Below are 72,089 nucleotides of genomic sequence, written 5' to 3'. Positions count from 1 at the left end.
AAAAGTGGCGGTAGTTTGATTTACTGTTGTCGTCTTATCAAGGGTTTTTTTGTCACCAGCTGCCACTTTCTGTCCATCTTTGGAACCATTATCATTTCTCTAAAATCTAAAAGACTCCACTTAATAACAGGCTTTGAATACAGGCAGGATCAGTAACATACACAGTTCTGGGCATGACAGGACCATCAAATGAAAAGAAAGATGTTGCCAAAAAAAACAAAAAACCCCACAGAAACCCAAACCACGCAAATAAGACCCATAGTACTTTCTAGTGACCTTGATTTCAGAATTAAACAAATCAAATGCAATTCTATTGTTCCTTTTGAATCCTGTTGTCGAGTTTCCTTGAGAAGTTCCTTTTCGTTGTTAGGGTTTAGTGGAGGGGAAAAAACCTCAGGCCGCAACAAGGCTTAGCTACTCCGCGTGGAAGAGGAAGCTCTGCTGTCGCTAAAGGGCTGTCTGACCTCTGCCAGTGTCACCGCTCAGCTAATTACCATCTCACTTTCACTGACTTTCTAATATTTTGGGCACCCACTTGATGCTGACAGCCAGACCAACATTGTAAACTGACCAAGGAGGAGATCACTCCATGTTCTGTTCTTTCCTGAGGACCTGAGGACAGACAGCTCTGAACTTTCCAACTGAACCGTCGGGACCTAACAGGACCCTAAGTGTAAGTGTTAAAGCTGGGTCCCCCAGAGTAAGCCCACTGATTAATCCTTCTTTCTGCTTGGAACCTCAGAGACACAAAATCAGTCAGAGCCACAGGGAAACTTAAGATGACCCAGTCCAGTAGTAGTTTCGATTCTCCCGAGGACCTTTGTAAAAATGTTGACACCTCCCTGAGCTCCTTCCCACATCATCTGAATCCAGAATGCAGAAAAAGTTCTCTGGGTGATTCTTGTTTCCAAAGAGGGTTGAGAATCAGCACTTGCAGGTGAGGCTTCTTAGAATCAGGGGTCATAAATCGCTTGCTTAAGGTTGCACAGAAGTATGTGGCACAGCCAGCCTGAGACGGAGTGGTGGGAGCCCGGAACAGTGCTCATGCCTCTGTGGTAGACCTCTCGATGAAACCCGGACCGTGAGAACTGGGTGGTGCTGATCCACAGGGAGGGGCTGAGCATCGGCTTCCAAAAATGCAAGTGACAGTCATGAAGATTCCTGCTCGCGCCTCACTCTCCTTCCCGTCGGCTTCCCCATCCTAAGTCACCATAACTCTTCATGAATTTTCTGATACCATTTAGTGATGGGTTTCTCTCCTCCTCCTTGTTTCCTCCCCTCTTAAGGCCTTGAGATAATTAAGAGTGGAGGAAATCATTGCTGATCCCTGACACATTTCATGGAAGTAAAAAATATGAGGAAGGTGAAGCTGTTCGTTTAGATGTTATCCAGTGCAAAACCTTTCATGTGTGGCTTGATTGGATATGCCACCTCCTTGAAACCAGTCAAATATATTTGACCATCTGTTTCTCTTTTATGATCTAGTAGCCCAAACTTGCTACTTTATTATGTATGTATTGTCAGGTATAGCATCAAAAATCCAATGCATTATAGCTCTTTTGACAAAGGCAGTTATGTCAAATTAGCCATATGGATGATTATCAAATAGCTTGCGGTCTCAACCCAGGGACCCTAAGTGGTCTCTCTCCAGTCAGAAAAAGGGTGTGGCTCCTGGAAACCCCACAGGCCTTCGAAATAAAAAGGCAGGGGAGTAAGTCTGAAAATGAAGCAGAGTATCTTTGGAGCTGTCAGTGGATCTATTATTGAAATACTGAGACTATGGCAACTCTATAAAACAGGAAAATAAACCCCAGACAAAATCATGATCTCTTCTAGTCCTACAGATCAGGACTATTTTGATGATATAAAACAATGTAGTGATGGAAGATAATTTTATCTCCATGTCAACTCTAAGCAAGTGATAGTGGTGGTCTGAAGGCTGGATTAAGAAAGATTCTGGGCTTGGATGTAAAGTTTTCATGAATGATTAGCAACATCTACCATGTTTGGAGGTACATATACATATGTAATTTCAAGACCTGGCAAAAAGTGGCTAAAACAAGTTTTGGAATCATCCATGAGTTTGTAGCCTAGTTCTGTCACTTACTAGCTATGTGAGTTTGGACAAATTGCTTAGATTTAGTTTTCTTATCTGGAAAATGGGCATAATACCTCATTCTGTGTTTTGAGACTTGAATGACACAGTAAAGGTAAAGCTATCATCACACTGGATGCCATATATAGTAGGTGCCAAATAAAATTGAAGCTCTTCTTATTAATATGGAGGAAAAAAATCCTGCATTTCAGTCTCTATGGAATCTCTATGGAGAGGCAACACAAGTAATTGGGATCATTCTCTAAGGGATGAGACCAAAGGACTTTGAGCCATGAAAATATTTGTACCCTTTACTCCAATTTAGTCCAACAATTAAAAGAGGAAGGAAGGAAGGGAAGGGAAGGAAAGGAAAGGAAAGGAAAAGGAAGGAAGGAAGGAGAGTAAGAGTGAGGGAAGAAGGGAGGGAGAAAAAAAGATTCACCAATGAAATAGAAGATTGGCAGAGATAGCGGGGAGTTGGTGGGGGAAAGTAGGACTGGGACAAAGTATCAAAAATTCTGAAATATAAAAAAGTCTATTTTTTGAAATTTGTTGTTGTTTTGGTTTTTTGGTTTGTTTGTTTGTTTTACCATAGCACCAGCATTCAAATCTATAACAAAATTGTTCTCTTTTAGAGGAAAAGATGATTCTCTCTCTCCCCGCACCTCTTAAACCACACTTCATAGTTGTTCCCCTTTGTTAATATATGGTTCCTTATCTCCAAGCTTCACACTGCTAAAGGGACACCTGGAGATGAAATTCTGTTACAGTACAGTGAGTAAGGACCCTCTGACTAGGACTCAGATGACACAGACATCATCTCCTGCTCTGCCACACTGGCCAGGTGTCCTTGGATGAAGTCTCATAGCCATTCTGAGATTCCATTTCTTCTCTTGTAATGTGGAAATAAGACATATCGCTTGCTAACTTTAAATGGTCATTTTGAGAAGGGTAAGGAGATAAGAATATGCACGAAACCCCTTTGTCATCTGTGTATTTGATGCACGTGTGAAGGGATGATGTTGCTAGTTCAGCCTTTGCATAGATGGATCCACCTCCTTCTTCATTGTCTCCATGCTCCCCTCCCCCCACAGCCCTCTGAAATACCTCCCAAGTCTTCCTCCTTAGTGACTGGAATTTTAATTGGACTTAGTAATGCATTCCTTTGAATAACCAAATTACCATCTTCAGACTTCCTGTCAAAGAAGCCTACAGTCCTATATGAAGTGAGGCACTTACTTAGAATTAGGCTAGACAGTGGATTTCTTGAGAAACCAGAATGAAGAGGCCAGGAGGCAGGATGGGGAGAAAAGAGAGTGAAAATTCGTTTGGCACAACACTTAAGAGGCAGACTGACAAAGGCTGCTGTTGAGACTCCATCACTTGGTAGCTGCGTGCACTTGGGCTAGTTGCTCGATCTCTGTTGACTTGTGTTTCCTCATCTGTCTAATTTATTCATTCGTGAGCATTATTGTCCTCTCCGTGTCAGGCCCTGATCTAGGTAAGTAGAGAGTCAGATTCCTTACCTTTATGAAGCTTGCATTCTACCAGGGAAGATAGAATACAAACAGAGAAACCTGGTTAAAGCAAGCACTAAGAAAAAATAGTGAAAGCTACCATAAAAATAACTACATCAGGATAAAAAGAGCACGAGAAGGGGGGATAGGGAAGGAAAGGAAAGCTCTCTGAGGACGTAACATTTTACCTAAATGTTAATGAAGAGATGGTGTGAGCCAGGGGAAAGTCTGAAAGAAGAATATGCAAGGGAGAGAAAATAACAACGCAAAGTCTTCCTTATACTTAGGGAACAACGAGGGAGCGTTTAAGAAATGGTCGGTTTTGCAATAGATAGTAAAAGTGGAGTTGACAATGCTTGTTGCTGGATTAGATGTGGGGATGAGGGAAGGGGAGGAGTAAGATGACTCTGGGGGGTTGGTTTAAGAGCAAGGTGAAAGAGGAAGATGGGATTTAGTGGGGAAGGGGGGCAAGAGCTCTCCTTTAGACATAATAAATTTGTAACGTTTTTGTAAACTTTAGAAAACCTGACAAATGGAGATCATAACAGTACCTACGTACTGGTGCTTGAGATAATCATGAAAAGGGCCTAGAAGAGGATCTGTTATGGAGCAAGTGCTCAACAAATTGTACTTATAAGGAACAATGGACAGAAGTGTCAGATCAAGTTGTGGGGCAGGGGTGGTCCTTGTACAGTCAAGAAACTAGACAATGATGACAGTGTGGTGGCCAGAGCACCAGCAGAAGGGAATCGAGTTTAGGAAGGAAAAGTAAGAGGGGACTAAAGACATTAAATGCCTCACAATTCTGCATTCAATCCACCCTACATTATGTGGCATGGAGAAAAATAGAGGGGCTATTTACAAGGGGCTACCAGATCAAATGGTCCATGCTGTAAAAAAAATTGGTTTTTATTTTCTTTTTGAGTTGAATGACTGAATTATGAAGACATTGCTTTGGCCCAGTAGGTAGAAATGATGTGTAGTGACCACCAAACTTTCCCTCACTTGATGTTGCAGATGCAGCCTAGGAAATGTGCTCGTTCTAAACAGAAATAAAATACATTTTACCAAAAGAGAAATGGTTTCTCTTCCTCTGTGGTATGGTAAGTCTATGCCAAAGATTTTATTTACCAACTAGGCCTATCAAACTAACAACTTCAGAAGCTATTGTTTACCATCTACTTAGATGAATATCAATAAGTCTACTAGAAAGTTTTGCTAAACTTGACCTATTTCTTACTGTGCATTTCTTTTGAGTTTGAAAACATCAAAGCAAACCAAAAACCAGTGCCACAGAAATTCCATTCCTCCCCCTGATTCCCTTCCCACACCCCTGTGCACACACTTATGAGTCATGCAGCAGCTGTGATGGAAAAGAGAACTACAGGAAACTTAGAGTTAATTGTGCCAAATGGCTACAGATTCTCAGGAGAGGGAAATTCTGGTCCCTCACCTGACACCACAGAGATGGCCCAAACTACAAAGTCTCTCTTACACTCCTGGGTCTGACCTGCTAAACAATCTGCTATGGAAACTTCTGAGTTGGTGGATACAGGTATGCTGGTCTCGGTTGGACAATTGAGATGTGTGTATTTGAATGACAGAGTTGTACAGATAACCTTGAAATTTTCTATTCTCCATGCATAAACATATAGACTCATAGGTAAATTTCCTTTTGGGGGGTAGATGTTAAAACTTCTGTCAAATGACTTCTTGGAGGTGAAGGGGAAGAAAATAGCAGGGGTTGACCACACATCCCTATAGAAATCTGGGAGCCTGAGACTTAACCAGTGTCCTTTGGGAGAGTCACATGGCCCTGAATATAGAGCCAGTGAGAAGGAGCCATGGGGAGGGAGGTAAAAGAATAATGGAGAGAAAAACGTAGAATTCAGCTGAATTAATTTACTTGAGAAAAGAAGATTTGAATTTAGTTAATACAATTGTGAATTTTTTTCCCTTCTGTTGCACATGAGTGATTAATTATGTCTCTCTTCCCTTCTAGACTGTAAGAGCCAAACAGGGGAGGAACTGAATATTGTTCAGTCATCCATCTCCAGCACCTAGGATAATACCTGGCACATTCCTATCTGACGTGAAATATTTGTTAAATTATTGAAAATGTTTGTGTGCATAGGCACAGCCTCTGAAAGAGTTTAGTATTAAAGAATTCTAGGGAAGTAAGCCTGAGCTGTTTCATGAACTGCCAAGGTAACTCAAATTGAACCATGTCCCTGGGTTTAACAGCTGTAACTCAGGTAATCCTTCTCGACTAGTAACTATGTCACCATGAGAGCACATAGTTTGCTATGCCTGTTCGGCCCTTCCTAATCTTAGATAAGTTTGATCACAAATTGCAGAAGCTTTGGAAAACCATCCTGACCCAGGTGAGGGGATGAAAACACTTCCCTTGAAACAATAAGGCATTCTGTCATGTCTATTTGATAGTGCAGTGTGACCGATTGCTTGGTTAAGTCTATATCTACTAAAAAAGTGACAAGAAAACAGTGACAAGAAAAATGAGAAAAGAATTCAGGATAGTACTTTCACAAATTTGTCTAATGCCATCCACATTAGCCTCCCACACCATTCCCTACTGGAAACTTTTGAACAAGTCAAACTTGATAGGCTTTCGTTACTTGTGACTATTAAATGAAAGTGTCTTTGTTCAAGCTCAGAAAAAATCATTTTCTCTTAAATTAACAACTTTTGATTATCTGTAATGTGAAAAGAATGTGATGGTATGGATAATCCAAAGCATAATAACCTAAAAGCTCTGGAATGAGTCCCTTCTTTGGGCAAATAGTCTAATCACTTTCCCTTGGGGTACAAAGCAAAGGAGAGGAGGAGGTTTTCTTAAAAAGGGTGAATTGGCCCAGCAGTCCAAAGTCATCACAGCTAACTTACATAATAGTGAACCCACAAGTGGATGATGGAGGGAGGTAGAGTGGGATTGGGTGTGGTTACAAAGCACATTCCAAATTGGCTTATCCTGAATTCCTATTCAGCTCAGATGCAGAATTCTAAATATTTACTTCAGCTTTTAATCCATCCCATGGTCATTTGATCAGGTGAGTGATCTTTACCTTGACAGAGTGTGTGATCAATGGTATCTATGACTTTCTCTCCATCATCATTAGTGAGCAAGGCTTAGGGAGGTGGAGTAGAGGCCTGACAGAGAAGACAAAGTTCTTTTCTTAAGGAATATGCAGTCAGAAAAGAACACGCTATGTTGAACTACAGATACTTTGTGTGCAACAGGAAATGCTAAGTTTAGAAGAGTTGTCGGTGTAACCTCAGCTAAAAAGCAGAGGAAGCACTCCATAACTATTTTAAGAGGGAAAGAGAGAGAGAGAGAAAGAGAGAGAATATATGTTTTGCTATAACATCCACTATCCAGTGTTTATCCATGAAACACAAACACCCTGCCATCCAGAGAACAGAGCAGCAGCTGCGAAGATTGGCTTCTGAGTCACTTTCACTGAAGTGGAACTATTTGTACAAGTTCAAAGGCAACAAAGACCTTGACAATCATCTGCCCTAGTGAATGTCAAGACGTAAGATGACATCAGTGTATACTGGTAAACCTGAGGAAGATTTCCTATTTGGAATAGGGAACCTCTGGGGATAAACAAAGCTTTATTCCTCCTTTTAACTAGTGGCTTCATCCAAGAATGTCTCTGACCCATGACCCTTGATGGTATATCATCCATCTAATTTAGCAAATTGTGAGCTCTCCAGAGAAAGACGTGGTTTCTGTAATAATTATAAGGTGGTAAAATGTCTTATTAAAGTGGCAAATGGCTTTTCAAACAAAAGAAAGAGAGTGGCTTCTATATGAAAACAAACTAGAAAAGATTAGGACCCCTCAGTTGGAAAAATCAAGGCCTTGGGGAACCATGGTAGTAAATCCATAAAATACAAAGATCTGGAATAGGATAATATCACACCTATTCAGGAATTCCAGGAAGACATGGTTCATTGTCCTGCATGGAAGCATGAAGCAGCTTTTTCAGGACACATAAAAAGAAAATGGCTAAATGAAAGCTAGAACTTGAAATTCCAAGAAATGATGTGGGCTGAAAATATAAAGCGATAGGAAAAAAAGTTTTAAAAACTCTTATAGAATCTTGTTTAAAAGGAAGTTTGAGTAGTCAGTCTTATGTTCTTCACCTGTAAGGCAGGATGTTGGGCAGAAATGTGATACAGTCTTTGCTAACAAACTCATTGTATTCCAGACACCAACAAAACAGTGTCAAAAATTTGTATTAAATTTCACAAATATTTGCATGTAGGCCACTGTATTAGGTACTATTTCTAAAGACTCATTACTCTGTTCTAATGGAAGAAATTTCTTCTCTTCTTATGGGAATTTCAACAGGAAGCTGATCCACTCAGTAATGAAAAAATAAGAATGCAAAAGCAACAAGATGGGAGGCAGAGGGGAAGAAAGGGGTAAGTGTTAGGGATCCCTACTGTCCTAATTTATCTGGAAATAATAGTATGACCTTATGTTTACATAGTATTTCACTTTTACAAATTGCTTTATGATTATACCTTACTCTAGCTTCATCACATTTCTATCAGGCTTGAAGGCAGACGTATAACCTCATTAAACAGATGAGGAATCAGACCAAGAATAGCTAGTTAAGCTCAAGGTCACCTAATGAATGAGTGGTCAAGTGAGGTCTAGGTCTCTACTTGCCCATTGATGTTACTTGCCTACCTCTGCTGGCCACCTCTGACTTTAATATTTCCCTGTGCACAGGATCCAGATAGCTCTGCTTTCCTGTAACTGCACTTAGTATGCCATGTTCTAGTGAAGGGCGGTGGCATTTTGATGAACTTCTGAGATGCATTGAAGCCCGTTAGGAACAGTTGAGAGATCACAGACCAGATCACCTGTTTTGGCCACTAACTCTTCAATTCTTCAGCACTGTGCCCCTGGCCCTCCCACCCTTTCCTCCTGCTCTACCTCCCATGGTGCATCTCAAAGAACATTCACACACACAAGAGAGAATCACAGAGCTGTATGAAGAAGGCTCAGGCAAGTCCAAAACTCCAGGCTATGTCACCGTTTTGAAGACGCACTTTTGATAGTCTCTCCAGTTTAATAGGAAGAGTGAGATTTAGAACCAAACGAAGCCAGGTGAACATAGCACTGGAGCTCAAAATGAGTATGGTCCTTCTCTCTATTTCTTCTCTTCCTGTCAGTCACTGTCACCTGGTCTATAGGCAGGCCAGCTCTCATCTCAGCTGGCCAGCTTTACCTGAAGTATATGGAAGTCTGACCAAAACCCAGGTTAAGGCTTCAAATGCGAGTTTACCTTCCCGCAAACTCTCCCTCCCTTTAAATGGGGACATTTGTTTAAGCCCAACCCTTCTTTCAAGTGAATAGAGAGGCTGTGGGCTCTTATTTGGAGTCCAAGAAAGAGCTGATATTGCATGGACTCAGATTCTGGAATTTTCTCTCCCAGAATCACATGGGTGGCATAAATATAATGAAAATCGAATGTGAATGCATAGCACTCCTCAAGGAGAAAGAGACGAAGTCCAGATTTTAGTCCTGTAAAGCAATCCTTTTAACCTATGGAGAGTCTGAAAAAGCAGAATTTTCATAGTATCTCAGAGGTTCATTTGGGACTGACTTATCCAAGGAAACCTTCCCCCAGCTGCCTCCATCTCCTTCCCATCTGCCTCCTCCTAACTCAGGCACTCCTGACATTTATTTGTGCATCTTGGACGGACAGCCACCCTTTGTGTCTGACCAGGCAGCAGTCTTACCATGACACACTTAATGGATTTGGCTGTCATTTTATAGATGGGGAAAAGAGCAAACACGATAGCACATAAAGAAACAGAGTTCACAGTTTTCCCCAGAGAGCAGGTGGGATTCAACAAGGACCCTCTCCCCCATATGATCTCTCTCTCCTCCAAAAGATACCAATTCCCGATCTCTGCGTCTGGGATTACAGGTTCAGTTGTGGGATTGGTGAGCCTTTTTGAATGGTTTGTCCGGGGTGGTAATTTTGTAATCCACCGTAGCTGAAGTAAGTATAGACCTGCGCTGGCTCTGGCCTCCTTCCTTCTCCTGCCTTCAGCCCCATGTCCCCACTTGGATGAAAACACTTTGCATATAAACAAACTCCTCTCAAAGACACCTCAACCTTGACATTTCTTTCTCCCTTTTCCAAACTTGCTTCCTTTTAAAACACTTAGTGCTCTGCCATGCTCCCACGTGAGGCCCAATTATCAGAATAATAATTAACAGGTTCTCATTATTTAGGATCAAACAATGCCCCCCTAATGAAGCCAAAAATAGCCAATGTGATCCCTTAAAACGGGGTGTGAGTTTTCCTTACACCTGGGGGCGTCTAATCCACTGAAACCATTAGGCACCGAGCTGCCCATAACAGCCTGGATAACATTGAGTCAAGGACAGTTAATGGATGCCAGAGCACAGACCAAAGTGCTCCAAGCATGTCAGTCAAGACTAACCGGAGGCAAAAACATCAAAATGCAGGTTGGAGTTTTGACATTCCTGCAGGCTCTGAACGCCTCGCCAGTAAATTTTTAAAGTCAATATCCCCCTTATGCTCATGAACACTTTTCCGTCTGATGAGTAGGACTAATGTGGATCTGATTGAACTGTGTCTGAAGTAAGACTTTAAAGGCAGCTTTGAATGTGTGGGGGGCAGAAAGGGTTTTTTTGTGTGTGTTTTGTATGTGTGTGTGTTTTCTTTCTTTCTTTTTATTTTTTCCAGAAATGTCTGTGATAATAATGAAGACAGTGTACACAGATTATCACAGGCTGTGTCTTTCGACTTCAAGGTTATGTGATTAGAAAATTAGAAAAGCGACGAGATTAGAAAAACCGCAGAACATTTTGAAAGAAAGCTTTTTTTCTTTTTTTTACAAATTATCTGTGTGCTGGATTTACACAGAATCTAGTAGATGGATCTTCTAATGTTTGGAAATGGATAAATGCAACAATGCAAATAGGAAGAATGGGCTTTGGAGCCGATTCCTGGCAGAAGTTCAAAACCCATATTAAGTATTCTAATTCTCTTAACGCCTGTTACTTATATTTTTTTAACAACTGCCGTGTACAGACATAAAACAAAATATAACCGTTTGGTAAATAAAAAGGTAAAAATAACAACCAAGTTGTTGTTTCTCACAAGGCAAGAATTTCCCCCAGATTTGGAATAAAACCTTCACCTCCCTGCCCTTTCTCTTCTCAGAGCTGAGAGCAATAGTTAGAAAGACACGTAGCAGGAAGTCCAAGCAGAATTGGGTTTGGGTGGTGTCAGCATCCTGCAGGTGGGTAGCTCAAGGTATGATAGCAATTTTGGAACTCCAAGTCACAGCTTTACTCAGCTTTCTTATGAGGAGGGAAATAAAATTTTCCTGTGTCGAAACCCAAGCTGGTCTAAATAAAAATTACATTTAAAAAATCCTCCTCCCGCCTTTTTTTCCTGCCTGATGACAATGGTGGGTTTCTGAAATATATAAGCAGATGGCTCTGTCAACAAAAAGGCAGGCTGACAGAGTGTCAGAGGCTAACCTGTGTCTGATGACACATTTTTAGGGTGCTTTTGGCACGTAAAAGAGGGCAAAGGAGTGTTTTGTCTGAGGAGAATAGATGTAGAAGCCTCTAAAGCATCCATGTCCATAGGTAAAGGCATAAATGATAGCCAAGTCATAGGGATCTTTAGACTATTTAATTGAAACATGTGAGTAGGTAGCATTCTGAAATTCTTAGGAGTCAACTCCTTGTCACCTGATTTTGACTTCCCAGATGTTAAAATATAAATAGGCCAGAAATCCACTTCTAGATCAGACTTGGATCTTCCAGACCTCTGATGGTGACGATGGCAAGTTTTGGGAATGAAGGACATCACACTTAAAGTTTAGGGATGCTCCTAAAGCACACATGTTGTCCTTAGTACCTGAATTTTTTTTAAAAAATTAAATCTATTACTTGGAAAATTATTTAAAATTTTGAAATTCTTTTGATATTCAACTCCATGTATGTATATATATATACAAGCATGACATGGAGATATTGCGGGTTCAGTTCCAGACCACTGCAATAAAGCAATTATTGCAATAAATCGGTCACAGGATTTTTTGGTTTCCCAGTGCATATAAAAGATATGTTTACACTATACTGTAGTCTATTAAGTGTGCAATAGCATTATGTCTAAAAAACAATGTACACACCTTAATTTAAAAATAATTTATTGCTAAAAAATGCAAACCATTATCTGAGCTTTCAGAGAGTCACAGTCTTTTTGCTGGTGGAGGGTCTCACCTTGATGGTGGTGGTTGCTGAAGGTTGGGGAGATTGTGACAATTTCTTAAAATGAGACAACAATGAAATTTACTGCAACGATTATTCTTCCTTTCACAAGCATTTTGTCTGTAGTATGCAGCGGGGTTAGATAACATTTTACCCTCAGTAGAACTTCTTTCAAAATAAGAGTCAATCCTCTCAAACCCTGATGCTGCTTTATCATCAAGTGTTTGTAATATTCTAAATCCTTTGTTGTCATTTCAACAGTCTTCACAGCATCTTCACCAGGAGTAGATTCCATCTCAAGAAACCACTTTCTCTGCTCAACCATAAGAAGCAACCCCTCATCTGTTCAAGTTTTATCATGAGATCGCAGCAATTCAGTCACATCTTCAGACTCCACTTCTAATTCTAGTTCTCTTGGTATTTTGACTATATCTGCAGTTACTTCCTCCACTGAAGTCTTGAACCCCTCGAAGTCATCCATGAGGGTTGGAATCAACTTCTCCCAAACTTGTGTTAATGTTGATATTTTGAACTCTTCCCATGAATCACCAATGCTCTTCATGGCATCTAGAATGGTGAGTCCTTTTCGGAAGGTTTTCAATTGACTGCATAATGGATGTTGTATTAGCAAGCATGAAAACACTAATCTTGTACATCGCCATTGGAGCTCTTGGGTAGCCAGATGCATTGTTAATGAGCAGTAATATTTTGAAAGGGATCTTCTTCTCTGAACGGCAGGTCTCAATAGTGTGCTTAAAGCATTCAGTAAACCATATGGTAAAAAGATGTATTGTCATGCAGGCTTTGTTTTTCCATTTATAGAGCACAGGCAGAGCAGATTTAGCATAATTCTTAAGGGCCCCAGCATTTTCAGAATGGTAAATGAGCATTGGCTTCAACTTCAAGTCACCAGCTGCATTAGCCCCTAATAAGAGAGTCAAAGCCTGTCCTTTGTAGCTTTGAAGCCAGATATTGACTTCTCCTCTCCAACTATGAGAGTCCTAGATGGCATCTTCTTCCAATAGAAGGCTACTTCATCTATATTGAAAATCTAAAATCTGTTGTTTAGTGTAGCCACCTTTATTAATGATCTTAGCTATATCTTCTGGATAATCTGCTGCAGCTTCTACATCAGCATTTACTGCTTCCCCTGGTTCTTTTATGTTATAGAGATAACTTCTTTCCTAAAACTTTATGAACCAACCTCTCTTAGCTTCAAACTTTTTTTCTGCAGCCTCCTCACATTTCTCAGTATTCATAGAATTGAAGAGAATTAGGGCCTTGCTCTGGATTAGTCTTTGGCTTAAGAGAATGTTGTGGCTGGTTTGATCTTCTATCCAGATTGCTGAAAATTTCTCCGTATCAGCAATAAGGCTGTTTCACTTTCTTATCATTCGTGTGTTCACTGAAGTAGCACTTTTAATTTCCTTCAAGAACTTTTTCTTTGCATCCACAACTTGGCTAACTGTTTGGCACAAGAGGCCTGGCTTTCGGCCTATCTTGCCTTTCAACATGCCTTCCTCACTAAGCTTAATCATTCCTAGCTTTTGATTTAAAGTGAGAGATGTGTGGCTCTTTCTTTCACTTAAACACTTAGAGGCCATTGTAGGGTTATTAATTGGCCTAATTTCAATACTGTTGTATCTCAGTGAATAGAAAGGCCTGAGGGGAGGGAGAGAGATGGGGGAATGACCCATTGGTGGAGCAGTCAGAACACACACATTTATTAAGTTCACTACCTTATATGAGTGCAGTTCATGGCACCCCAAAACAATTACAATAGTAACATCAAAGATCACTGATTGGGGCTTCCCTGGTGGCGCAGTGGTTGAGAGTCTGCCTGCCAGTGCAGGGGACACGGGTTAGAGCCCTGGTCTGGGAAGATCCCACATGCCACGGAGAAGCTGGGCCCGTGAATCACAACTACTGAGCCTGCGCATCTGGAGCCTGTGCCCCGCAACGGGAGGGGCCGCGATAGTGAGAGGCCCGCGCACCGCGATGAAGAGCGGTCCCCGCACCGCGATGAAGAGTGGCCCCCGCTTGCCGCAACTAGAGAAAGCCCTCGCATGAACCGAAGACCCAACACAGCCAAAAATAAATAATAAAAAAATAAATAAAGTAGCTATAAAATTAAAAAAAAAATCACTGATTTCAGACCACTGTAACAAATCTAAGAATAATGAAAAGTTTGAAATATTGCAAGAATTACAAGAGCACCAATAGGCTTGCTCGACACAGGGTTGCCACAAACCTTCAATTTGTAAAAAACACAATATCTGTGCCTTGCAATAAGGCAAAGTACAATAAAATGAGTTACGTCTGCATATTAAGAAAGATTCTGAGCCTCTGTGTGTCTATATTCATTAGTATGTGTTTATCATTCTGAGTTTAGACCTAAGTGCTCTTGGTTTCTGAATCTGTTTAAACCTCAGAACACAAGAAAGGCTGTAAAGGATTACAAGGCAGTTGACTTTGTTGGGAAATATAGATGTTAATTTCATATTAGGCACCTAGAGCTCTCTGGAGAGAAGTCCTCTGCCAATCTAATGAATAAATAAAATACAAATAAAGCTTCACACTCAAGTCTGTATGCCCCAGGGAGATAGTCTCTTGGAATTCAGTAATCAAGATGCCTGGAACTCTGTGCTGGACCACTCAGGGAGACCGGGCTGCATCAGTGCCCAGATTCTCAGGGCCTAACGGTAGCAAAGCTGGCCCCAAAGAAAGCAAATAATTAAGCAGGTCATTAGGAAGCCTATAAAAGTACGGATGTGCAGCTACGCCCTGCCGTTAACTTCAAAAGGTGACCAAAAGGCAGAGATCCTTTGCAGCAAAGGAAAAAGCAATGGAAAAAGTGAAGTCTCATGACACCTAAGGGCTTACTCGGGTAGGAGTTCATTCCATAAAAATCCAGTTGAGCCCAAGCAGACCAGTGGCTTCTTCATTTGCTTGGTCTGTGCTCTCAGAATCCACCCAGGGTTAGGCAGTGGCTGAGGTCTGCTCTGCTCTATAACTATAGTAGGGCTAGAGGCGGACAGGGCTGCCCCAACGAGGCCAGCAGACCTGGGAGTCCCAGAGCTTGCCCTTCGGCCTTGGCTGGGACAAAGCTGTGAAGTGTGTCTCTCTGTTTCCTTCCTTTAGGGCCCTTCCCACTTACATGCCTAGTGACCTCTGATTGCCCAGGGTCTGTCTTGTTTGGGCAGGGGATGAGATAGGATTAAACTCACTCACACTCACATGTAAATGACCCAAGTATCCTATTTAGGCTCACTCAAAATTTCAACAGTTCTCCAGAAAGAGGACAATATTTGATGATGGAATTTTAGGCACTGTGACCCTTTTGTGGAAGACAATGTTTTAGACTCTTAGAAGTCAGCTTTGTCTGGCCCCCAAATCATACTTCCCATTCAAGAAAGGTGAGGCCACGCCTCTTTGCCCTAATGGAATGCAAATCCATAGCTCCAGGTCAGTGCCACAGTCTCTGGGCTCCTATGTTCTGGGCTTAAAATGGACTCCTGTGGTTGGACTGGAGCGTACTGGTCCCAGGACATCCTCCAGTTCCTCCCAATTCTAATCTGACCCCAAATGGTTTGGAGATGCCGAAAAAGAGTGTGAAATGCCAATAATAGCGAATGAATTTGGTTGGGGTAAGGCTACTCTTAGTGTTCATTTGGGAAAGTAGCCAGAATCTTTTCATTAATTCTTCCTTCCCCTCTGTCCACCCGCCTGCCATCCACTGGAAATTACATTTCATTGGGTACAGTTTTTCATTTTAAGAAGACCTGCGTTCCTTTACTAAATTTATTTATCTAGTGGAGCCCTGATGTGATGTAATTTTGGGAAAGGACAACACTGAGTTGGTATAATTATTTCTTGATATTTAAAAGCTCCCTTGGTTAATGTGTTTTTGGGAACAAGCTGTTAAATCATTAAGGATGGTGTTTTGCAGGCTTTTTCTAAGCAGCAGCTACTGCTGACTTGAGCTGTTGGGCTTAAAGACCACCCCGACCTGAGCTCCCCATTAGCGTGCTGGTAATGGAAAGATCAGCACCTAACAGGCCTATTTACTAAAACTCTACTTGATGGATGTGACTATAATTGAACATTTTTATTTAAAAAAGAAAACTAAGGGAAGTTTTCTTGTCAAACTTTATGGTGTTCCCTAGGAACCGAGGGAAAGAGAAGAAACTTCTGGAAGCTGGAATCCACAGGTGACTTAAGAACTCCTTCAGCTGTGCTTATTTATTGCAAAGTAAATGATGGCGCTGAGAGCAGTTTGAGATAGAACAGGATAAAAATGATCTGTTGTGGTGCCAGAGAAGAGAAACAGGAGTAAAGTATGATAGACACAGTGAGGGAAGCTTCAGCTCCATTTGAGGATGACTTTTCCTATAGACACAATTCCCAACTGACAGGGAGGTGCCCCTGCGATAAGGAATTCCACGTCATGGGTGGTGCTCCAGAAGAATCAGGAAGAATACAGCCCTGGTAGAAGAAATTTACATATGGAACAGGAAGCTGGAGTGGTTTACCTCCAATTTCCTTTCTGAGGCTGATGTTCCCTTAATTATTCTCTGTTCAATATGGAAATGGGAAAAATGGGAGCCAAGAATTCAGGTTGAGTTATTGGTGGAGGGATCACTGTCATGGATAACATGCATGGTCAACAATACTAGCTTGGGCAAATCTGTTGATGGAAATGGGAATCATAATCTCACTGTGCTGTCCATATGTTCGTCATCTGGTTACTGCAAACAAAGAATAGTTCTCCTGATGGATTAGAAGGGTGAAAAAGAGAGGAGCCGCAAGTCCAGAAATAATACCAACCTGATCGTGTCATCAGTCTTTCTTAACAGACACTAAACCATTTCATGGTCTTTATCTTTTCTTCTTTTAATCTGGGAGCAGCAAAACTACTTCAAAAATTCAGTACATGTGATGGTGTGAGGTGATTTCAACTTTTACTAAAGTTTTACTTGTTCAGCATCTTGTTATGATTAGAAATGAACTAATGTTTTTCCAGACCAGTGATAGTGGACCTCAGCTGATGGGATGGGGTGGCTTTGTGAAACTCACACTGAAAGCCTTCTGAGAGAAGGTGGCAGGCTCAGCCTGACTATTATTGCCCAAGGCACTTCTTCTTCACAGCTCTGGAGTCCGGCAGCCTCAGTCTCCATCCCTTTGTCCTGAGGAGCTGACGTGGAGCTCAGAGAGACTTCTGCTGACCTGAATCTCTCTTCATCACCTGGTTTCTCTCTTGAAATTGCTGTCATTTTGTCATCTTAGTGATATCTTAATGCAGTCCCATCTTCATGGACTGGTGAAAATGACATGCTTATGATATTCTTTCAAGAGTTCAAATCATATCCAAGGGAGAAAGAAGGCAGCCTTACTCTTAAAGAAATATACATATCCTCACACATATGAAGCAAGTTTTTAAAATTTCACTTTATTTTCCTTCTACTGCATTTCCAAGACATAATTGTGATTTTGTTTCCTCTTCCATGTAATACTGTAAATAAAACTTTGATTAAATTTGTCTTGTGTATATGTCATATATAGGATGGTATATATGTTACAAATTAAATATACATAAATACACAAGCAGAAAGTAAAAAGAAAGGATGAAACTCAGTAGAAATAACTTGCTTTATTAAGGAGAAGGAAACAGCACAGGCAGGTGGATTAATGATGTACACTTAGGGTTTTCGGAGCCCATCATTATGTAGGACAGTCTTCTTTGAGCTATGCTTTGGGAAGAGAATGGATAACGCAGAGAAAGGAAGTGGCTTGTTAAAGGTTAACTGGCTAAGACACTGTGTGTTAGAAAACATGTATGGAAGACAACTGCCCACTAGATTAGATTACTTATCCCCAATTCGGTTCTCAAACAAGGGCAAGATATGTGAATGTATGAATACGCTACTTGTGTTCAACCTCTTTTGTGATATTGGCAGTCCCAGTTATTTTATCAGTCAGCGCCATGCCACAAACTGGGAATTTGAATTCAGAATAAGTAAAGGTACTGTTTCCACCTATGATGATTCTTAAACTATAAAGAAGGAGTTATGCCTCTCTAACACATTCTAAGAAATATATAAAAACAAATGATTGGGAAAGACGAGCTGTGTACCAACTGTAGTGGGGATGGCTCTAATGGAATTGAGTACACCAGCCACGGGGCAAAGAACCACCAAATGAATTTAACTGCTGCCACTTTAAGTATTTTTAAGTCATCTCCTACTGGAAAAAGCAAATCCAATGAACTTGGAAAAGGGGTGCTCAGAAATTCAATCTGCTGTTGCTGCTTTGTGAAGCTAAACATAAATGATTTTTAAACTGTTTACTGCTTAAGATTTTCTGTACCAGTAAGACCTCCAATAGATGGATCATAGAAAATGAACTTGACCTCCTTTGTAGAGATACACCTTTCGCTATCAGGGAGAATGTGGACACGCACCTTCTTGGCTGGCAGATCTGTATCTCATTTTTATGGCATAGATTTTTGTGTTTAGGGAGTACTATTTGACATTTGTTAGGTGCAAATCTTTATACTAGTGTTAAAGGCAGCAACTGGGATTTTTCCAGGACATTGAATTGGATTCTCTTTGCCCTTCTTCATCTAAACTCTTCTTATTTCCAAGGGCACTGGGAAATTGTAACAAATGCTTTGTTTTTTTAAATTGGGTAGAGTTGATTTACAATGTTGTGTTAGTTTCAGGTGTATAGCAAAGTGATTCAGCTATATATATATTCTTCTTCAGATTCTTTTTCATTATAGTTTATTACAAGATATTGCATATAGTTCCCTGTGCTATACAGTAAATCCTAGTTGTTTATCTATTTTATATATAGTAGTATATACCTGTTAATCCCAAACTCCTAATTTATCCCTCCCCCCCTTCCCCTTTGGTAACCATAAGTTTGTTTTCTATGTCTGTGAGTCTGTTTCTGTTTTGTAAATAAGTTCATTTGTATCATTTTTTAGATTCCACATATAAGTGATATCATATGATATTTGTCTTTCTTTGTCTGTCTTACTTCACTTAGTATGATAATCTCTGGGTCCACCCATGTTCCTGCAAATGGCAGTATTTCATTCTTTTTTATGGCTGAGTAATATTCCATTGTGTATGTATGTATGTATATATATATATATATATATATATATATACCACATCTTCTTTATCCATTCATCTGTCTATGGGCATTTAGGTTCCTTGGCTATTGTAAATGGTGTTGCTATGAACACTGGGGTACATGTATCTTTTCAAATTAGAGTTTTATCTGGATATATGCCCAGGGATCATTTTAAGGAACCTTCATACTGTTTTCCGTAGTGGCTGCACAAATTTACATTCCCACCAACAGTGTAGGAGGGTTCCCTTTTCTCCACACCCTGTCCAGCATTTATTATTGTAACAAACCCTTTCTTAAAGACTTCTCTCATGGAATATAGACTTGGCCAGAGTCTACTTTGGATATTCAGACTATAGACAGAATCAGTAGACAAAGAGCACAATAAAGTTAATTCTGTGGATAAGTTTCTTGGCCTTTCTTTTAACCTTCTTATGTTTGCATGGAAAACTCCTAGTGCAGTGTCTGACATAATAGGCAGATAAAGTACGTATAAAGTACGTATAACTTAGCTGGGATGAGCCTGGGGTTCATTCATTAACTTTTTTTTCCCTTGTTGATGCCCACCTACATTCTTTACTATAAGTAGGTCCTCCTCGCCATTGCTATCTAGATCTACATAAAAACAAAACTTCCCTGGAATCTTGACTATTGAGTTCTCATTTTTTTAAAATCTTTTTTAAAAAAATTCTTTATTGAATTTGTTACAATATTGCTTCTGTTTTTTATGTTTTCATCTTTTGGCCGCGAGGCATGTGGGATCTTAGCTCCCCCATCAAGGATTGAACCCACACACCCCTGCATTGGAAGGCGAAGTCTTAACCACTACACCACCAGCGAAGTCCCGAGTTCTTATTTTATCAGGAACTCTGGGAGAGTAATTCTTATGGAATGTGGTATTTTATGTCGTATTGTCTCCCCTCTGCCAAACTTTTTCCTCTTTCTCTGCATTGCTGTGGATTCTGTTGACTAATTTCTGGTTGAATTTGACACCTAATAGTCATCAACTGATTGCATTCAATTAACAGCCATTATATTCTTCAGTTACTCTCTGTTTAGACACGAGTTTATTGATCTGGTAAGATTTTATTCTTCAGAAACATAAACAACATGCCATTTAATTTGGCCTCACTACTGTCTCTAAGCACCATGAGAGAGGCATTTAAAGAGGCAGTGTATGGGAGGGGGGAAAGGCTATCTTTCTTTCTAAGAAGAGGGGGAAGAAATCAGGTTAAACTTTGATCACTATAATCTCACCTTTGGACTTTTATTAAAACTGTTTGACACAGCTGTGCTGGCAGATAGAGTAGGAAGATAAATGGACCTGTGTGAATAGGTTTAATATCAAACGTGGATATGAGACATGGCAGGTTATCTCATCCGGGAAATGTTCACGTCCTACAAGATTTGCAGGTTACTGTTAATGATCCTTTCGGGCTTAGGGGGCCAAAAGGTGAACATGATTGAGGTACCTTTTGCCATGAATATTTCACAGCCTGAGTATCCCTTTCTTATTTGGGGCTGTGCTGACTGAGGCCTTCTTCAGGTTGAGTCCTCAGTTGACTGATGAATACAAAACGACTCTCTGAACAAAAGGCATTCAAGATTCGCTGAAGACAAGACAACCTACTTTGGTTTCTGTGTCTGGTACCGGGGTATCAACGGAGATAAAACACTGAGCGACAGGGAAGCGAAATACAGAATAACACAATCTATTGTTCTTCCATTGACTGTAAGTATAATGGGAAAGTTAGCGAGTCACCGTAATGTCATGGACCGCTGTGAACTTGGGAGAACTCAAGGATCAGAAAGTAACATGAAACAAGGAGGGAAATGGAGATAATATTGGGTTACTGAACATTCTCAAATTGTACTGAAACGCATCCCATCCCTTTGGCGGGGGCATGTTTTTGACAAGGAAGACAATGGGAAGAAACTGGTGGCTGTAACAATATCACCATTTTCTTTTACTACGGGCCGTAATGTGAACTTCTTAGAAGACACCTTCTTTCACCACGGTTTTGTTGTTTGGTCTATTGAGGAGCCCGGAGACCAAAGTCGTTGCCTTGTTCTGGGGCTGTCTAAAACCAAGGAGCCTGGTTCTCCCAGCCAACGACAGCTGCTCTGTTGTGAGTTACAGAGTCGGTTTGCAGCCAAGGGCAGAGGAAAGGAACTGAGAGGGAACGAGAGAAGCAAAGACAGGGAACAGGCAGGGTGAAGAATTTGGAGCATACAAGAGAAAGAGTAGGAAGGAAGAAATTAAGGCAGTGGAGGAAAGAAATGAGAAAAGGAGGTTTCATGGCAGAGGGGTGGGGTCAGGGAGTATGGCTGCTTTACCATTCCAGGGTCTGAACGAGGTTCCCCTCAAAGTAAATAAAACAAAACAAAAACAGCAAGAACAGAATCGCTTTTGGAGTGATTTTGTTGGAACCAGAAATCTACCCTTGGATTAACAATTTTCTGAGAGAAATTTAGCGAAGGCATGGTAACTTTTTTTTTTTAAATCTGTGACATTCTTGCGCTAAAGCATCCTTTGCCAAGCACGTACCATGGAGAAAATACCTATTTAACCCATGTCTTGACATAAAGTCTACTTATAACTAACAATGGTGCTGATGAAGGATATGGGGTCTCTTTTCTTGTAGGAAAATGAACATAAATATACAGATACAAAATTTTGCACACAAACTTTTGTGTGTGTGAGTTCACACACTCCTGAAATCCATTCATAAACCTCTCAGAATTCTACAGAAATAAGTAAAGAATTGCTACTCCAGAATATCTAACAAAGAGCTTGCATAGAGTAGATTGTCAATAAACTCTTACAGCCTCAAATTAGCAAGTGTTCTGGTTAACTGAATATTCCAGTTGGCCAAAGTTTACCATATATGCTTTCACAAATAACCGGTTTTCAAGGAATTAGAGATAAGTACAATAATTTCAATATCAAAAGTATACTCATTGCACTATAACCTCTTGTGTTTTTTACTTTTTGATGGTTAATGCTATACGTAAAGAGGATGAATAAGATGGGTCTGAATCCACGGTCATCTTAATACATTCTCTAGAAGTAATTTTTTATTAACCCATTCTGATTATCAGTGTGTTCCCTTGCGTTTTCATCTCCCTTAGTAAAAGTGGAGTTGAGAGTAGTTTTGAATATTAGCTGCTAGCTTATGTAGAATATAGTTGCATTATGAGGATTGGCGTGAGAGGGGTGTAAATATACCACAGCCAGCCTCTCTCCTCTCTGCCATGAATACCAACCCTTCCATCCTCTACCCTCACCATTTGATTTCTTACCATTGGAACAGAGAGACCTTGGAGGGCCTGGTTGCTTAATGTTCAAGATACCTTGGAATATGGCAGGTTGCTTCCTGGAGCAGTTAACTGAGGCACAGAATGAGTATGAAGCATGCCTGAGAAGGAGGAAGTCTGAACTAGCAAAGCAATAGTGGAAGCTGATCTCAAGGAATCAGTAAGAAGATGTGGTGAGTAATCCAGGGAGGAGGACTAGTTCCTGGGGACACCAGGAGCATGTAGAAAAAGACACATTCGATAGAATGGGGAGAGAAGTGTCCAAATTACTCATATTATAAGAGCATCACCCTTGTTCCTCACTGCATGCTTCACCCTGCAGCGGGTCACCGGGTTTGAAGACACAGAACTGGCTTGAATAGGAAAAAGGAGATCCAGAAAACCACGATGAAATGAAATTCTTCCTGACTTACCAAAATGCTACAAGGGGTTGGGTGATAAGTATGGAAGCGGGAAGCCCAGAAGCTAAAAGGGCAGACACCTCCCAAATTATGAAGGAACTAAATTAACAGAAGGCGCCTTCGGGACACAAGCACCATTAGCAGAAAGTTCATTCTAACTTGCAGGTGGGTTTGAATTATAACATTTATTGCCACCTCCATCACCTCCGCTACCAGCACTTTCCAGGGGACAGGGGCTGGACTCATTTTCTTTTTGTCTATTAACCCAGTTCATGTATGAATGTAATCTTCATAACGATCTGTGAAACAAATAGTACCATCCTCATTTTACAGATGAGGAAAATGAAGGCTAGAGGTCATTAAGTGTCTCATCCCAAGGCATCCATCCAGTAAGGGGTTGATGTAGAATCCAAATCCAGGTTCTACTGAGGCCAGAAAGTGGCCCCTCATAAGAAATGGTGTTTATTTCCACGGGCAAAAATGGACTTCTTGGGACCAAGGGAAGCTCTGGATTTTAGAGAAACAAACAAACAAACAAACAAACAAAACCCAGTCCCCATGCCTGATCTTTCCAGCTGGACTCTTCCCAGTTTGGTTTGTGGTTACTTCCAGCACTCTTCTTATAACTCTGGAGTCGCTGGTGATCTTGGCCACGTTATTTAAACTGTTCAAGCCTTAATTTCCTCTTATGCTAGATGAGGCAATGACATTTAACACTCCGATCTTTTTCACCTGCAACATTCTTTGATTTTATTAACATCTATAATATAGCCAGCGTGCATGGAAATTGTAGACACCGCTGGAGATACAGTATTGTGCACTGTGGGGCTTGCCACCTCAAGGCTCCCCACCAGGCACTGAGCTCTTCTAGAGCAAACACCACGTCACTCATCTCTGTACCTCTGCCCAGGCCCTACCCATGCCTTGCTCTCTGTTCACGTATTACAGATGCTCAATGAACGTTTATCAAAATTATACGAAAAAAGGAAGCTAGTCATGATCAGTAGTTAATACAAAACGGAATGTGGCAAATTCCTTAGAAGCAATACAGCATAATGAGATAGGCCATAGGAAAGGAAATAAATACCAGCTGGAGTGATCAGGAGACCTCCATGGAAGAGTTGACCTCTGACTTTGAAGGATGGGCAAGGCCTTGATAGGCAGACATGGGGCATCATGAGGAATCTGAGAGACGGGAAAGTTTCCTGTCGTCTAGTTTTATCTGTCAAATGGTGTGTATAAGAGATGGTAGTAGCAGGTAACACCAGAAAGGAAAGTGCGGTTGAATTATTAATCACCTTAAAGTTTTAGCCTTAGATTTTAGATTGTTCTGTAGGAAATTAGGAGCCAGTGAAGGTTTTTAAATAAAAAAGTGGCATCAGTGGTTGTGTCATATTTATAATCCAATCAACATTTGAACATTGTATGGGGACTTTCACATTTTTTTTAAATCGTTTTAAAATTTTAATTTAATTTAATTTTTTTTAACATCTTTATTGGAGTAAAATTGCTTTACAGCAGTGTGTTAGTTTCTGCTTTATAACAAAGTGAATCAGCTATACATATACATATATCCCCATATCCCTTCCCTCTTGCATCTCCCTCCCACCCTCCTTATCCCACACCTCTAGGTGGTCACAAAGCACCGAGCTGATCTCCTTGTGCCATGGGGCTGCTTCCCACTAGCTATCTATTTTACATTTGGTAGTGTATATATGTCCATGCCACTCTCTCACTTCATCCCAGCTTACCCTTTCCCCTCCCCGAGTCCTCAAGTCCATTCTCTATGTCTGTGTCTTTATTCCGGTCCTGTCTCTAGGTTCTTCAGAACCATTTTTTTCTTTTGTTTTAGATTCCATGTAAATGTGTTAGCATATGGTATTTGTTTTTCTCTTTCTGACTTACTTCACTCTGTATGACAGTCTCTAGGTCCATCCACCTCACTACAAATAACTCAATTTCGTTTCTTTTTATGGCTAAGTAATATTCCATTGTATATATGTGCCAAATCTTCTTTATGCATTCATCTGTCAACAGATATTTAGGTTGCACTCAAGTCCTGGCTATTGTAAATAGGCCTGCAACGAACATTGTTGTACATGACTCTTTTTGAATTATGGTGTTTTCAGGGTATATGGCCAGTAGTGGGATTGCTGGGTTGTATGGTAGTTCTATTTTTAGTTTTTTTTAATTATTTATTTATTTATTTATTTATTTATTTATTTATTTATGGCTGTGTTGGGTCTTCGTTTCTGTGCAACAGCCTTCTCTACTTGCGGCAAGTGGGGGCCACACTTCATCGTGGTGCGCAGGCCTCTCATTATTGCAGCCTCTCTTGTTGCGGAGCACAGGCTCCAGATGCGCAGGCTCAGTAGTTGTGGCTCAGGGGCCCAATTGCTCCACGGCATGTGGGATCTTCCCAGACCAGGGCTCGAACCCGTGTCCCCTGCATTGGCAGGCAGATTCTCAACCACTGCACCACCAGGGAAGCCCCTATTTTTAGTTTCTTAAGGAACCTCCATACTGTTCTCCATAGTGGCTGTATCAATTTACATTCCCACCAACAGTGCAAGAGGGTTCCCTTTTCTCCACACCCTCTCCAGCATTTCTTGTTTGTAGATTTTTGGATGATGGCCATTCTGACTGGTGTGAGGTGATACCTCATTGTAGTTTTGATTTGCATTTCTCTAATGATTAGTGATGTTGAGCATCCTTTCTTGTGTTTGTTGGCAATCTGTATATCTTCATTAGAGAAATGTTTATTTAGGATTTCTATCCATTATTGGATTGGGTTGTTTGGTTTTTGATATTGAGCTGCATGAGCTGCTTGTAAATTTTGGAGATTAATCCTTTGTCAGTTGCTTTGTTTGCAAATATTTTCTCCCATTCTGAGGGTTGCCTTTGCGTCTTGGTTATGGTTTCCTTTGATGTGCAAAAGCTTTTAAGTTTCATTAGGTCTCATTTGTTTATTTTTGTTTTTATTTCCATTTCTCTAGGAGGTGGGTCAAAAGGATCTTGCTGTGATTTATGTCATAGAGTGCTCTGCCTATGTTTTCCTCTAGGAGTTTGATAGTGTCTGGCCTTACATTTAGGTCTTTAATCCATTTTGAGTTTATTTTTGTGTATGGTGTTAGGGAGTGTTCTAATTTCATTCTTTTACATGTAGCTGTCCAGTTTTCCCAGCACCACTTATTGAAGAGGCTGTCTTTTCTCCATTGTATATTCTTGCCTCCTTTATCAAAAATAAGGTGACCATATGTGCGTGGGTTTATCTCTGGGCTTTCTATCCTGTTCCATTGATTTATATTTCTGTTTTTGTGCCAGTACCATACTGTCTTGATTACTGTAGCTTTGTAATAGAGTCTGAAGTCAGGGAGCCTGATTCCTCCAGCTCCGTTTTTCTTTCTCAAGATTGGTTTGGCTATTCGGGGTCTTTTGTGTTTCCATACATATGGTGAAATTTTTTGTTCTAGTCCTGTGAAAAATACCAATGGTAGTTTGATAGTGATTGCATTGAATCTGTAGATTGCTTTGGGCAGTATAGTCATTTTCACAACGTTGATTCTTCCAATCCAAGAATATGGTATATCTCTCCATCTGTTTGTATCATCTTTAATTTCTTTCACCAGTGTCTTATAGCTTTCTGCATACAAGTGTTTTGGTTCCATAGGTAGGTTTATTCCTAAGCATTTTATTCTTTTTGTTGCAATGGTAAGTGAGAGTGTTTCCTTAATTTCTCTTTCAGATTTTTCATCATTAGTGTATAGGAATGCAAGAGATTTCTGTACATTAATTTTTTTTAATTAATTAATTAATTAATTAATTTTTGGCTGTGTTGGGTCTTCGTTTCCATGAGGGCTTTCTCTAGTTGCGGCAAGTGGGGGCCACTCTTCATCGCGGTGCGCAGGCCTCTCACTATCGTGGCCTCTCTTGTCGCGGAGCACAGGCTCCAGACACGCAGGCTCAGTAGTTGTGGCTCACGGGCCCAGTTGCTCCGCGGCATGTGGGATCGTCCCAGACCAGGGCTCGAACCTGTGTCCCCTGCTTTAGCAGGCAGATTCTCAACCACTGCACCACCAGGGAAGCCCTGTTCATTAATTTTGTATCCTGCTACTCTACCAAATTCATTGCTTAGCTCTAGTAGTTTTCTGGTAGCATGTTTAGGATTTTCTATGTATAGTGTCATGTAATCTGCAAACAGTGACAGTTATACTTCTTCTTTTCCATTTTGATTCCTTTTATTTCTTTTTCCTCTCTGATTGCTGTGGCTAAAACTTCCAAAACTATGTTGAATAATAGTGGTGAGAGTGGGCAACCTTGTCTTGTTCCTGATCTTAGTGGAAATGGTTTCAGTTTTTCACCATTGAGAAAGATGTTGGCTGTGGGTTTGTCATATATGGCCTTTATTATGTTGAGGCAAGTTCCCTCTATGCCTACTTTCTGGAGGGTTTTTATCATAAATGGGTTCTGAATTTTGTCAAAAGATTTTTCTGTGTCTATTGAGATGATCATATGGGTTTTCTCCTTCAATTTGTTAATATGGTGTATTACATTGATTGATTTGCGTATATTGAAGAATCCTTGATTCCTAGGATAAACCCCACTTTATCATGGTGTATGATCCTTTTAATGTGGTGTTGGATTCTGTTTGCTAGTACTTTATTGAGCATTTTTGCATCCATATTCCTCAGTGATTCCTCAGCCTGTAGTTTTCTTTCTCTGTGACATCTTTGTCTGGTTTTGGTATCAGGGTGATGGTGGCCTCGTAGAAGGAGTATGGGAGTGTTCCTCCCTCTGTTATATTTTGGAAGAGTTTGGGAATGATAGGTATTAGCTCTTCTGTAAATGTTTGACAGAATTCACCTGTGAAGCCATCTGGTCCTGGGCTTTTGTTTGTTGGAAGATTTTTAATTACAATATCAATTTCAGTGTTTTGATTGGTCTGTTTATATTTTGTATTCCTTCCTGGTTCAGTCTTGGAAGGTTGTGCTTTTCTAAGAGCTTGTCCATTTATTCCAGGTTGTCCATTTTACTGGCATAGAGTTGCTTGTAATAGTCTCTTAGGATGCTTTGTATTTCTGTGGTGTCTGCTATAACTTCTCCTTTTTCATTTCTAATTTTATTGATTTGAGTCCTCTCCCTCTTTTTCTTGATGAGTCTGGCTAATGGTTTATCAATTTTGTTTATCTTCTCAAAGAACCAGCTTTTAGTTTTATTGATCTTTGCTATTGTTTTCTTTGTTTCTATTTCATTTATTTCTGCTGTGATCTTTGTGATTTCTTTCCTTCTACGGACTTTGGGTTTTCTTTGTTCTTCTATCTCTAGCTTCTTTAGGTGTAGGGTTAGATTGTTTATTTGAGATTTTTCTTGTTTCTTGAGGTGAGATTGAATTGCTATAAACTTCCCTCTTAGAACTGCTTTTGCTGCATTCTATAGATTTTGGGTTGTTGTGTTTTATTTGTCATTTGTTTCTATGTATCTTGTTATTTCTTCTTGGATTTCTTTATGATATCTTGATTATTTAGTAGTACACTGTTTAGCCTCCATGTATTTGTGGTTTTTACAGCTTTTTTCCTGTAATTGATATCTAGTCTCATAGCACTGTGGTGGGAAAAGATACCTGATGTGATTTCAATTTTCTTAAATTTACCAAGGCTTGATTTGTGACCCAATATATGATATATCCTGAAGAATGTTCCATGAGCAATTGAGAAGTGTATTTTGTTGTTTTTGGATGTAATATCTTGTTTCAGGTGTCATTTAAAGCTTGTGTTTCCTTATTTATTTTCTTTTTGGATGATCTGTCCATTGGTGAAAGTGGGGTGTTAAATTCCCCTACTATGATTGTGTTACTGTCGATTTCCCCTTTTATGGCTGTTAGCATTTGCCTTATGTATTGAGGTGCTACTATGTTGGGTGCATAAGTATTTACAATTGTTATATCTTCTTATTGGATTGATCCCTTGATCATTATGTAGTGTCTTTCTTTGTCTTTTGTAATAGTCTTATTTTAAAGTTTAATTTGTCTGATATGAGAATTGCTACTCCAGCTTTCTTTTGATTTCCGTTTGCATGGCATATCTTTTTCCATCCCCTCACTTTCGGTCTGTATGTGTCCCTAGGTCTGAAGTGGGTCTCTTGTAGACAGCATATATACGGGTTTTGTTTTTGTATTCATTCAGCCAGTCTGTGTCTTTTGGTTGGATCATTTAATCCATTTACACTTAATGTAATTATTGATATGTATGTTCCTATTACCATTTTCTTAATTGTTTTGGGTTTGTTTTTGTAGGTCTTTTCCTTGTCTTGTGTTTCCCACCTAGAGAATTTCCTTCAGCATTTGTTGTAGTGTTGGTTTCGTGGTGCTGAATTCTCTTAACTTTTGTTTGTCTGTAAAGGTTTTAATTTTTCTGTCAAATCTGAATGAGATGTTTGCTGAGTAAAGTAATCTTGGTTGTAGGTTTTTCCCCTTCATCACTTTAAATATGTCCTGCCACTCCCTTCTGGCTTGCAGAGTTTCTGCTGAAAGATCAGCTGTTAACCTTATGGGAATTCCCTTGTGTGCTATTTGTTGTTTTTCCCTTGATGCTCATAATATTTTTTCTTTGTATTTAATTTTTGATAGTTTGATTAATATGTGTCTTGATGTGTTTCTCCTTGGATTTATCCTGTGTGGGAATCTCTGTGCTTCTTGGACTTGATTATTTCCTCTCCCATATTAGGGAAGTTTTCAACTCTAATCTCTTCAAATCTTTTCTCCATCCCTTTCTTTTTCTCTTCTTCTCCTGGGACCCCTATAATTCGAATGTTGGTGTGTTTAATGTTGTCCCAGAGGTCTCTGAGTCTGTCCTCAATTCTTTTCATTCTTTTTTCTTTATTCTGCTCTGTGGTAGTTATTTCCACTGTTTTATCTTCCAGGTCACTTATCCATTCTTCTGCCTCAGTTATTCTGCTATTGATTCCTTCTAGAGAATTTTAAATTTCATTTATAGTGTTGTTCATCATTGTTTGTTAGCTCTTTAGTTCTTCTAGGTCCTTGTTAAACGTTTCTTGTATTTTCTCCATTCTATTTCCAAGATTTTGGATCATCTTTACTATCATTACTCTGAATTCTTTTTCAGGTAGACTGCCTATTTCCTCTTCATTTGTTTGGTCTGGTAGGTTTTTACCTTGCTCCTTCATCTGCTGTGTATTTCTCTGTCTTCTCATTTTGCTTAACTTACTGTGTTTGGGGTCTTCTTTTCGCAGGCTGCAGGTTCGTAGTTCCCATTATTTTTGGTGTCTTCTCCCAGTGGGTAAGCTTGGTTCAGTGGGTTGTGTAATCTTCCTGATGGAGGGGACCAGTGCCTGTGTTCTGGTGGATGAGGCTCGATCTTGTCTTTCTGGTGGGCAGGACTGCATCCAATGGTGTGTTTTGGGATGTCTGTGAACTTATTATGATTTTAGGCATCCTCTCTGCTAGTGGGTGGAGTTGTGATCCTGTCTTGCTAGTTGTTTGGCATAGGGTGTCCAGCTCTGTAGCTTGCTGGTTATTGAGTGGAGCTGGGTCTTAGCGTTGAGATGGAGATCTCTGGGAGAACTTTCGCCAGTTGATATTATGTGGAGCTGGGAGGTCTCTGGTGGACCAATGTCCTGAACTCGGCTCTCCCGCCTCAGAGGCTCAGGCCTGACATGAGGCCAGAGCACTAAGACCCTGTCAGCCACATGGCTCAGAAGAAAAGGGAGAAAAAAAGAGAAAGAAAGAAAGAAAGAAAGGACAAATAAAATAAAATAAAATAAAGCTATTAAAAATATTATTAAAAACAAAAAAAATAAAATAGTAATTAAAAAAAAAAAGAAAGAAAGAAGAGAGCAACCAAACCAAAACAAACAAACAAACAAATCCACCAGGGATAAAATGTGCTAAAAACTATACTAAAAAAAAAAAAAAAGACAGAATCCTAGGACAAATGACAAAAACAAAGCTATACAGACAAAATCACACAAAGAAGAATACACATACACACTCACAGAAAGAGAAAAAGGAAAGAAATATATATATGAAGAAAAAAAAAGGAAGAGAGCAACCAAATCAATAAACAAATCTACCAATGATAATAAGCTCTAAATACTAAACTAAGATAAACATAAAACCAGAAACAAATTAGATGCAGAAAGCAAACCCCAAGTCTACATTTGCTCCCATAGTCCATTGCCTCAATTTTGGGATGATTCATTGTCTATTTAGGTATTCCACAGATTCAGGGTACATCAAGTTGATTGTGGAGATTTAATGTGCTGCTCCTGAGGCTGCTGGGAAAATTTTCCCTTTCTCTTCTTTGTTCGCGCAGCTCCTGTGGTTCAGCTTTGGATATGGCCCTGCTTCTGCTTGTAGGTCACCTGAGGGCATCTGTTCCCCGCACAGACAGGATGGGGTTAAAGTAGCAGCTGATTAGGGGGCTCTGGCTCACTGAGGCCAGGGATTGGGAGGGGTACAGCATGTGGGGAGAGCCTGTGGTGGCAGAGGCTGGTGTGACATTGCAACAGCCTGAGGCGCACCATGTGTTCTCCCTGGGAAGTTGTCCCTGGATCACGGGGCACTGGCAGTGGTGGGCTGCACAGGCTCCTGGGAGGGGAGGTGTGGATAGTGAGCTGTGCTTGCACACAGGCTTCTTGGTGGCTTCAGCAGCAGACTTAGGGTTTCATGCCCATCTCTGGTGTCTGCGCTGATAGCTGCAGCTCGCGTCTGTCTCTGGAGCTCATTTAGGCGATGCTTTGAATCCCCTCTCGTCGTGCACCCCAAAACAATGGTCTCCTGCCTCTTAGGCAGTTCCAGACTTTTCCCCAGACTCCCTCCAGGCTAGCTGTGGCGCACTAGCCCTCTTCAGGCTATGTGCACACAGCCAACCCCAGTCCTCTCCCTGGGATCTAACCTCCAAAGCCCGAGCCTCAGCTCCCAGCCCCGGCCCGCCCTGGCGGGTGAGCAGACAAGCCTCTCAGGCTGGTGAGTGCTGGTCGGCTATGATCCTCTGTGCAGGAATCTCTCCACTTTGTCCTCTGCATCCCGTTGCTGTGCTCTCATTCGTGGCTCCAAAGCTTCCCCCCACCCCGCCACCCCTGTCTCCACCAGTGAAGGGGCTTCCTAGTGCGTGGAAACTTTTCCTCCTTCACAGCTCCCTCCCAGAGGTGCAGGTCCCATCCCTATTCTTTTGTCTCTGTTTTTTCTTTTTTCTTTTGCCTTACCCAGGTACGTGGGGAGTTTCTTGTCTTTTGGGAGGTCTGACGTCTTCTGCCAGTGTTCAGTAGGTGTTCTGTAGGAGTTGTTCCACATATAGATGTATTTCTGATGTATTTGTGGGGAGGAAGGTGATCTCCACATCTTACTCCTCCGCCATCTTGAAGGTCCCCCTCGCATGTTTTTTTTGATTTAATCTTATTTAACTTATGACTTGAAACAACTTTGTAAATTAGATAGCTTTATTGTATGTATGAAGGAAGGAAGGAAGGAAGGAAGGAAGGAAGGAAGGGCAAACAGAGGGAGGGAGGGAGGGAGAGAAGAAAATCTCAAGATTGCAGCCCCAGTTTTCTGGCTGGATGGGAAGAAATTGTGGTGGACAATAAACCCAACCTGTCCAGATTAGCTCAGGTCAAATGAACCGTTACTGAGCTTCAGGCTTGTATAAGAAATCTATTTCTTCCACTGCCAACTCCATAACCAGATATACGAAGATTTTTTTTTAAGCATCTGAATTCAATTTGGCAGTTTTTAAACTCTGCATATTCTATGTCTCCAAGCAGTCTATCCCTGATATATATATATATATATATATATATATATATATATTTTTTTTTTTTTTTTTTTTTTTCCCCCGAAGGTAAAATTTCCAGGACTGACAACGTTGCTGCTAAAACATTTCTTGAGACAGTTCATTTAAGAAGATTGTTTCCCGTGGGACACACCTCTTGGAGTTAGCTGAGTGTGTTAAAGAGATTTATTTCTAGACAAATTGGCTTATAAATATGAACCCGTCTGTGAGAGGGAGTCCATAGGGCAAGTCTTGAGGGAACTATTCTTTCTACTTTAGGGACTGGTTTTATGAAAGACCTAATAGGTAGCTCCTTTTCCTACTACCAGCCTTGTGTATTTTAGCTCACACAGAATATAACCATTCCTCTCAATGTACTTAAGACAGCCGTCCCCAAAGGCCTGTAAACTCGTAATTGGACAGTTGAGATTAGGAGGTTAAGAAAACTGACACAGAGAGAAGGCTTATACGTCTGTAAGCAACTTTTTATTGGCTGAGGATTTCTTAAAACACTATTTTAATTGTCTCTTGAGAGAAGCTTCCCTTGTCCCATCATCCACCAAGAGAAAACTGACAAGATGGAGGTGGCAAGCCTGTCCCACGTTCAGCAAGCGTCGGCTTCAGCCTTCAACTCTTCATTATAGAAGGACTTCTTGGAAGTGAATGGAGAAGATAAAGTTGTACTCAGGTTAACATTTAAGAAAAAATACAAAAAGCCACTGAAGGACTTTAATTTAGATCCTAATGCAAGCCTCTTGTTTCAAGTGCCTCATTTAAAGTGTCCTCGAGCATTGCAAGTTTCTCTTTATTTCTGGAAATTTTACTTACTGTTAGCTTCTGACTGCTGTTTATACAAAAAACCCTTAGAAAATCCCCAAAGGCTATGTCCTTCTGGGGGAGGCAGGCAGGGAATTTGTTCTGTGGTGTTAATGGGAGACAGAACCATAGATGGTTCTGGAAGCAGGGAAGCAGGAGGCCAGTGTCTAGGGCTGAGGCTGAGTTGGCTCACGACCAGCAAGTTTGCTTCTAGGAGTCTATAGCGAAGAATGCTCCAGCCCACCACTGTTTCCTACTCTCCCCACCTCGAAGCTTTGGATCTGAAACTCTTTACAGATGGGATGAACCTCAGACTCACCCAGCAGCTGCTGTCAGGGCAAAGGCTGGGGTTAGAGCAACCTGAGATGCCTATTAAGTTGATAGAACCTTCCAAAAGGGTTCAAGGTCTCTAGAGCAGTGATACATTGCTCCTGGATTTTGTACAGAATTTGAACACGTGGGTGTTATTCTCAAGGGCTGTCAGGAACCCCAGAGGGAAGAGGCACGGCTGTGAGGTCCAGCCCAGGTCCTTCTGCCCAGACATCTTTCCCAGTGTGCCCAGTGGAAGCGTACCCTTTGCTGCTGGAGTCCTTTGCAGCATCTTCCTTTCTGCAACACTCCTGCTTGTCTGATTTGCATTCCAGAAGGCTCTAGAATCCATCCTTGGAGCAAAGACACCATGAGGAATTTGGGGGAGTTCTGGAGGGCCATAGAGAGATGGAATAGCACACCCGTAGGGGTTGATGGCAGTGAGGCCCAACTTGTGGGGCTACTTCCAACTAGAAGGAAATGCACTGTTGTCCTTCCTCTGTGCTGGCCGGGGACATGGCAAGGGCAGGTGCAGAGAGGAGGATGAGAATCACAGAATCTTAGAAGCAGAAGCAGATATATCTTCTCATCTGTTTGTTGGTAAGGACTTAGAATATTTTCCATTTTGGGTCCCAATACAAGTGCTTTGGAATCCGCCAGGCCTGAGCTGGAATGCCAGCTCCTCCACTCACCTCCATGAATCCCCATTTCCTTCTCTTTCCTTATCCCACCTTGCTGACCTATCATTTATGAATAGCTATTCAAGGTCAAGCACTGTTAGAAGCTCTTTACATGCATTAACTCATCTAATCTTTATAGCTACTCTATGATGTAGACTAGAGTCTGTGAGCTCCCATCCAACAGATAAAGACCCTGAGGCACAGAAAGGCTGAGTAACTTACCCTAAGTCACACAGCCAACAGACAATTGAGCAGGGATTTGAATCCAAGTAGTCCAGCTCCAGCGTTCATGCTCTGGACACCACTTTACCTTGCTTCTGCAGGGTTAAATGAGAGAGCAAAGCCATAGATATTCCATGAGTAATAATTATTACCACTCCCAGTCATCAGCAAAGTAAATGAGCCATTACCCCTTGAGCATTGTTTTTTTAAAGCTAGAAATCCAAGTAAGCATGTTAGCATCTAGCCCAGTAGACTTTAAACTTTTTGATCATACACCCCAAGTTGTAAAATATTATTGAACATGGGAGCATGCATCCCGTAAATATACATATACTTATTTGTGTATAAATTAGATAAATGTCATATTATACATATGTCCATTATAAAACACATGGAAATCAGAAATTTAAAAGAAGAATTGATGAAAAATAGAAGTTTGAATAATTATCCATGTTCTTCAGGAGATTATCTTGCTCACTCTACTTTGAAGACCACTGAGAAGCTCACACTTTCCATGTGGCCCACAAAGACTGAAGAGGGAGCCCAGACCATTAGATTACCCTACCTCACCACACTGGCTCACTCCTGATCCTTTCAGTCCGGATTCTAAACCCAATCGTCTCCTTATGGGGCACCAGGGCCAGTCATGGGCAAATCTGTTAGCTCAGCAAAGTAGTGTCTTCAGCCTCTCTTGTTTCTGTGTCCTCTTCCCCTCATCAGCACCTTGCTCCTGGGCCCTCTCAGTGCCTGGTGGTGACTCACTCCTCCTACTTGAACAAAAATATCTAATTTCCATCAACCTACCTGAACTTGTCTCACACAGGGTTATTTGCATTTCAAGCCTTATCTCTGATTAAATTCAAAAGCTCATTTTCCTCAACAGCCAAATGGGGATGTTAATTCCTCATGTATACAGTGCTGTGAAGTTTAAATGAAGAATCACTGATGACCATGCCAGCACAGAACCTAGAGAGAGCTGGGCACTCCATAGGGCCCCATGCATGGCCATGGAGTCTGAATCTAGAAGGGAAGACTCTTTTCTTCCTTACAGGGAAGTAAATGAAAAGAGATATTACCCTAAAATGACACTATATCCTGCTAAACCCTATCCAAGCCAAATGGCACTAGGCTGGCTGCTAACTTCTGGGGTCTTCTACCCACCAAGAGACTCTGGGTGAGTGGTACCAAGATGGGATGCTGCCTTTGGCTTCCTCACTTGGGGATGGGGTCGTGACAGTGACTCCCTGTAGCTTAGTCTCCCCAACCCCACAGCATACGCAGACCTTAGTTCCCCTCCTCCCCAAAGCCCCTTTCTGCTCCTAGACCTCCCTGTCCACTCATGAGAGAGGCACTGGGCTGAGGCCAGAGAAGGAAGGGGGTGGTGAAGCTTGCCCCACAGGGCTGAAGGGCAGCTGTTTATATTATAATTAAGGTTTTACAGCATAAGCTGAAATGTAGCTTGACTATTCCAACAAGGCCCTGGAAGTAATTACCACTGCTAGAGGCGTTCTCCACTGCCAATTATTTCCCTCCTTAATTGAATAACTCAGGCCACGTTGTAGAGGGACAGGGAAAGGCAGAGGTTGCTTCCAAATATGGCTGTTCCTTCAGAGGCCTCAGAACAGCTCAAAGCTTAACACACCTTTCTCCTAACATCCTTTCCTGGGAGTGTGGTATACAACATGGGTCCTGGAGTTCTACTACTTGCTGGCTTGGACAGATTACTTAAACTCCCCAAGTCTGTTCCCTCATCCATAAAATGGGTCTAATTGAAGTGGAAACTTCATAGCACTCTTGTGAGGATTAAATAAGTGATAATTATCCTGGTACACAGAGAACATTGAATAATTCTGGCTACTGGAAATGGTGCCAACAGAGGGTGTGGCCATGGAGGGGGAGGTGTTTTGTCTTCTCTGACCAGAAGGGGGAAATTGAGGCAGAAAGCATACCTCAGTCCCATGTGAAAGAGCTTGGTAAGTGAGGCCCAGCACCAACAAGAAAGTGCGCCTCCTTGACTTACAGGGAGTAAATTCCTGTGAGTTGTAGAAGAAATAGCCTCTCCTAAGGAGGTTAGATAGATCCCAAGATACCTAGTCCTTGGGAGGGTCCACCGCTTCCTCTGTCTTCTCCGTAGCCAAAAAAAGTGCCCAGCACTATGCATAGTACCCTGGTCACCTCCCCAGACTCTGGGCAAATCTGTGATTAATATCACATACATTTGTAGAGCACTTTCTTCTATTTAAATGTTATTCTACTTTCACATACGTTATCTCCTTCGATCCTCACGACCACCTTGAAAAGAAAAGTATCATTCTTGGTTTACAACTGAGGAAATGGAGGCCAAGAGAGATTAAATAAATAGCATAAGCTCAAGCAAGGACTAAAACACAGGTCTTCTGCCTCCAACTTCTCCACTGCTCCATGGGGTGGGGAGGGCCAATTCTGCTCCTAGGGTTAACCACTCCTCCCTTCCCAATGTCCAGCTCCTTGGCCATTGAGATCATAGAGTGTGTTTCAAATATCTCAAGTCAGAGATGATAGTGAGTCTCAAAATTTGGTGCGTGTAGGAGTCTCTTGGGGAATGCGTTTACAAATACATTGTCCAAGGCCACCCTCCAAGGGATTCTGATTACCTGGGTCTAAGAGGGGCCCAGGAATCTGAAGTTTAACTAAGTCCCCGAATCTTTCTGATTTCAGTGGTTTAAGAGCCACGCTCTGAGAAACACTGGACTGAGGGAATTTAGTGGGGGCCTAAGAGGGGGCCTCTGAAGTACCACCTATTTGACCTCAGTTAGTTGACTTAAACTTTCTGAACATTAGTTTCCTTAAAAGCAAATGAAGATAATAATATTTACCTTTGGGGATTTTGTGAGAATTAAATGAGGTAACACATGTAAGGTGCTGAGCACGATGCCCAGCACATATAAAGTACTCAGCTATGTTAGTAATTATTAACATTACTGCTGCTGTTGTCATTAACACTGAAATATAGCCAAGTCTGGTGTTACTCAAGGGATAAGTTACTATAGCTTAAAACCTTATCATTTGGAGTCACTAATTCTATAGCCAATTGGGATATAGAAGAGACATAAATAGGATTTGATAAACTTAAATCATTTTAAAATGAGTGACTCATTTATACTCATTTAGCTGCTTTGGGGTGGGGGGCAGGTAGATTAGCAACTATTTGGACAAACAAGAGTTTGTTCTCTAATTGGCAGATGCTGATGAACAGTAGGAATGGGAGGCAATTTGTGGATAAGCCAAGAAGGGCTTCTTGAGAACTGGATTTAAATCGATGTGCTTGGCGCATTCAGTCAACAGCAGAGAGCACTGATGTAGGCAAGAACGTTGGGACCCATCCCTAGTCATGCCAGATTCCTCCTAATTATCCCCCATTCTCCTGGCACCTTAGCAAGTGCATCTGGGGACCTCAGGTGTCTTCAAACGGGTCTGATGTTGGAGCAGAGGAGGACTCTGCCTTCCTCCAGGAAAAAGCTTATTCTGAGGCTGCCCTAGGACTGCTCTCCCCTGGAGGAAAGAAGAAGAAATAGCAGAAGAAAGTAAAATAAATGGAGCTAAGAGATGGCCTACAGACAGTCTGCAGTGCGAACTCTGTCTGTCTCTTCCAATCTGTCTTGCTCCCCTTAGGCGTGAAGTGGCTTTGTCAGCAAGGACTACAAGACTCCCTCACCAGGGGCTGGGCGCCTGAACTTCGTCAGAGAGCTTCCTAGAAATCTATCATTTTATCTGGGCCCCCTCCCTCCCATACTTTATTGTGGCCAACACATGAAACCAAATTTCTGATTAGAGAAGGCCCAGAGACTTACTCCAGTGGATTTTGGCATATTGGGGAATGTGTCCCAAGAGAGGAACCTTAGCATTTGCACGACCCAGTAGGATGGGGGTAGGTGTCCGTCACAGGTGAGTGAGAGGCATCAACCTCAGCTCTCCCTTTGGGAACCTGAATCCCCCAAGACATTTTTGGGTGAGAGCAAACTACTCTAGAGAGTTGCCTTATATTTAGGCTATGCAGGCAGCTAACTGCATAGTGGGAATTGAGAGCCCCTGGAAATCCTGCCCCCAAGAAACACTTCCCGCAAGGGCAAGTATTTCTGTCTCCTAATGGTCTTCTTCTGGCCAAACATAGTCAGTCCCTAAGCTTCCTCTTGGATCCAAGCCTCAGAGATGACCCAGGAGCAGAAGGGGTCCTGCAGAGGGTAAACCCTACAGATATAGGAGACTCAGGTCAGTCTCATTCTAAGTTTTTCTCTAGATTACTACCCCCTTTTTAATCTTCCCTTCTTAGTCTGCTATCCTTTAAGACCTTCACTTGTCTCTGTCACCTGATCCCTGTGGCTTTTTCATCTCTGAATCCTGTGTGATGCCAGCTCAGTGCTGGGCACACAGTGGGCTCACGGATGAATGAACAACGCAGAGGAGCTCGGGGGAACCATTCAGGGGGAGGGGAGCAGCACACCTATTCCTGGCCTCCTTTTCCCCCCTGGAAGCCCAGAAGGAAACAGACTCTGCAAAGAAAAGTCTGTTAATGTTTTACCGAAAGTCCAGCTCCACAGTAACGTTCTTTGCTTGTGCTAACTGGTGGCAGTAAATGTGGTAAAAGCACATATTTGCCTGGAAATCTGTTGCCTTTTATATGAAAAGAGTCAAGACTGCCTCTATATTTCAGTCCTTATTTTCTCTCCCTCTTCTGGTATCCATTTCTATAATCCACTTCTCTCACAGGTCCAAACAACTTAACCAACCACTGTCACCTTGATACCCTGCAGTACACCTTGTCCCTTGCCTGTTTCCTTCCCCATGACTCCTGCCCAAGCTAGCCCCTCCAGGGCAGCAGGTTAGTGAGGCCATGGTGCCTGAGCCACTCAGATATCTTTTTTTTTTTTTATGATTCATGCCCTAGGAGGTGAAATTATCAAGAACAGGAAATGCACATGTAATACTGCTGGGGAAATATGGCTTCAGACATGACAGGGGTGGGCAGGGATGGAGGTTACCTGCTTCATGCAAAGCAAGGAGCTGGGGAGAGGCTGCCCTCAGTGGGGAATTTTATTTGCTTTAATATTATCATTCCAGGAATATAAGATAATACTTCTCTTAATTGCCCTCAAGAAGGAACCTCTTCATGATAGGTTTGTCATGTTCTTGACGAGTTGCCATCCTCCAAAATGAAAATATCAAGGTTACATTCAGGCACTAAAAAACTGCTGGGTGTAGCAGGAAGTGCCCCTGTTGGTCTGAGAGTTCCTCATGGTCAGGAATTTTCACTGGGTGACCCTGGGGCCAATGTCTCACAATCCCCTGTGTGCCTTCCTCTGACTACTCAGCAACATTTTACACTCTACACTCCATCTTTCCCTCTCAAAGTGCTTTCTTTATTTGGTTCCCAGAGACTCCTGGTTTTCTCCCTACATCCCAGGACACTCCTTTGCTGGGTCTTTCTCCTCTTCCTAATTCCTAGTATTTGGAGTAACTCGGGCTCAGTCCTTGGACTTTTTCTCTTTTATTCTACTTTCCCTTGTCATCTCTCTCACTCATGGAGTTAAATACCAGGTTGAATCATAAGAAACAGCTGATATTCATTCTTCTTCACCTACGAAAATGGAAGTGTCACTGGTCCCACCTAATGCTAAGTCTATGATAGCTGCCAAGTCCATATCTGTATCTCCAACCCTTGACCTCCCCTTGAGCTCCAGACTCACTTATCCAACTGCTTACTTGACGCCTCTTCTTAAATGTCTAATAGGCATCTCCACACTAGCCAAAGCAGTTCAGAGCAGGAATCTAGGCTTCCCTGCCATATTTGGCCCTCTCCAAGTTTTCCCCATCTCAGCTAAGGACAAGTCACTCTTCCAATTGCTCAGATCAAAAACCTAGCAGGCATCCTCGCTTCCTCTCTTTCTCTCACATGCTCCAGAATTAAATTCTACTAGCTCTAACCTCACTTCTCACATCTCCACTCCTATCATCCTGGAGTTGTTGCCTGGATTTGTGTAACAGCATCCTAACTGGTTTCTGCTTTGACTCTCGGACCCCCTATAATCTATTCTGTGCTCGGCAGTCATCACCATGATCTTCCCAAAGCATAAGTCATATCATGCAATTCTCCCCACCTTCCCCACCCCAAATCCTCCAATATCTTCCCATCACACTCAGAACAAAATCTAAACTCCTTACCCTGTCTATTTTCCATCCCCTGCCTGTCTCTCTAACCTCCATCTCCTTTGCCTTCTTCACTCAGCTGTCAATCAAAGCCTTTGTACCTCCTATTCCGTCTGCCTCTAACACCCTCACTCCACTCATTCAAACCTCTATTCAGACATCACTTCCTCTGGAAAGGCTTTCCCAGGTCATCCCATCCTCAGGTAATACTTATCCCTTGACGCTGCTTTATGTCATATATTTACCACCATAATTATGTGTTTATGTGTCTATCTCCCAACTAGAATCTGTATTCTCTGAAGGCAAGGATTTTTGTTGGCTTGGTCAGTGCACTATCCTAGTTTCTGGCATATAGTAGACACTCAAGTATTTGTTAAATGGATGAATGAATTGGTGAATGAACGTGTAAGGCCCCCAGCTCTCTAACTTATGAGAGCTCAAGATATGTTTGATAACTGGCAACCTGGGCCAACAGTTGAATAATGATGTGGGATTAACCAAAACACAAAGATTTGGCTCTTCCTGCAGGGACTGTGACATCTTTGGTGCTGGCCATCACAACCATACACAAGTCACAACCACGTCACACATCGTACCATACACAACATCACAACCAACCACACCCACACACAAATCACGCACCAATAATGATAAAAACAATCAGACTTTTATCAAGATCTTATATGTCCCAAGCACTATTCTAAACTGTTTACATACCTTATCTCGTTTAGATGACTTAACAGCCCTATAAATCAAGTACAAATCTGATCCCCAATTCAGATGAACAAACCGAGGTAAGAAAGAGATAAGTAACTTTTCAAAGTTCACACAGCCAGTAAGAGAAAAGGCCAAATGTCTCTGAGATTTTTAGTTCTAGAAAAGGTCTCTTATGAGTACTACCCACAGAAAATCTCACTCTCTCCCCTCACACCTGTCTAGATGTAGTTCAGATTATTCAAAGCTCCAAAGAATTACATAAAGCCAAGGGCAACAAACCGTAAGAACAACCAGTGAGAAAGACTCTAGATCCTGTGCTTCCTGAGGGGGTGTGATTCCACCAAAAATGTAAGCGCGTCAGTGACACGATGAGAATCCGTTCCCTCAGGTTCCTGTGAGGGCACCCTGCATCCCTCTCTGCTGACCCTCGTCCCCAGCCCAGTTGAAGGACATGTGTTTAACTCACACCCTCAAGTGAACAACCAGAATCCATGTAGCAATTAATTCACTCCCAGCCTCATGAGTCAGCTCAGCTCCATCTGGTAAACCGGAGTCCTGAGGCCTCAGGTTCTCAACCCCCTCACCTGACAGGTAGCACCTAAAGAAGAAGGCCTTCTGAAAACATCACAGCGTCTGCACTGCCAAGAAATGGGGCACCCCCAGGCCTGTGTGCTGACGCTCACCTCCTGCCTTCCTGCCAGTGGTACGGATGGGCTGCTTGGACACCCGCTGCTTCTCTCTGAGGAACGACTGACACGAGGCAGCAGGCCCCTGTCTGCTCCCCTGCAGGGCCAGACCAGACAAAAAGGATAGGGACGAGGGAGGGCTGTCTCTCCAAGTAAGAGAGCAAGTGAAGAGATAAATGGAACTGATTTCAAAAGGAGTTGTAGGGCATCTGGGGAAGCAAGACTCCTGGGTTACAGTTAAACCTCTGAAGCATCAGTAATAAGTTTCACGTCCATGTCACCCTTCTCTTGGACTCACCAAAGGCTCTCAGGGGGGACCCTGGGGTCTCCTTCTCACAGCTAGATAGGATTCACCTTTCACAGTACTAGAAACAAAGACTGCCAGTATCAATATTATGTGCCAAAGCTACTGGACTGGATGTGGACACAGAAAGATTTGAAGGCAGACTCGCAGTGCAGGTCTCCCAGAGAACGTGTGGATAAATAGAAGACATGAGAGAGAGAAAACACTAGCTTAAGAAATAGCTAGCCTCTGCCCCACTGAGCTCCCCAGGCTGGATGGAAGCTGAGCCAGGGCTGAGATGCTCTTGTCTCTGCCTTGTGAGGTAGTCAGTACCAGCCCCAGCCTATTTTCACTGGATTGTCCAGGTTGGAGTAAGTTGTCTGTACCCCAGACTCTGACCCATCACTCTGTCCAATGACCCAGGACATTGGTGAACCCCTTGCTAAGCACCAAGGGACTGTGTACCTTTCAGAAATCTCCTCAACTGCAAAATGAGGCACGGAGAAAATGATTTCTGAGATCAGATGCAGAGCCAATATTCTGGAATTTAATAAGAGCCTATAGTGGAATATTATAAGGAAAAATCCTTTGCTCTTCACAGAATGGTTACCAGCAATCTCAACAAAAATAAGCAGTAGTGTCCCCTACATAACCTGGCTCTTACATTTTAATCAAAGCTCATGAACTGAAAAACTCATCAAAATATGTGATGGGGGAAGGGGTTGATTGTATAGTAACTTAATTGTTACCCAGACATGTTCACCATCTCTCATGAGGTGTGTGATCACCTGATTGGTCATATTTAAAATTACTTATTGACCAATAACTAATGCCCAGGACTATGATGGGCTCTTTGGGGAAGACAGAAAACTAATAATAATATAATAATAATATATAATAATATATTATGTCTCCATCTTTAGGAGAAAGAAAATTAAAAATCTATTTTTAAGAACTAGAAATTAATACAAATTAATTAAACAAGAAATTGAGAATCACACTATAATTTTTAAACCTTAAGATCTGACTACTGTTCAGTTTAAAGTTGACCAGCTATAGAAGTCCAGCTAATGCTAAACCTCTGAAGCACAAATAAAAATTACATCCCTAAAGACAAGTAATCACTGGTTTCATGTAAATGTGCATAAAATATTTACCTTAGCCCAGTTATTAAATTCTCTTTAGGTGAAATCTGACCTTTCTTTTTTTTATTTTTATTTCTTTAATTTTTATTTTATATTGGAGTATAGTTGATTTACAATGTTGTAGTAGTTTCAGGTGTATAGCAAAGTGACTCAGTTATATGTATACACATATCTATTCTTTTTCGGATTCTTTTCCCATTTAGGTTATTACAGAATATTGAGTAGAGTTCCCTGTGCTATACAGTAGGTCCTTGTTGATTATCTATTTTACACGTAGTAGTGTATATGTGTTAATCCCAAGCTCCTAATTTATTCCTCCCCGAGAAAACCTTTCCCCTTTGGTAACCATAAGTTTATTTTCTAAGTCTGTGAGTCTGTTTCTGTTTTGTAAATAAGTTCATTTGTATCTTTTTTTTTTTTTAGATTCCACATATAAGTGATATCATATGATATTTGTCTTTCTCTGTCTGACTTACTTCACTCAGTATGATAATCTCTAGGAAAATCTAACCTTTCTTGATAAAGTAATGCTAAGGTTGGTCATTTTAGTATCAACACATAGACTTTATTTTTATTTATTTATTTTTTGTGTGAGTATATTTTTATTTCTTTTGGGAAGAATTTGGGGGCATGAAAATAACATATGTTATTCTTATTTGTTTCTCAGGCTGTGAGGTTAAATAACTTTTCATATGTTTCTTGGTCATTTATATGTGACTCTGAGGTTGTCACCTTTCCAGGACTTGCGGTGACTGAGGGTCTTTTGCATGTGTGTCACTGGATGTATGTGGGCAAAACAGTGTAAGTGTCAGGGCAGGGGGCTGGGGACCATTTTTCTTGGACCCTCACATGCTGTTGAAAGCCTACAACTGAAGCCTGCTGAAGCTTGACAACTAAGGCTCTGGGTAAAAGTGATTCAGACCAAGAAAGGCCACCAGGCTCCGATTACGGAAGAGAGTCTTATGCTGAAAGGATGGGGTCTCTGGGCAGAACAGGGCTTTCCTGTAACAACCTTGACCTCCAGCTCATGGTTGTGACCTCGCTCCAGGGAAGAACCTCCCTGCTGGGGACTCTATCTTCTCTATGAGGTTATAAGTCTGTCACAACGAGTGTGAAATGAAGATCACTATTCCTAGAGGGAAGAACTAAACAGCCTGGCCTTCCGCCTTCTAGAACTGTGATTCTCCAACTTCAGCTATGATAAGAATCACCTGAGCAGCTTTTATTTATTTTTTAAATGGAGTTTCCCATGGTCTATCCCTTTGGGGTTCTGGGTACATGGGTCTGGGGTAAAGCCCAGGAATCTGACGTTTTAACAAGCCCTTCAAGAATTCTGATGTAGGTGGTTCATTCTTTGGGAAACATCATCTACAAAATGGTGGGAATGTTCCCAGAGAAGGGTTAGCGATCACTCCCAACCACACTTCCTTCACCTTAAGAGCAGAGTGAGTGGCGGTGCCACTCCTAGGAGAGTTTAAGCAAGTTAGATAACACACCGAAAGGAGGAGGAAATGCTGTCCCGAGACTCGCAAGTGGATGGTAAATGCCAAGGCCCATTTTTTTTTTTTTTTGTCTTTTTTACTTTGGCTAATAATATTAACCAATATTTTTCTTTTCCCTGTAGAATGTCATGCCCCACAGCATGACTTGCCATCCACAAAATGATGAGGCTTTCTCAGGCAAACTTTTCTCATGTAAATGGCTTTCAGGACCCGTCTTTCTCCCTCTACCTGCTGGTTCCTCTAAATACCATTTAGCTTCTAAGGCTCTAATTTCGAGGAAATTCTTTTTTCTCAGAATGAATGAGAGTCATCAAATGCTGTTGCTGAAACAGAACTTTGGGAGAAGTCCGTCCAACACTATCACTTTATAGGCAGCGAAATGATGCCCAAGGAGGCCAGTTGGCTGACTAGTGACACAGACTGAGGCCACTCTTACAGGCATGGGTGTGGCCACGTGAGCAGACCGCACAGACGCACAGTTCACAGAGCCCCCAGGAGGTCCCTTCTCCCTGCCGTGCCACATCACACAAGTAAGCTGACCCTGCAAGCATGTCTAGACTCTCTTCACTGGATTTCCCATTAAAGAGATGCTGAAACAATTTTTTTTAAAATCTCCAGAAATAAATGGATATATCATATAGCAAAAATACAGCAAAGAGGCTGGAAAAATCCACTGTGCACATGTTTTAAAAAGTTATAAATAAACAGGAGAGTCAGAAACCAGATTAAACTTCCAAGTTGAAAACGGGAAGTGGAAGATGAAAGACCAGACCTACTCCTGACTCATGCTCTGGCTCAATGGTAGAATCCTCTCCTGGCTACACAGCCCAGTAGACTTTGATAGAATTGTCGACTTTCAGGACTCGAAAAGATTGCAGAGGTCAGAGATTGTCTAGCCCAACTTCTCACTTTGGGGATGAGGAAACTGAGGCTAAGAGAAATAAGGATGCTTGCCCAAGGTCACACAGCTCAGGTGTGTTAATCAACCAGGGCTATTCTTCCAGCCAGTGAAGGAACCACAATGGATGGGTTATTTGGTCTCAGGCAAAGAAAACTTATTACCTAATAGTTTGATGTCTTTTCTGTATGGTATAAAAATCTTAAATGGACCACCTAGTAGGGAAATGTAATCACAGTTTATAATTAACATAAAGTCTCTGCAACATTTTTTTTTGTTATATTACTTCTATACAGTGCAAATCAATTAGGCGAAATGGGCTAGTGGATGCAGAGAGTGGCGGTCAGTCCCTGGACGGATAATTGCTCTGTGGCTGAGATTAACACCTTCTCATGCTATTAGGACCGCTGATGAATCTTGTAGTCCTGATGAAGCCTACAATTTAGGGACTATCCATTCCAGCTGTCTCCATTTCTGCAGCCTCCTACATGCAAACAATTGTGAGCTAAGTGCTGCATTTAATTAAAGGCCCTTCCCATGTCATGGGTATAGTCACAGGAAAGACAAGAGACCTCATTTATTTAAAACACACACACACACACACACACACACACACACATCTTACTGGTGATTAGTTAGCTTTAAAACAATCAGGATTAAAGTAGTCAGGGAGACCACCAAAGAAGGATAAGATATTGATGACTTTTGAATTGGAAATTGCAATGTGCACATCATCTCTCCTTCTAGGAATTAGTATCGAGTCACAGATGAGAAATATGACCCTGGGTTTCTTCTCACTTTAAAGGGTCATTTCATCAAAGATTGGCTTTCTCTGCCTCTTCCCAAAAGTCTGACCAAGCCTCTCACCCGAATTGTTTTTAACTACTAGATTCTGATGTGAGAGGCCTGAATCTGGTGATGGATGGGACAGGTTGAGTAAAGCATGGCCATAGGCATTCAGGTTGCTTATAATATCAAAAAGAGAAATTCATCTACAATGTAGCTTTGCTTCCAGTTTAACAAAGGGAAGCTTTTCCTGGGACAATTCTTACTGGAATAGGAGACAACCAAAAAAAAAAAAAAAAATCAAACAGGCAACAAATAATTTTACCATTACCAGGTAATATGTGTTAATTGCTTAGTTTATATACTCAGAGTGACATACCATTAGAGACTGTGTATGCATTGTAACCAGAGCATTAATAAATTTAAAATGTGCCTGTTAGGATGACAGCTCTGGAGGTGCAAAGGAATAACAGTTATCACTTGGCAGAAGCTGCTCTCACCCCATCTGCTGAGACTTTGCATACATTTTCAGCTTCCTGAGCAATGATTAGGCCTGTCAGAACCTCTTTAACCTTCTAACTGCTGGTCCCCACTGGCCGTAATTAGAGACTAATGAATTCAGAAGATGCAGGCCGTGAGGAAAACTGCCTTGACAGTTTGTGTACAAATTAAGCCCCAATTACTTCATGCATCTTTTGCATCGCTGATACAAGTCTCTGTTATTATTTTTGAATATGGTCATTTTAGCAGAAACGAAGAACTTGGCTAATGTATTTTGTCATTTTTATGGCTCATCATGAAGAAAAAACATACTGGGCGGGTCATGAATATGTGAAATAAACTATAGCGGATTATAAAAAGAAATTAATTTTCCTCTTGGGAATACCCTGCCACCTTTTCATCCCCCCTGGTGGATATGCTTATTAATATGGTTATTGTTATTCAGATAATATCTGCCATCGAAGGAGGCTGACTAACTAGTAGGTTGTCTGGTTTAGGTTTAGACCCTAAGTAAGGAGCATTTGGAAGTGAGATGTCCCTCATCTTTCCTCCTGGATATAAAGATCGCTTGGAGCACACTGGCAGGAAACTCTTTGTTGTCTGCCTTTACCTGCCCCTCCACTATCTGTGGCCATCGAAAAAGTTTGTAACTCCAAAAGTTATGACTTTAAACCAGTACGAAGGTTCAATGTCACATTCCCTTAAAAACTCTTAAAATGATATTTAATCTTATCTCAGCCCCCACTGGTCAACCCAACCAGAGAGTCAATCTCAATCATTCGGGGGACCCTTTCCCCTACTCTATGAGGTCACACAAGAATCCTGGCTTATATGTTTCTAGAATGGCAGAGGAGTAGGTGGGCATTTCTGCATGATGGTCATCACCTTTATGGCCTTTCCTTTAGCTAGAAGACACTGTTGCTGAGATCTGGTCCTGCCATCTGTCTGTGGTCCCTGCTGCTCTGGGCAGCTCGGAGATGCCTATGCCAGAGATCCCTCCCCACTGAGAACCAGTGTCCTGCAGCCATCCCCCACTGAAGTTCCTGCATGCTGAGGGACACCTGTCTCTGTTCCCTGTTCCTGTCCTGCATCAGCCTCAGAGAATGTTTAAACTCTCTGTTCTGTCTGGCCACCTTTACCTCACCAGCTCAAAGCACTTCCCTCCATTCCCTCCCGTGGTAGGTAGAATAAGGCTGTCCCATGCCCAAGTCTACCTCCTAATCCCTAGAACCTGAGAATATATTATCTACCTTACATGGTAAAAGGGAATTTGCAGATGTGATAAGTTAAGGATCTTGAGATGAGGAGATAAGCTGGGTGGGCTCAATTTAATCACAAGAGTCCTTATAAGAAGGAGGCAGGAGGATTAGAATCAGGGGCAGGAGATGTGAAGACGGAAGCAAGGGGTTGGAGTGATGCAAGGAGGGGGCTGCAAGCTAAGGAATGCAGGAGGCCTCTAGAAGCTCAAAAAGGCCAGGCAACTAACCCTCCCCTAAGTCTCCAGAAGGAACCAGCCCTGCTAACACTTTGATTGTAGACTTTGGACCTCCAAAACGGTAAGAGAATAAACGTGTGTTGTTTTAAGCCACTAAATTTGTGCTAATTTGTTACAGCAGCAATAGGAAACAAATACACCTTCTTCTATGGAAACATAAAGATTTGGGTTTGAGTTCCAACAATTATTATTCCAATAAAAATAATTATCCCAATAATTTACCTTGTCTTCTATTCTCTGTCTTCTCTAAGATTGAAATCAAACTATCCTCATGAAGTTGTTATGAGAATTAAAGGAATTAAAGAAACTAATTTGATATGTGGAACATGGTAGATAACTCAATAAAAAGTTGACCAAGTGCATCTCAAAACTGAGTCTTTGTGTGAATATGAACCAAGGATGTCAGCCCCTTCCTGGTTTCCTCACAACTGGATCTATTGATGGTTTCCACATGCAGGTTCCAGCCTATTTGTTTCTGAAAGGCTGGGAACAATAGTCTCTTGTCCAGTAGACTTGTACCTGACCTACTCTCTCAGGATCTGGGTCCTGTGACCCAGACCCATCTATTTGGTCTCAGGTCTCCCCTCCAGGTCTCTTTATCAGTCAAAAATGATCTGGGCCCTGAATCTGCTGAGGAAGATTCTGATGCTTGAGTAGCTCTGAAGTTCTAGCTGAACGTCCCTACCGTGTTGGCTTCATCTTAGAATGGGTATCTGCCTAAGTAATTCAACCTTAAGAGGAAGAAGCCTTAATTCTGTTTGCTTGCTGTGCTGAGGACTCCTGTTCTAGGACCAGAAGCCAAACCCTCAACCCAGCTAAGGCATAAGACCCCACCTTATTCTTATCCATCTCTTTTCTGGACTTATATCCTTCCCCTCTACCTCCAGATTTAACCATATACATCAGCCACCCTTGGAAAGATTCCTGGGTGAAAACAAAAAGCCAGCTCTATTCATAGCATTTGACCCACATCTGAATGCCTTGCTATTATACTCCAAGCAACTGATTAGAAATCTTGGGGCCAACATTTTTCAGAATTAGGACTGAGGTTCTCTTACCCCATCAATGTTCCTGGACCACTGAATTATCCTCTCCATACCTACCTGAATAGTGGATTTCCCTCAGATCCGCAAGTTCTCATTCTGGATATTCCTCTCCTCATGTTCTATGTTGCCATCAGCATATTGTAATGGTGGCTTTGAGTTCTAATTATTAAAGAGAAAGGCTAAATAAAAACCTGGGCCATGGCCTTAACACTGACTCAGAAATTCACTTCACTAGAGAGATTTATTAAAAAGCAATACTTAGGGCAAGCATAATATTAATTTCTTTAACGCTATTCTATTTTATAATGGAAATGTGGCATGAATTGCCACGGCATAGCTTCTCCTGGCTCAAAGGGATTCATGCTTGGTGGGATGCTTTCCATTATTCTCAGGGTGTGCAACAACAGATTAGGTTAACCATATGAAATTGCTGATATTCAACTGTTTTTGACTTACAGAAACGGCAGTTTCATATGGTTCAACTTAATATAATGTTGTTCACTGAAGAGTGGAACAGGACACTATTAGTTGAATATGTTGAAAATTTGCCAGTGAAACTAACCCTGTGGATGCTCCTCTTTTCCTGAAACATGGTAGCAGATCAGATTCAAAATTCCTATAGAAAATGTAAAAAACTGAAATTGACAAAAGTTACATAATTAGTGTAATACTTTCAGACTTAGAGATCCTCTGTTTCTGGCTTTGCTGCCCATTAATACAAAACTTCTATTGCAGAATTGACTGCTGCTAGCTGTTGAAAGCCAATAAGAATCATAATCCTTCTCTACTTGGGTGCCATGCGAGAGTGGCCCAGGTGTGTGTGGTGATAAATACACAGCTTCCACAGAGGGTGTCTCATTAGCAAATTTCCCTTTAAGTCTATCTTCACTAATTTTGCACAAAAAGTTCTCTAATCACCATTCAGAAGCTTTGCAAAAGACAGTCCATGAACACCTTATACAGTTCAATTTTAAACTCTTTTTAGTGGTTTGGATAGTTTACAGATAAAAATGATAAGATCTGTATACACAAGTGCAGCTAAGCAATGTCCAAAACAGCGTGATCTTGGAAACACTTATAGTACCCTCTCTTAGCAGCTGGAATTCCCATCATTTAGTACTCTCCTTAATTAAGAGTTGGAGGGCTTAATAAAATTTCAGGTACGCCATATAGAAGAGGTACCACACAAATTCTTAACCAGATATGTATTTGTACCTTAGTGTGAGTTGTTTAGTATATCAGCTATTGTGATAAATCTGGTATGAGAGTACACAACACAATTAGGGTTAAGTAGACAGTGAGTGGAATGATCTCTATCACAAGATAAGTTTAACTGGCATGTCACCACGGAGGGCCTATGGTCATTGGGGTTAAGGGCAGCGGGTCAAAGAAGAATGGATATTCCAGAAGAGTGGATATTCGATCAAGTTTTCCTGCATCACAGTTTTCATAAAGTTCTACTCTTTCTTATGGGGTGGGTTGCCTGCTCTATAAGAGCAGTGTATTTCAGAGGAATGGATCTTCTGAGCCATCTTGACACAATTGGCTGGTATAAAGTCAAGGCTCTATGATAAATACCTATTAAGAATTTATGGAGGACACTGGCACCACCACACAAAGGAAACACTTGAAAATCCCCAGCCTAGATAAGGATCAAGGGTCCCATGTTATTCTAATTTGCATTCGAGTCATTTTTCTAGCGATACTTTTGGAGTTAGGTTTACAGAGGAATAGACTCAGACTAGTGGAAGAATATGCCCAGAGACATGGCCTGCAGTGACAAGATACAGATGGCCACCAACTCAGGGCTTCTCATAGATCTTGCCTTCCTGTGAACTCTGAACTTGGCCACTGCTTGATAGAATGGTAATGGAAGTGTTAGAGTTGGTGGAGGGGTGGGGAATAGCTCCCCAGCCTTCTCCAGACAAGCTCTAGGGAGGACTGAGAAGAAGAGGGAAGACTAAATGACACAGTCCACAGCTGTGTGCTAGATTCACAGACGCAGAATGGAAAACTGTGGCCCAGAAAAGCCGGGTCATGACCACCTTTTTCCCCTCTGTGATGGAGACACGGCAGGTTACCACTGCCCCACTACATACTTGGTGCTTAACTGGCAACTTGAGACACTCATTATGTAATCACATCTTCATGGTGATGGTCTTGAACTTCAAGAAGTGATATTGTGAGCTGGGGTCAGAAGACTGCACCCCATTGATGCCCAGAGCACCAGGTTCTTATACAGTCTCCAGGAAGCCAGGTGTTATACCTTCATTCTCCCTCTAGGAAAAAGAAAATCATTTCAGAAGATTTCTACTCAAATCTGGGATCATTAATTCATATGTTAGACTGACATTTAAGACTTCTGATAGACCTCAACTGCTGATAAGGTCCTGCGGTAATGGCTCCGCCATGCTGTCTGGAATCCGGAAGGGCTTCTCTTTGTGTCTATTCTATTGCCCATCCTCCAGCTCTTGGTTCTGAGATTTCCACACTCATCCAACGTAGGATCTCTCTCTTTCAGAGGAGATTCTGTGGCCAGTAGAAATGTAAAAATTCACATGGAAGCTTGGTAAACAACCTAAGATCCAAGGAGAGATGCGCCTGGCCCCTCCACACCCTGGCACTACTCTGCACAGGAGCATCGTCCATTTCCAAGCTAACAAGACTCCTCAAGCACTGGAGTCAAGTGGGAGGAGGCAACACGCGTGCAGGTGCTGAGCCACAGATTCCAATTCTCTCCCAGCCACGGGAGGGACGAGCCAGGCAGCCTGCTCCTGACTGGGTTGGAAGCTTTTAATCTCATTCAAGCAATATTCATTTTTAGAACATACCACAGGATTTTCCTCAGAAAGGCTCATTCATTCTCTGGGTCCACTTCTGAATTGTAGATCAAATTACCATGACTTCTTTTAGGGGGAGAACGTTAAGTTCACCCAGATGGGTTTAAATTCCAGTGTGATTGGTCGGTAATGGTTTACTATGAAAAAGCAAAGAATGTTCATCACAATACTGGACCAACCTGAGCCCCAGTGCCCCATAACTGCCCTCACAAGGGCATCCTTTCCACCGCTGTTCAAGTCCATTGCCTTACCGTGTTGTTACAAGTTCCTTTACCTCACTGAAAGCATCCTCCTTCAAGGATGGAGACTGTTTATTCATCTGAGTATCTCTCCAGAGGTTCTGTGTTTACCTATAGCAAAGTCTTCAACACACATTGTAAAATCAAATTAATATATATTCTGAACAATGAACATATTCTTAATAGTTAAAATGTATCTTTAACATTTAAAATATATTCTCAGTAGTTAATTTCTAAGGGGCTCCCTTTCACATAGCTCTGCTTGTACACACACAAACACTAAAATGATTTCCTAAAACAGAGCAGGTAATTTTCACAGCATCACTGCCCTCAGAGTATAGAGTGTCTGAAGATAAGGACTGAATGTTTTCTGTACTCTGTATTCGGAATAGTTCCTAGTTTATGGGACTATCCATTAATTCAACAAACATTTATCTAGTGCCTTTGTAGGGCTGGGGAGATATCAGTCACTAACAAAGTCTCTATTCTCATGGGGTTTGCATTTTAGTGTGTGGTGGGGAGGTGGGGGAGTGGGAAATAGATAATAAAGAAGCAAATAAGAAAATAGCAGATATTATAAAGTCTTAAAAAAAGATAATAGACAGTGACTAGATGTATGGAGAGTACTTTATATTAGGGTTCAGAACAGGCCTCTCAAAATCAAAATTAAATAAAACATTTGGTGTCCACACGACAAGAAGGGGCAAGCCACGTGATCAACGTCTACAGCAGGAGCATCCCAGGATCACAGGAAGAGGCAACAGCCAATGTGTCAGAGGATGGACAGGCTTTGAGTTGAGGGCTTGAAGGGAGGCCAGTGTGGCTGAAGCATCATGAACGATGAGGAGTTCAGGAGACAAGTTTGGAGAAATGGGCAGGGGCCAAATCACGGGGAGCACTGCGGGTCTTGAAACATGTTTGGATTTTTGGAAAGGCAGTAGAAGCCATTAGAAGTCTTAGGGAGGGAAGTGATCTTTGTTTCTGTGATCTGATTTTTGTTTTTCAAGATCATCCCAATGGCTATGTGGAGAATAGTGGGGGGGTAAGAGGAGAAGCAGAGTGACTAGTTAGGGGGCTACTGATGCAGGACCCCTGGGAGACAGCTCCACCCGGGGGGCAGCCGAGCAGTGGTAACAACTGCTCTAACATCCTCAAGAAATGCAGGAAAAGGCTTTCTGCATAGAGGAACAGCTTGAACAGAGGAAGGAACACATGGAAGACATCTGCAAGTTCTATGAGCCTGAGAGTTCAGTACGTCTGGAGAAAAAGCTGTCAAACAAACAAAACAAACAACTAGAACCAAAACATGCCAAACACATAGGTGTCAACAAGTAAAAAAGAAAAGCTTTTTAAAAAGATAGCATAAACAGACCTAAGGGATCTAGAAAAAGACTAGAATAAGTGTAGACACACCCCACACACTTGGATTGGCAGATTCAACTAAGATGTCGATTCTCCCCCAAATTACTTTATAAATGTAATGCAATCCCAATCAATCCAAATGGTGTTTCTGGATTAGTAACTCGGCAAAAAATCTCCTCCAAGTCGTGTGGAAGAATATCTATGTGCAAATATTGAAGATGTACACACCCACAGTTACATGTGCTAGCAGCCACGGTGTGTGCTAACAGGGACAAAGGAGCCCAGAGACTCTACATCCCCCCCTTTCTCCACCTCCCCTTCTCCTTCCAATCGAGGTTGTAAGAAAAGAGCGACTGTCCTTTCACACTTAGCCCTGCAGCAATATTTTGAAACGTTTTTGACCATGACCCATGTAAAGAAATATGATTTATATAAGGACACACATATATTATTGAAACAAAAATTTTATAAATAATACTCTGACTACATGTGACTTATTTTATTTTATTCTATTCTATTCTGTGGAACTCTATAAGAAATAGTATGCGGTCAGAACCCTCTTAATTGAGTTCATGGTTCCCTAATGTGTCAGGATGCACAGTTTTTAAAAGCACTGCCCTTGCGACATCTGTCCTGCTTCCTAGTCCTCTAAGGTGATCTCATCACCAAACCCATCTTACTGGCCGAGCAGCAACCCCTTTGGCTGAAGTCTCACTCACTTTGCTTAAATATGAAATTCAGAAAGTGCTTCCTTTAGATTTCCTTCTGGCCTGAGAATGGAGAGAACAAGTCTGTCTCAATTGATTGGGAAACAAAGGAAGGGAAGTGGAATTTGTGGTTTGTTTTTTTATATAATGATGAGGATGATTAAATAAAGCTCCCAGTCGCTGCTTGCCGGGAGCCTCGGCTCCCGTCTCTGCGTGATAGCTTTTCCTGTCCATTTGGTAGACCCATTCAGCTCTTCTATTCCATCAGTTTTTAAAAAACAGAAGGAGGATTTAAGAACACATTCAACATTTATTTCATGGAAGACAGTAACCTTCTAATGCAAAATATTTGTTTTTAACTGCACAGATCTAAAGTACCTTCTAAAAACAAAGTCCAAGCTACAACTCTGTTCTCTCGCCATAAAAATTTTAAATCACATTGATTACCCATCTGGAATATCTTCAAATTATGCATCTCTTAGTAGACTAATACTCCCTGCAACAGCAAAACAAGTAAATATACAAAGGGAAACATGATTAATAATTTATTTGTGTTCTGTTTTTCAGGACAAGTCCCTGCTCATTCATGCTCTCCACTGAAAATGTTTTATAACTATACCCCAAAACAGGTATGATAAACTGTCCCCTGACTATCAGTTTAAAGGAAAGGGAGAGACATGGGAGTGTGTGTGTGTGTGTGTGTGTGTGTGTGTGTATTTTAAAACACGTTTTACTGACTCTTACCTCTATTCTGTCGTATATCTAAGAAGTTCAGTTTTGCCTCAACAAATCAGTTTTCTGGATAATCAGGAGAATGTATTTGATTGAACAAGCCACACTGCTTACACTTAAGACAACATACTATTTTTTAAGAAGCTGTATCATATTAGGCTCATTGTTCCAGAATATCTGATATCCTACTAGACAACTTACTAGACAAATTATGTACACTCAATCAAAATTGCACAGAGTCCCCTATGAATTGCCTGTAATTCATCTTTAATGCTTTTCTATCATTTTCTTTTCACCTCTGTCCCCTTTCAGCATCCTTTCCCCATCAACATCCTACAGGAACCTCTACTCCCTTGCTCCCATCCAAAGAGAAATCACCAGTTTCCTAGTAAAATTTTATATGCAGTTTCTATCATGAAAACTTCAAAATGTAATGTTTTCCTTCCTTGAAGTACATACAGAGAAAAATCAGGCTATATCTTATATTGTTAGTTATCTATTCAGTATCCACACCAATATTCTTCCTTGAGAATAGAACCCCAATATTCTTTGAAGTGGCAATATAGCTAACTAAATATTTATTTTCCCAGAATTCTTTGCATCTTAGAGTGACCATGTGACATATTTCAGGCCAACAAGCCCTAAACGAAAGTCTACTGGAAGTCTCCAGGGAAGCCTTTATTTTCTTGATTTTTAGGGAACAGAAATGGCTGGCACTGCCTTTCCATCTTCTTCTTGGCCTGAGCAAAAATGTGATGTCTGGAGCTGAAGCAACCTTCTTCAGATCATGAAGCAAAAAGCAAGAAAATCACAAAGACATTAGCTCTGAGATCTCTGAGCCACTGAACCAACACTGGCAGTCCACTCCCTTCAGACTTCTATTTTTATGAGAAAAATGAAAAAACCTTATTTGTTTAAGCCATTGATTAGTCAGATATTCTGTTACTTGCATCCAAACTGAGGTACATGAAAGATTTCATAGTAAGTTCCACAGCCCAGCGACTCTGTTGGGGGTGCCTCAGGGGCTAAGGTGGAGAATTCAGCAAAGGCTAAGCCAGCAGAGAAACTCTCCTTTTACTGGTATCTGATTTCCCCAGACTAGCTCACCTTTTATCTTATATACTGAGGTTATAATTAAGAATTCATTTGAGAAAAATAAATTATTCTGTTTAAGACTCTATGTTTAGGGCTTCCCTGGTGGCGCAGTGGTTGAGAATCTGCCTGCTAATGCAGGGGACACGGGTTCGAGCCCTGGTCTGGGAAGATCCCACATGCCACGGAGCAGCTGGGCCCGTGAGCCACAATTGCTGAGCCTGCGCGTCTGGAGCCTGTGCCCCGCGACGGGAGGGGCCGCGATAGAGAAAGGCCCGCGCACCGCGATGAAGAGCGGTCCCCGCACCGCGATGAAGAGTGGCCCCCACTTGCCGCAACTGGAGAAAGCCCTCGCACGAACCGAAGACCCAACACAGCCAAAAATAAATAAATAAATAAATAAATAAATAAATAAGAAAATCCTTTAAAAAAAAAAAAAAGACTCTATGTTTAAAACCACTGGATTAGATACATTTGGATCAGAAGATTTGTTGGCTTTATTATGGAAAAAAGCCTTAAGAAACAAATCATTACTAATGGGATTTTAGCAATATGGTGTCTATAAGAGGAAGGGATTTTGATAACGAAAAACTAGCCTGGATCCTCTCTGATTACCTCTCTCTCTCTCTTCCCCGCATATGGCCTGTTCTGAGTACCAAGCTGACGTCATATATTATTTCCAATTAGGTTGATTGGTTGTTCTACCAAGAGATGCAAAGAGGGCCCACATAATCCTATATTGTCACAGAATTCAGGGATCCAAGCCTGAGTAGGAGGTAAATACAGAGACCTCAGGAATGTTTCTAAATTAATAACAGGTGCTTCATCAGAGCAGAAGCTGCACAGAGGTGGGAAGGCCTTTCTCTGCTTTTGTATCTCTCTAGAGTCCCCAGTGACCCTGGTCCTGGGGGAAGGCTGCTTTGTTGCGAAGTCTTGAGACCAACATTCTCATGAGTTTCCTTCTGTACCAAAAGGGCTTGATGCCTATTTTATGTAATGTTGGTGTCCTGAAATGGTCTTCATACCCTGAATTTTGGTGTTCGGACTAGAAGTTTAAATTCATTATGGCCTTTCACAAGTTAAAACCAAGAATTGTTTAAGAATGAGAATAATGCCCACCCACCTCTCCTCACCTCTCACAAACACACCCTCCTGCACACTGAAACCTCCTCAGACATTCAGTGTTGTAGAGTGTGGGCTTTAGAACTAGCGAGGCTTGGGTCTCATCCCAGGTCAGCCATTTATTGCCTGTGTGACCTTGGCTAATCACTTAACGGTTCTGTGTTTCAGTCTCCTCATGCCTAAATGGGGTATGTATAAGAATAGTACCTACCTGTGAGGGTTGTTATGAGGCTTAAATAATTTAAAATATGCAAAGTGCCTAAAACAGTTCCTGGAACTTGTTAAGTGCTAAATGAGTGTTAGCTATTATTGTTGTTGTTGTTACTTACCTGCTCCCAAGTTTCATCTCCCCATTGGTAAATGGGGATAACAAAGCCCCATACAATTACCTCTTAGCAAGTGGATGGATAATCAGTTGACTTACTAACCTTTGTTGGTGGCTCACAGTTTCCCCCATTGGAAATGCTTCTCCCCTAGGCTCTGCCTGCTCAGAGCTTCTCAGCACCTTAGATCCTGCATAATTCAAACTTCCTGTGTGAAGCCTTCTCCAGGTTCAGAAGTCCACCTTGTCTTCTCCTATTACAAATATCCACAGCTATTCGTATTGGTACCTTGCAATTTAGTAACAAATCATAGGTTGTCTTTTTTGCTCTTTATCACTTCAATTTCCTATTAAAAGTTTAAGCTTCCTATGTGCAAGGATTCATTCCTCCATGTTTCTTAATACACTTTGGTATATCACCCAATGCTGGGAACATGGGACACGCTTAATAAAAATTTGTTGATTGTTCTACTTATCTTTAAGTCCATATTTTTATATGTATGCATGGAGTTCCTTTCAAAGCAGGCTATACAGCAAAGTACCACAAAAAGCATTCAGTTGATGTCACCTAAACTAGAATTGGGCATAAACCCAGTAACAGAGGAAACTTGGAAAGAGTTTCCTCCCTCTGTGATGCTGAGGGGACACAGATGTTGAGTGAGGCAACATCTTCTTGATCTTATTTCATCAATTGAAATTCCCCCTTCCCCTAGACCTTACCATGGCCAAATTCAAGGAACAGACGTTTGCATAAAAAAAATCTCCCTGGAGTTAGTGTGGCTGTTTATCCAATTTTTACCCTGCCATCCAGACTTAGGTTATGTCCAACAGAGCCCAAACAACAAGCTGGAGTGTACGAACTTCAGCCTGTGGAAGAGGTGAAGGAGAGGTGAGATGGCCATACATGAGGAGTGCTGGAGAGAAGATCTCCCCTTCATGAGAAGTGGGACAAGAGAAATTCATTTCCCACAAAGAGAAAAATTCTTTTCTCAGCTCTGGATCCATAATCCTTTTTTTTGTTTTTAATTGATGTATGCAGTTGATTTACAATGTTGTGTCAGTTTTGGGTATACAGCAAAGTGATTCAGTCATATATACATATATATATATATTTTTTCAGATTCTTTTCCCTTATAGGTTATTACAAAATTTCTAATATAATTCCATAATCCTTTGATTCCTACTATTTTCTATGTGAAGACACTGTCTTTGGACCACCTTTCTCTGCTTCCATTACCCCTCTCTGGTCCCCCAACACAAAAAGTAATGTTTAAAAATTTTCTAAACCTGATAGGTCCACAGAGCTTTTCCATATTGATGAACTAAGGGTGTGTATCTCTTTCTTTTTGATATTCCTGTTGAGTCTGTACATTTTGATTGTAACATGAGCTGTGAGCAATTGCTTCAATGCAGATAATAGCTCTGTCTCAGTGATCTACAAAGCTGTTAAGTTCATCTATTTCAACTTTTTTCCTCCAACATTACCTTAGTAAGTTGTATGTGAAACATGAAGAGTGTAGGAGAGATGCTTTTTAATGCAATTTACAACATCTCAGAGGTGAGAATTGAAAGCCCAGCTCTGATTGCAACATCTGCTCTGAACAACGGCATCGAGGGACCTGCCATCAGATTTTTTTGTCTTAAGGATGATCACCATGTATGTTCACAAATAAAAATGTGAAGCGTTCTGACAGCCAAGCAAACCGTGAAGAATTAAACTTCCCAAACAGGAAAACACACTGCAGCATCCTTGCTGCTATTCATTTGAAGAAACTACTCCATTCAGAGCCTCTTCACTTCCTTCCCTGACTGCCTTCCCAATCCCTGTCAGGTTCATCCCTCACAGACATGTTTCTGCACAAGGGCAAGATTCCATTTGGAGAGGGATTGGTCCAATGTTGAAGGAATCAGTTTCTTAATGATAAAATCAGACTTCTCTAGTAAAGATGTTTGAAGCAGTGTATTCAGTAGCAGTGAAAGGTGGTTTGTAAAATAACCAGCACTGCCCAAGACATAAGTTTTCAGTGACTCACCAATGCCTTCCCAGCAAGTCCCTTGAAATTTCAGCCCCTCTGTTCTCTGGCCTCATTCTCTGGCCTCTGGTCTATCATTTTTACTATAATCCCTGCTATACTTCAGTGAGCTCCAGACAACGTGGACCAGCCTGTCTTCCCTGACCATTTTCATCCTCATGGTCTTCCCTGACTGCTTTTCTTATGCCAATATTTACAACGCAAATCCTCTCTCCACCTTGTCACTGACCGAAACCCTACCTCCCTTCAGTGCCTAATACAAGGGCTCCTTCTTCAGGACCCTCTCTTGATCATTTAGCTGGATGTGACCACTCCATCCCTTACAGTGCTGTAGACCCTTGCTTTTAGCATGTATCACATTGCATATATGAACACTGACTCCATGAATGGGGATATCAGGAAGATGGGAAAGGTGATATCTGAGGGGTTTCATCCCATCTATTGACCACATTTGTACCCCTTTCACTGGCTAACTGGTAGTGTGAGATATTTGGGGGAATGGGGTGAAGGCTAAAGGGACTATCAGATGTTTTTATTTAATTTCAACTTTTAAAACACATGGTTCAAAATGTAAAATAATATAAAATGGTATACATTACAAACACAGTGTAAGAACTGCTTCTTGGTCATTTTCAAAAGCCAATCTTCACTGGGGCAATTCAGTCCATTCCAATAAAAGCCGCGCAATGCTTCCACGGTCTTCATACATCAAAAACTGCACACAATGGACAAATTCTTAGGGACCTATTCAAACCAGATTGATGAGTAAAAAGAATGTATGTGTTTATCAAATAGGATATCTAGTATCATGTAGACAAAATCACAATGTGATTGGCTCTTTTTTTTTTTTAACATCTTTATTGGAGTATAATTGCTTTACAATGGTGTGTTAGTTTCTGCTTTATAACAAAGTGAATCAGTTATACATATACATATGTTCCCATATCTCTTCCCTCTTGCATCTCCCTCCCTCCCACCCTCCCTATCCCACCCCTCTAGGTGGTCACAAAGCACCGAGCTGATCTCCCTGTGCTATGTGGCTGCTTCCCACTAGCTATCTATTTTACATTTGGTAGTGTATATATGTCCATGCCACTCTCTCACCCTGTCACATCTCACCCCTCCCCCTCCCCATATCCTCAAGTCCATTCTCTAGTAGGTCTGTGCCTTTATTCCCGTCTTGCCACTAGGTTCTTCATGACTTTTTTTTTTTTTTCCTCAGATTCCATATATATGTGTTAGCATACTGTATTTGTTTTTCTCTTTCTGACTTACTTCACTCTGTATGACAGACTCTAACTCCATCCACCTCACTACAAATAACTCCATTTTGTTTCTTTTTATGGCTGAGTAATAGTCCCTTGTATATATGTGCCACATCTTCTTTATCCATTCATCCAATGATGTGATTGGCTCTTTAATCAGTCTATCATGAAAACCTGGCCTAAAATCCAGTTCTATTTTACAGGCCAAGCAGTTAAGAGAACATGTTTTGTACTGTAAACTTACTACTCATTTTACTTAAATGGTGTATTGGATTAGTTAGCGTTCTCCAAAGAAAGAGGATCAGTAAGATGGAGATAGATACATACGTTTAAGGAATTGGCTCACATGATTGCAGGGGTTGGCAAGTCTGTAGAACAGGCCATCAGGTGGGAAATTCAGGGAGGAGCTGGTATTGTAGTCTTGAGCCCAGAATTTGCAAGCTTGAAAATCAGGCAGAGTTTCCATGTTGCAGTCTTGAGGCAGAATTTCTTTCTTGGGGAAGCCTCAGTCTTTGTTCTGACTGGATGAGGCTCACCCTCATTTTTAAGGATAATCTGCTTTACTCAAAGTCTACTGATTTAAATATTAATCACATCTAAAAAAACCATCTTCATGGCTACATTTAGACTGGAGTTTGACCAAACAACTGGGTACCATAACCTAGCCAAGTTGACAAATAAAATTAACCATCAGAAATAGAGACAAAGCTCCAACTAAAGGTACTTGGCTTAGAGACATTTTTGGCTCTGGGTAATATTGTTTCCCAACAATCCTTGGGAATCCCTTCATCTTGGCTAACTTTCTTGAAACATCTAAGCCAAAAAATCTACTGGACCCAAAACTGAAATAGTGAAATGTTCTGAAAGTTCCTCCAGTACAGTAGAACAAAGTCCCAAAATGCTTCTGCTTATTTGGAAAACATTTTAGGGACCATCCCAATGAATCCTGGAAAAGTACTGGCAACTCAGTTTTCAAAGAACAACTTACTGATTTCATCTGAAATAAAGTCTAACAGTTTAGCTAAATAATTCTTCAATACTATAACAAGAAGTTGATGAGAGAATAAAGTTGATGACAGAATAAAACAATGAGTGGATTACTGCTCAATAAGAGAAAGATTGTTTTCTCTTCTCTACCTGTCTTAAATATTGTTTTTTATGGCTTCTTGGTAGGAGAAAAAGACTCTTTAAAACCATGACCCAATGTCAGGGAGAAAACAGACTAGTCTCTTAAACTAATGGCTGTTGTTGAGGACTCCTTTAGCTATATTCAGCCTGGAAAAAAAAAATGAACTTTGCAATAAACGACCTTCATGGAAGAAGACTATTCATGTTAATTAGTAGCTCTTTTCAAATATGATTCATATATGCATTAGGCCATGCCATGCTGAACAATGCACGCATTGTAGTAAACATCAAGATAAGTCTCAAGTATCGTTATCAAAATTTTAGAAAAATCTAGCGGGGATTTTTTTTCATAAGATTGTGACTTGCTGCTCCTAGTACATTGCACAATGGTATCTCTCCTAATGGCTTTTAGCTTTTGCCACTGCCAACTTTTATATTTAAAATCCATACAATTATGGACAATTTATGAACATTATGAGGCTTTTCTTTTTTGCACTGATTCTTACTAATTCAAGCCAGCTTTTATCCTTTGCAAATCAAATGCATTTTGCTTACAACACTAGATTCATTCTCACATATTCCACTTTATTCTTATTATTAGTATTCCTTATTATGCATATTTAATTTAAGAATGCATTTTCTCCATTAAAAAATTAGAATATGTGGAAAGAAGTACCAGAAGGTGATTATTTGCTTTAGTTTGCTTTTATTAACTATGGAAGGCCTCATACGTTCTTTCCAAAGTTCCAAGCAAAAGACAGAAATGCTAAAAAGCAAAATAATTTTTTTTAATTAAAATAAAAATCTTCTATCATGGAACTTCTTTATGGTATATAAGATATCAAATTCAACGAGGAGAATACTGAAAATCTCTTAATATTATGTGAATGGAGAAAGGATATACATTTGCTAGCATTCCTTAAGCAAATACACCACTAAGTATGGTTCTTTGGAGATTAACCCAGCAAGATTCACCTTGAAAAAAGCAAAAAGTATGAAGTCAAGTGTGCACTTACCCACCTCCACACCCCATACCTCCTCCACACCCCACTCTTCTGCTAAAACAGAACAATTAATGGGTCAAGTCTTAGCATCTGTCCTTACATTAAACTCCTTCAATAAAATAGCTGGGAGTTTAGGGTCTGCAAGAAATAAGTAACCAGTTGGAGTTCCATTCTTAATTTTGCAAGCACTGACTGGGGGCTATCAGCCAACTGATCTGATTATTTTTTCCATGTGTTGCCTAACAAGTTTGAATCTTCCCACTTCCACTCCAAAGTTATTGATTTAACTGGTCGTTTTAACACAGTGAGGGCAAATCAAAGAACCCTACGTGATTGATGGGAGCAGTCTCCTCTTTCTCACACCCCTTACCAACCTGGCTTCCCCACCACACACACTGTGTACTTTGATTTGCAGAGTAGGGTCCTATATCGACCACACTGACTGCATATAACAGGAAGAACAGAGTATGTGTGTTATTTCCCCCTTACACTGTGTTTAAGGATTACAATTTGTTATTGGGTTGAGATTTTAAAATCTATAGACACCAGCTGATTTTGTCTTACTATGAAATCCAAATCAATTAATGCCATTTAATATTTTTGGCACCTCAAGCATCTATTATGTGAAGAACACCATGCTAGCTACTTTTGATATAACATATTACCTACTAATCATAATACATCTACAAGAATTTCGGCCCAGATTGTAGAGATGAAAATCTTTGCTCCTCCACTTACTAGCTTTGTGAATATGCACAAATTATGTCTCTGTGCCTCAGTTTTCTTACCTGAAAAATAGAGACAATAATACTACTATCTCATAGAGTTGTGAGGATTAAATGTAATGCATGTAAAACCCTCAGAACAGAGGGCCCTATTCCTCCCTGTGTATCTAGATCTTATGCCTCTAGGGGCCCCTGGGATACTTCTCTCCACCTATTAATCCCTAGTATTTTGGAATTTTCAATCTCATTCTTAGCTTTAAAAAAAAAAAAAAGGATAGAGTACAGTCAGCTCTGCCGGACCCCATACTCCCTGTTCTCCCAGATAACACACTGTGCATGCACTTGATTGCCTCACTACCCTTTAGTGGGCCTTAATATTTGAATGAAAATAGAATCTTTTAGTTAAGACCAATAAATGCCTTTAAAATACAACTATAAACAGACCTTAATTAATTAGCGTCCTAATTATTCTCTCCTGAAACCATTTATTTTAGTGCTTCTACAACTATGATCAGAAACAAAACATCAGAAAATAGTAAGAGTACTCTTTTCTTTGCTATCTTGACAATTAAGTTTAATCAAGTACACAATTGATCACATAGAGATCAGTTACTAATATTTGGAAAGTATCTTTCAGCAATATCATATATAAATTTTCTACCGAGTTTTGAAAAATAGAAGCAAGGTGGGAGGGGAATCTTTCTGTATTCTCAATAATGATGCAATGACGAGTATCAGCAATCTAAGTTTAAATTCTAAAAACCCAAATTAAAATATCAGAAGTATACCTTATTTATAATGTTAATTGTCCTCTTTATTGGGGTCTAAAGAGCCAAGCATTTATTTTCACCAAGTGTTATTTTTAACAATATATTTTAGGATTGATGCTTCACCCCCAAATGCCGTGTTGATGTATCATTTTACAGTAGTTATAGGAGCCTGTGAATTTGTACCTCTTGACCCTCCCATGAGGGCTAGGTCAGATTAATCATGGCATTATTATGTCATGCATTCTAACAGTCTGCCTCTGGAAGAAAGTCATGTCTGCTGCAGTACAATTATCTAAGACTGATGATACAGACTAAAGTCATTATAATACATTTATCTGGCACAGATCCTCTCAGCCATAGTTCCAACCTCACAACACAGTTAGTAGGCACGTAGGACCCTCTTAAGCAGGACTACATTTTCACCATGCCGGTAGAAAGCAAAGGATCTTCAGTGGACATACTGCATGCAAAATAATATATTCCTTTTAGCAAGGGAAGACCGGGGATGTTGCTTACTGGAGATGGATCTACATCATGAGTATCATGCCTGCATCAGCTGGAGAGAGACCAGATCTGGTGATTCTTAAGAAAATCAAACAAAGACCTATCAATAACCAGGGTAGAAGAATCTCCATTTCCTAATTTCTCCACATTGAACATCTAGACAGTTGCAAAATATTTGTGAAGTTCAGATATGAGAAAGTAAGGTGGGATGATAATCAATGGTCAGCAATGTGCTATTCACCCATGGACATCATAGGAGGAGAAGGGCCTGAAAAACCACTGAGAGCATGAAGAGGGTTCACCTTGTTCTGGAGTTTCCTGCTCATCCCTTGACCCTCACCTGTTTCAATTTAACCCTTTATTCATTTCTTGTTGACTTCTATAGTGCATTGTACTCTCCTCAACTACCAGCCCATCCAGGACCATCTCTCAGAAGATGTTATTTTTCATTTGTGGAACATTTGAGGTTATCAGACATGGCTACTTCAGATTCTCATGAGTCCACCTCAAATTTCCCAATATCCTGTTATCACTCTCCAAGTCCCATACATCCACCTGTACTCTGGATTCCAAGCCTCTAGAACTTTCTCTTCACTAAAAATCCCCTAGCATTTTGGAATCTTCAATCTCTTCTTTCTCAGTTCTCTCTCTCTCTCTTACACACACACACACACACACACACACATGCACACACACACACACAAAGAAGCAATTATAATTGTATCCCTAAGTCTACTATAGCAATACAATAATAAGTAGGAGAATAGGCAATAAGCAAAGGAGTAATCAAGATTGAGTAGATTTCAGCCAGCAGGGAACACAGGAAGAAAATAATTCTTAGATAACTTTATTGATGTATAATTTATATATTATTAACTATCAATACATCCATTTAAAGTGTACAACTCAATGAGTTTTGACAAATGTATGTATCCATGAAACTGCCACCACTATCAAGATACAGAAAATTTTCATAATTCTCCAAAATTACCTTGTGTCCTTTGACCAACCATCCCTCCCTCTACTCCTGGCCATAGGCAATTATTGATCTGGTTTTGATTAGATTAGTTTTCTGAATAGATTACATTTATATAAAATGCTATAGAGAATGAAAACTAATCATACAGCATGAAATCTTTTGTATCTGGCTTCTTTTACTTAGCAAAATCACATTGAAATTCATTCATATTGGTGTATATATCAGGAATTCATTCCTTTTTATTGCTGAAAAATATTCGATTGTATAGATATACCACTATTTGATTATTTATTCACCAATTGATGGACATTGGATTATTTCCAGTTTGGGGCTATTTCCAATAAACTACCAGGAACATTACACACAATATTTTGTGTGGGCATATATTTTTCTTCCTTTTGGGTAAATACCTAGGAGTAGAAAGGCTGGTGGTATGGTAGGTATATGTTTAACTTTTTAAGAAACAGACAGTTTTTCAAAGTGGTGACACCATTTTACATTCACACAACAACATATGTGAGTTCTGCTTGTCCCACATCCTTGCCAATATTTAGTATTATCAGCCTTTAATTTCAACCATTCTAGTGGGTACGTAATGGTATCTCTTTGTAGTTTAATTTGCATTTCCATGATAACTAATGATTTTGACCATATTTTCATGTGGTTAGGCCATTGTATATCTTCGTTTGTAAACTGTGTATTCAAATATTTTGCCTGTTTTCAGAATTGGGTTGTCTTCTCATTGAATTATAAGGATTCTTCATCTATTCTAGATAAAATCAGTTAAAAACATGCGTTGAAAATATTTTCATTTTGAGGCTTGCCTTCTAATTTCTTAAAATTATCTTTTGAAGAGCAAAATTTTTAAATTTTAATAAAATCCACTTGCCACTTCTTTTTTCTAAAATCATAAAATGGTTTGAGCTTTGAAATCTGCATCTGCCTTAAGGTCCTAAAGATTTTATCCTATGTTTTATTCTAGAATTTTTATAGTTTCATCTTTTACATTTAGGTCTATGGCTCAAAATCATTTTAAAATAATATTTTATGATTAAGAAATTAGCAAAAGTTATTCTAGAAAAAACACACTAGTGACTCATCATTAATTTTTTTTTAATGTTTGTGCTTCCAAACATTCCAAAGTTCATGTTGAGTTTAGTTTAGTTTTGTCTTGGAGAAGAAGTTAAAGGAGAGAAGAGAGTTGCATATACCGTGTAAATCCTTTGGGTTTTTCTAATTAAATTTTTATTTGACATAATTTTATAAGCAGTTCTTTATATTCCAGCATATGTTGAGGACATTTTCCATAACTTTTCATATATGAAAATATGAAATAGGTGCAGAGAATCCCATCTTATTAATATATAAAAATCTATTTAGCCAGTCCCTTTCTTTGGTATTTGTCTTGTTTCCAGCTGTTTACAGCAACAATAATAAACCATATTGCTCTAAATATCTTTCAACATAAGTCTTAGATCTCTGATCATTTCCTTAGGATAAGTTTTTATATGTGAATTTATTAGTTTAAAGGATAAGAAAAAAATTAAAGCTTTTGGTATATATTTCCGGAAAGAACATACCAAATTACAGAACTCCCAGTAGTTTGTGAAAGCACATTTGCACCCTCCCCGATTTGGGGCATTGCCTTTTGTTTTAACATTAGCAAATCTGTTAGAAGAAAATAATAAATTATTGTTGCTTTCATTTGTGTTTCCTTGATTTTAGTAAGCCTGAATTTTTTTTTTATATGTTTTTCAATCCTTTGTGTTCCTTTTCTGTGGATTACTTGTTCAAATTCTTAGTCTATTTTTTTCTATTAAGATTTTAAAAATGTATTTATTAAGTGCTTCTTATATATTAACTTATACCAATCCATTAATGTACGTTAACTTATTTCTGTGTAAGGCATTTCAAATATTTTCTTTGTTATTTGTTATTTAATTTTGCTTACGATACTTCTGCAAAGGTTTAAGATTATATAAAGTCAAATCTATCAAATTTTGGATTAAAAAGATTTTCTGCACCTCTGTATCATACGTCTTTATATATAGATACACTAATATTTTCTTTTTCATCTTTTATGCACTGTTTTTACGTTGTAATGCTCTAATCCATCTATGATGTATTTTAGTATGAAGTGTGAAGAAGGAATGTGTCTGAGCCCCAGTTCCTTGTAAAGCAGAGCCTGAGGAAAAGCTTACGTATTAGAGGTTTTGGGGGAAAGGGATCCCAGGGCATCAAGAGTGAGAAAAGGAAAATGAGGAAGTAAGGAAAGGAAGGAGGAAAGAAAATCAGACGTGGTGCATTGTTACGAGGCTAGCCACAGTTTCACAGGAAAACACAGCCATTGCCCAGATGCAGGATTTCAACAGAGGGAGAGGCTGACACAGCCAGTGCATGAGTCCAATGGAGCAGAGGGGGATGAGGAGAGAGGAACTGATCTGTCAATTCTCTGTCTCCTTTCTTTTGATGGTCAAGGTTTGTGCTTCTGAGTTGCGTTACCTAAACATTCCAGAAAGCTGCTGGGAAGTCTGGGCTCCATCGACTCAGTTGAATCTTACGTGGCTGCTGGAACTGCTATGTCTTCTGTATGACAGAAAGAGCAATGGAGGCTGTGCCTGGAGCCTGGGGGAGCAGGGCTGTTAGGAGATGAGGGATGGCAGCTCAGGAGGAGGTGGAGGCCAGCAAGTCCAGGCGGGCACTTACACTGGTCTAGTAGAGGCTGTAACTTATAGTCAACCATTTATCCTGCTTCATCTAGTGGGTACTCCACCATTTTCTCACAAATTTAAATTTCAACTTTACCTTATTCTAAGTTCTTAATTGTACTAGGGTTTCTTTCTGGTTCTAAACAATCTATGGATATACAAATGTACATTTATAATAACTTATAGCTTTCTGATGGTACAAATTCCCTCTCATTTTTTTCAGTGTTGTTTCTTGGCTTTTCACACATGAATAAGCTCATGTATGTAGGTAAAGTCATAAATTTAACTAGTTTTATAAAACAATTGGGGATTTGTGTATAAATACATCTGTTTGGGGACTATCAATATATTTATACTCTTCTATCTCACCATTCATGAAAACAGCAGCAGCATCAACTTTTTAAAGTTTTTTAAATGTCCCTCAATAAAATTTACCAGTTGTTTTTCATGTAGCTCTAACAGAGCTTTTATTAAATTTATTCTTAGATATTATAACTTTTTGTAATTTTTTTTACTCTGGTGGGCAGAACTTTTTTCATTGTGCTTTTTAATTGATCATTTCTGGAATCTAGTAAATTTTTCTATATTAATTTTGTAACTGATCATCTTTTAAAACCCTCTAACTAGTTCAAATAATTTTCAAATTTATTCTCATGAGTTTTCTAGATAGACATATAGTCTGTAAATAATATTTTTTTTCTTCTCCAATAATTATTTTTCTTATTTCTCTTTTCTGCCCTTTTCCATTGGCTATAACTTCAGAATAGCATAAAATGAATAATTATGATATCATCCTTATCTTAGTCTTACCTTTAATAAGAATGTTTCTGCTATTTTATTTTTAAGTATTGTAAGTATTGGCTGTTGGTTTCAGAGAGAAATTTTAAATCATATCAAGGTAGTACATTTTTATAACGAGGTTACTAAAAGTTTTTTAAATTGATGATTGATGTTTAATTTCTATCTTTTCTCTTGATTAGGCTGACCAGAACATTGTCTGTTTTACTGGGAAAAGGAGGTTGGAGCTTTTGATCCAACGTTCTTCTTAATTGGACACTGGTCTTCCATTTAGGACTCAGATGTTTCTCCAGGGAAGGACCCTCTGCTCTGTCCTTCTGATACACAGGACACAAAAACCCTCTGCTTTGGGACAGACTGGCCATCTACCATCTGACACTGCTCTAATGGCTGAGCTGCTAAGCATTCTCACAACTGTTTCAATTTACATCACCTCAAATTTATGGTCTGCAAACCTATCTTGCTACAAGCATAGCAGTACAATCTACACTTGCGCTTGGAGTATCTTATTATTTGTTTGTTAATTAGGGGGGCACAATACATTGATTTTTATCCATGGACTATGCTATTCTTTCCCTCATCTTTGACATTTGGACACTAGTGATTCCAGTCCCAATATATCCTAATGCTTAGTTGCTTGGCTTTTATTTTTTTATTTTGATATAAAAACTGTGGGTTTTCATACTTCATTAAAATAGAATATGATCTCTGTTTCACAATTTATTTAGCTGACTGCATGTCCTTAGGAAATTTTTATTCTTTTTCTGACAGTCAGAAACACATTTCCCTCAAAAAATTAGGAGGGACGTGGGATTCCACGAAATCCTTCCATTTCTCTATTGTGCTTATACCTGGTCAAGCCTTCTCCCAATTCCCAGATTTGCTATTCCACCCCTTTATCCATTTTCTTACTCCTTTGCCACCATCAACCTTCCTCTTTCAGCAAATGAATTTGCCTCTTACTTTACTGAGAAAACCAAGGTTTACAGGTGGGAATTACCATCCTTGAATCTATAACTAATTCTGGGGTCTTCCTTGCCCCATCGACAATTTGCCCCCTTTCCTCCAGTTTCATGGGATGCACCATCTGTCCTTCAGTATGAGCTCAACCCCTTCAACTATTCTTCATCCAATTCCATCACTTCTCTTCAGATACAGTATTTACCTCTGGTGGACTTTCCACCTCTCCCTCTTTGTTGATTTGTAAATTTTAAATTTAACTCTTCACTTTGGCTTTGAATCTCTCTAGTTCCTTACTTCTTTATCTTTTTCCTGTCCCGTCAAAAATGTAGAATCCCAGCAGTTCCTTCTCTGGCTCTTCTTCCCCTGCCTGTTACTTAATGTTGACAGGCTCCCTCTATCCAAAGATTTTATTTTTCGTACTGTTTTTATTGAATACATTGAATGAGATTTCTCCCAGGTAATCTCTTTTACTCCCTGAACTTCTACTGGTCTCTGTGTTGCTGAGGCCAGTGTTGTCATTTCTATATCAAACCTCATTCCTAAACTGCATTCTGCTTACTGAACCATCTCAACCTCGTGTTCCACACACATCTCCAAACAATATGCACAAAACTTCACCAATCAGATTCCCCTCCCCAAATCTGTTCCTTCTACCACCTCCTTTACTGTCATGAGTGGCATAACTGTCCACACAGTCACCCAGGCTGAACTGGGAGTCACCTGACCCCCGCACTCGCCCACATATCCCGTTAATGCCTATACTCTGTCTTTTCTTTTTAAGTTCTCCAGTGTCACTTCTCCCTTCTGTGCCCCCTGCTGCAGCTTGACTCTAATCGGTTCTCTTTGGAACTCCTGGTATTGTTGCTCTGCTCTGAACATTTTTTTCATGAACCATGCTTTTTCTGATGTCTAGCTTTCCAACATTCTTCCAGCTGTTCCCTCTCCTTAAAACACTGTCTACTCTGATCTTGA

General features: G+C 40.6%; 1 long non-coding RNA gene across 1 annotated transcript; it reads right to left on the bottom strand.

Moving 5' to 3' along the window:
- Positions 1 to 33,060: 33,060 nt before the first annotated feature.
- LOC103015741 (uncharacterized) lies at positions 33,061 to 53,107 on the bottom strand. The gene is made up of 7 exons (XR_003622749.2): positions 52,939 to 53,107; positions 52,656 to 52,801; positions 51,924 to 52,103; positions 49,882 to 49,983; positions 34,583 to 34,677; positions 33,945 to 34,033; positions 33,061 to 33,207 (listed from the first exon to the last, which is right to left on the bottom strand). It is a non-coding gene; the product is annotated as an uncharacterized LOC103015741 (long non-coding RNA).
- Between the last annotated feature and the right edge of the window lie 18,982 nt (positions 53,108 to 72,089).

Source organism: Balaenoptera acutorostrata, chromosome 1 (genome assembly GCF_949987535.1).
Source record: "Balaenoptera acutorostrata chromosome 1, mBalAcu1.1, whole genome shotgun sequence".
Lineage (NCBI taxonomy): Eukaryota > Metazoa > Chordata > Mammalia > Artiodactyla > Balaenopteridae > Balaenoptera > Balaenoptera acutorostrata.
The sequence above is the reverse complement of the archived record's forward strand: the minus strand, read 5'-3'. Positions and strand labels throughout refer to the sequence as shown.